The 72,089-nt window shown below is 45.0% G+C and overlaps 1 long non-coding RNA gene across 3 annotated transcripts; it reads left to right on the top strand.

Annotated features, from left to right (window-relative positions):
• The first annotated feature begins 17,138 nt into the window (after positions 1-17,138).
• Positions 17,139-60,361, top strand: LOC129144991 (uncharacterized). 3 transcript variants are annotated; one of them, XR_008549938.1, is made up of 3 exons: positions 17,139-17,248; positions 19,845-20,038; positions 20,329-20,420. It is a non-coding gene; the product is annotated as an uncharacterized LOC129144991 (long non-coding RNA). The 3 variants fall into 3 exon arrangements; XR_008549939.1 differs by lacking the exons at positions 17,139-17,248; positions 20,329-20,420 and adding exons at positions 17,507-17,628; positions 60,325-60,361; XR_008549937.1 differs by lacking the exon at positions 17,139-17,248 and adding an exon at positions 17,507-17,628.
• The last annotated feature ends 11,728 nt before the right edge of the window (positions 60,362-72,089 follow it).

The following is a 72,089-nucleotide window of genomic DNA, read 5'->3' as shown; positions in this document are numbered from 1 at the left end:
AATTGGCTGAAACCATCAAACCACTTCTACTATGGAAATTGAGTCACCTTTTTATCTAGAGAACAAAGTGGTCAGACAGGGACCATCCTAAGGTATCAACTCAAAAAGGGCACCCAGTGTTTCTGCCAGAAGCAACACGGCGCCAGCTAAATAATATTCGCATGATCTCTGTTAAAGAGAAGTTGAAGGACGAAAGAATAATCCTTTAGTGCCTTTGAGAAACTGTTGAAAGACTTTCTAATGTCAATCAAAAGCACTACAATGTACATCACTGTGCACCACCAGCAAATACCTTTCAGATGCACCATAGAGCTATATAAAGTGAAACCTTCTTGGGAATATGGAAATGTACCAGCACCTAGACTTCATCCCCTTAGTTCCTACCTTCTATTGGTTGCCCTTTTAAATAATCATGATGCCCCACATACATGGTATACTTTGTCAAATATTATCTAATTTGAGTATAATAATTCCATGAATGTGTTTAGAATTACTCTTAATTTCTACAGTACTCATTTTAATTCCTGACCTTTATCCACAGAGGAAAAATGTGATGGTTGAGTTCCAGAGTGAAGGGAGTGTGTACAGCTCTCCTGGGGTGATGGTGGTTTGGTGGGGGCTCTTTTTGTTTCTCTTCCCAGCTCTCAGTAGTTCTTTGGTATCACCCCCAGCATACTGTTAGGCATACTGGTCGCTGGCTGATAGCTCTATTGTTTTCAACATTCTCTGGAATGAAATTGCTCCACATTCTGATCTAATTTAATTAGGCAAGGGACAGTTTTTGAGGCCCATCTTTGAGGTGGGCCTCAGCTTCCTCTTTTCCTGTTTCCCTCTGGTGGACAAGCTGACCTATGGTTTAACTTGCTAACTTGCTATTCTTTTTTTTTTTTTAAAGATTTATTTATTTATGCATACAAGAACTGGGGTACAGGCCAGAGGTGTGGGGGGTGAGAGGACTCACCAGAGACAGAGTGGGGAACAGAACAGGCAGACTGACCTAAACACACTGCTGAGGGGAGCAGCGGGCGAGACAGGAGAGGTCTGCCTCGCCATGTGGGTTTCTCCCTGGCCGGCCCAGGGATCGAACTCATGCTGCAGAGGCTGTGGATTGCTTCAGAGTGCTGTGTTTAACCCCCTGAGCCACCAGGGAGGCCCTAACTTGCTATTCTTAATTATGAGAAGCTACCAGTTTTCTCTTATTTTCTTATGACCCGAATCTCTATTGTTCCAAGTGTCCTTAGCCTTGAACTTTCTCCACACTCTGTTGCAAATAAAATCGCTTGCTTTGGACACTGCTTCCACCCGCTGGGCAAAAATCTCTGAGCCACCGCTCCAGGCACTGGTCTTCTTAGCTGGCCTCTGCCCTCTGAACAAGCTGGACCAGGACCATAATGGTGCCAGCTGGTCTGATGAGCCAGGAGAGAGCATTCTTCCTATGAGCGGAGCATGTGGAGAAAAAAGGAGTCTCTGATCTTGATGTCTTGACTGAACTCACCATTTAACTTCTTCAAATGGAGTCAGAGGGTTCAGAAAGGCTGGCAATTTGCCCCTTTCAGTGAACATACCCTCATTAAAGAATCAAGGGGAGAGGATGCCCTCTTCTTGGCCACAGATGCCCAGAGTGGTTGTGTGGGGGTGGGAGCTGGACAGAACGGAAGGGAGGAGTATGTAGCTCAAGCACCATAGATGCTCTCAGTTCTTTTTTAAATTTATTTTTGAAACAATGTTTGCTTCCCCCCACCCCCTCAGGTGTAGTCCCCACAGAGTTTCCTTCCCCACTGTACCCGTGCACCATCACCTCAGTCCCCTGTGCTCCTCCCTCCCTCTGATCCCTCTCCCTCCTCCTCCCTTGCAGGATGTCTCTGATTTATAATTGTCTGTTTTTGCTTTGTGGTGTTTTGTACTGTTACTATTATTTTTTACACTGATGTCTTATTGGGTTCCCCTATATTCCTGCTATAAGCAAAACCATCCGATATTTTTCTTTTTCCTTCTGGCTTATTTCACTGAGCATCATTCCTTCTAGCTCCATCTATATTGCTGAGAATGCCATGAGTTTATCTTTTTTGATTGCTGAATAATATTCCCCTGTGTATATATGCCACATCTTCTTGATCCAGTCGTCTATTTTAGGGCATTTGGGTTGTTTCCAGGTTTTACCTATTGTAACTAGTGCTGCAATAAACATAGGGGTACAGGTGTTCTTTTGAATCAGTGTTTTTGTGTCCTTTGGGTAGATCCCTAGGAGTGGGATTGCTAGGTCATATGGTAGCTCCATTTTTAGTAGAAGATGCTCTCAGTTCTTAACAGATTTTCTAGAACAAATGTTTCTTCATTTGCCACGCACCCCTGGGATAATTTTCAGAGATTTTAAAGGTCTGTTAGTTTGTTTTTAAATCATTTTCAGCAGTTCTGCTTCTTTCACTAGGCAGTGGGCCCACAGAGCTCCCTCATGCTATCTTGGAAGCAGAATTCCCAGGACTACTCTTGTTATGTTTTATATTTGCGAAATCAGAGGCACAGAGAGGATAAGTGACTTTCCTAAGTTTACACAGAAGATCACAAAGCTAGGCTATGAAACCATGCAGGCTGACTCCTGAGTTCACACTGGGCTGGAGAGACGTTTCTGCAGGAGGTGGCACATCTGTCTCTGCAGGTGGAGGGAGGATCAGGAGAGAGTGAGCCTTCGGAACTGTGCTAAAAGCTTTGATGCCCACCCGGACTCATCTGCGTGCTGAGCCCTGTGCCACAGCGCGCTGACTTTCTTTGATCAGCCCCACGGCATCCTCAGGGGATCCTGAGCATGTGTGATTCTGGGAGGCGGTGGAAATGGATTCTGCCTGAGCCTATTGCTGTCCCTCTGCTGGATGACAGTCACCTCACAGAAATTCTCTTTAATTGACATCGTCGCTGCAGTCAGGGATTAAGGCTGAAAGGAAGGTTCAGGTCTTTGATTGCGGGTCCTGAGTTGAGTCTCCTTCTGAGATGCATCCTGCCACCTCCCAGGGCTGCCCCTTCTCTCGTTCTCAGAAATGTCCTGTCCTGTGTCTCCTTCCCTTGCTCCTTCTCTCCAGGCTCAGACCCTCTGAAGGAAGAACCTGGAGATTTGAACAACTGGACTTTGGTACCTGTGAGTGGACTATACATTGGAAGATATAGACCAGCACCTTCCTGGAGACCCCAAACCTTTTACCAGCAATATGATGGCAGTGAATGGAATTTCAAGCCATTGTGACAGCTGGAAAAATCTTTTGGGGGTGGCCAGAACCCTATAACACCTGCCTGTCTTTCAAATCATGTACTATATCTACCTTATGGAGCTGTAGATACCTCATCACCATCTCAGCAACACATGTCCGTCTCCAGTCCCAAACTTCTGCTATTATTCCTCTTTCTTCTTAAACCTCTCTCTTCGCCACTTGCACCCAACTAATCAAGTGTCCTCTAAAGTGTGTTTCAAGTCTCCTCCTCCCCTCCAACTCCACTGTTACCATCACTGCAGACCTTAACACAGGGAGAGTAGCCGCCATCGTCCAGGTGGGTCCAATGTAAGCACATGAGGCTTTAACAGCACAGAACTTTCTCCAGCTGGAAGTGAGAGTTGCATAGATGAAGTCAAGATTCAAAGTGTGAGAAGGACCCAACATGTTGTTAATCTGTTAAAGAGGGAGGGAGAAGGGGTGAGGCCTGCAGGAAGCCCAAGGGGCTGAGAGAAGCTCCTGACAGACAACCAGTCAGGAGAAAGGCTCTTGGGCCTCCAACCACAGCTGCCTGGGTGGGGTGGAAGTCAGTTCTCCCTTGAGGGCTTCAGCTAAGAGCCCACCAGCTGGCCTCCCCCACCCAGAGCAGAGAAAACAGTCATCCTACTCCCAACCCCTCCCCTTGATTCTGACCTACACATCTGTGAGTTGATAAACTTGTGGGTTTTTTTGAGCTAAGTTTGTGGTATTTGAAGGCAGCAATAGAAAATGAACATGGCCAGAATGTTCTCTCCTTTCCATTGCTATTTGCCCGAATCACCCACTCTCTTGCTTCAGGTTCAGTCATCCTCGACTAGCTTCTGACAACACGTGTCCATCCATCTCATGTTGTCCTATTATTTTTCTTTCTTGCATTTCAGTCAGTCTTGGCCTTACGTGCTTTCCGAGTGGAGGTTTGGTGCAGCAGAGCTGGTGCAGGGCCGCGTTCATGCATGTGGGCCCCAGAGGGGCGGTGTGCAGACCCCAGCTCACCCCACTTGTACTCATGTAGCCTTTCTACCTCTCTTTGCTCATTTGTAAAATGGGCATCATAACACTAGTTCAGAGGGCTGCTGGGAGGCTTTAACAAGGAAATATCTATAAGGCTTGTCAAACAGTACTGGGCACATAGCAGTGTCCTATCACTGTTAGACTAACTGCTGCGAGCCAGCCGCAGCAGCCTGGGTGTCAGGGGTTCCCGAAGGATGGGACAGCGTGGGCGCAATTGTGGAATGAGAGGGAGGGGGAATGAGGAGACGCAAACACTGGGTCAGGGTGCAGACATCATCCTGCCCAGGGTCTCAGCAGCTCTTTATTTATACATTTCAAGCAAACCGTGAGAGTGCATAAGCACATGCGTTAAGGCAGGAAGATAACACTCATCACATCTTTCTCCAGAGCAGCCCAGGGTCTATTTGCCCTCCTGCAGAGGTCATGACATTTATTATTCTTTGTTTCAAAGAAGGCACAGTTGCTAAACAAAAGCATCCTTAGACTAGTCATTTCCCTTAAACACCCAAACAGTCATTACTAGTAAAAAACTTATGTGACTGAAACTGTTAGGGGGGAAAGGATGTCCTGAGCTAATCCCATACAGGCTTTGTGGACTCCACCCCCACTCCAGACCAAAGCCATCAGGACATTGGGAAAGACAAATCCCGTCACCACCACAGGGAGGGTGGCTGGGACCTGAGGGTGGAGTTAAGCAGCCAGGTTGGGTATAAAAACCAGACACGTGGGCCTTGGGCTGGCTCGTTGTCGCTCACCTCCTGGTCTCACGGCTCCTGGCTCGCAGCCAGCTCTCAGAGCGCCATTCGGGATTCCTGCTCGGCGGATCGGGTAGGACGCATTTAAAACTTTGTCTCCCACTTTTCTCCCTGAGTTGTACCTTTCCTCACTTGCCCTTCCCTTGTAAATAAACCTTTTATTAACCTTTCGCGTGTGCCTGCAGTAGAGCATTGATAAGTCCTTTTAAGCGAGCGGGTGAGGACCCACAGTCAGGCACCCCGTTTTGTATCGGGGCTGCCTATAACAAAACTAGCATTTCCAAGGTGAAGGATTAACAAGGGCTGGGGAAACAAAGGACAGGAAGTTACCTGGGGGACGGGAGACAAATGGATTTTTTCCTAACTAACCTATAAAGTTTAGACTAACATATAACCATATGATTAAAGCAAAAACCAGAAGGCTTTTATATACAGATCATCATCTATAGTATATTGTTTTTATAAAATATTGATTCAATATTAAGGAACCAAGGGCCCGCAGGGCGTCAGTGCCAGACGAACCGCTCTGACTCTTCCCTAGCCCCAAGCTCTCAATTAGGGGAGGAATTCTCCTCATCTAACAAGAGTTTTTCTACCCCTTACTCCTCTATTTATCTCGTCAGCCTAGTTTCCGTATCTAACGTTAAGATTTTTCTGTAGGATTGCTGATTGTTGTTCTAAGGAACTACAAACATTCCATGGGAGGCGGGGCCGGAGGTGGGTATAGCTTTTGGTTCCCAGAATGGTTCATACGTGACCTATCGGTCGTTGTCACATTGACTATTTCCAAGTGCATTGTTTGTGCTGCCGTGGTTATTTGCTCCACCAGTCACAGAATTGCTGCACAGTCCACCAGCTGCCACACCCGCAGTCACCTCCAGGGGAGTTGGCCCTAAACAAACAGGAGGAATTTAGCAGGAGCTGGCTGTGGCGCCTCCTGGCTTCTCAGGGATTTTCTTACACTTGGAGCATGGCTCGCATCTGCCGCCCGGCTGCTCTCTTTAACTTTAAAGTAAGAGAATTCCCTTCTCCACTTAGCCCTTGCCTCAAAAGACCACCTGTCCATATCAAAGACTTGGCCGAGGGATGTTTACAGCCTTTTGTTCCCAGAAGTTTTTTCACTTTGTTAATGTAAGGCCGAATGTTGAATTACTGCCTTTTGGCAGAGAACTACTAATAAAAAATGTAATACTTGTATCACGCAGTGCCATTTGCCATCAAATTGGTTATTCAGTAATTGATTAAAAAGCATTTGTAGTTTTACTTATAAATGTGTATTTTGACAATGGTAGAAACTAGCCATAAACAAATGAGGAGAATCTAGCAGGAGTCAGCTTACGAGATCCCTGACTTTTCAGGAAACTGCCCCATGCCCGGACCCTTGTCAAACAACATGAGTAGCATGGTTCCCAGCAAACAACCTTCTAGATCTTGGGTTGTCAAACTACCCCCTGCAGGCCAAGCCAGACACCCCTTGATTTTGTAAATAAATGCTTCTTTGGGCCCAATCATACCTGTACTTGTCTTCGTGCACAGAGGGTCTTCATTTCCATTTGTCACTTTCAGGTTACTAAGGTAGACTTGAGAAATTGTGACAGTTGGCCTGGAAAACTTAAATTATTCTCTGACATTCCACAGAAAAAGTTTGCTCTAGAGGAAGCCCAGGAGGGTTGGGGGCATGTTTTGTGCATGTTTGTGTTCTCAGTTTTTAATATGCTACCTGGCACACAGTAGGCACACAGTGCAGCACGTTGTGTGTTAAGCCAGTATTCCCTAGGTGGGTATCAGCTTTATGGGGTCCACCTTGCTTCCCCTGATCATCATCAAGCCCTCACTGCTGCACTGTGCAAAATCCCACTGCTTTGGATCCTGGTCTCCTCCCAGGGGCTCTTGGGCTTTGTATAAAGTGCCAATTTTACTTTCTAAATTAAAACTTCTTTGTGACTGTGGTTAATAAGCTCAGTGTCCTTCGGCTGTTCATCTCCTGGACCTGTGCCTGAGGTGGACTGTCTGGGATGCTTCAGACGTCACGATGTCAAACTGGCAAGTCATAAATTGGTAGGAGCCACAGAACACACAGGGTTTTAATGAAACTCTGAGATGAGCTTGGAATGGCCCCTTAAGGAGTTTGAAATTGCCCCTTTAGAAGCCCAAAGATAGCGTCAGCCTTTGACCTGTGCCGCTGGAAGCTGGAAGGTGTCTGGTTTTCATCAATTATATGCACGCCTTTCCTGCAACTGTGTTTTATGGAGCTCATCTGCTGCCACCCAGCTTAGCTGCGTTGTCTATTCTCATTGCCTTTAATTATCCCACGGGGCTTTAGAGTTTTAAATGATCAAATATGTTACACTGGCAGGGAAGCCAGGGTACCTTTTCATGAGGTGAAAAGACAGAGCTTATTACTAATTGAGCTCTTGGCCATCAGGATCAGCTTTATCAGCAGTATCCCCAGGTATGACATGAGAGGGGTGGAAGCTGGCAGGGCTTCCTCTCAAGAGCTCCCCCACCGACACCGACACCCTACCATTGCTTAATAATTTTCTTGGATTTTGCACTGTCAGCTTCAGGACCATTCTTTGTATCGTCTGCAAATATTTCTTTGAGTGATAATGAAGTTTCAAGATTCTTTGCTTTCTTCTTGAGTGATTTGGGCAGGTGAAGGCAGAGCTCTCTGTGTTGGGGGTCCTTTGGATACAGCTATGGTTGGGAGAAGAGGTAGAAAGGAGGTTGGACAGCTTGGCTTAGCTAGCGTCCACTGGGTTGAGGAATCCTAGTGGGCTGGTCTCTCTCTTTTTTTAAAAGATCTATTTTACTTATTTATGCACACAAGAAATGGGGTATAGGCCAGAGGTGCGGGTGTGTGTGTGTGAGTGTGTGTGTGTGTGTGAGAGAGAGAGACAGAGAAAGGATTCACCAGAGACAGAGTGGGGAGCAGAACAGGCAGACTGACTGAAATCCACCGCTGAGGGGAGCATTGGGGAGTCAGGAGAGGTCTGCTGTGCCATGTGGGTCAGCTCCCTGGCTGGGGATCAAACTTGTGCTTCAGTGGCTGTGGATAGCTTCATAGTGCTGATGCTTAACTCCTGTGCCACCAGGGAGCCCCTACCCCTCAACTTTAAAGCAATTAGAGTTACAGCTTGAAATGTAGAAAACGTAGCTATTTGCCACTCACTTCTTACAGGCTGTTGGCCTCATCTACAAAAGGGGGACCGTATACCTATTTTCTGGTGTTTCCATAATGATTTCCTGAGCTGATAGGGGTTTGAACATTGTTGCTCTATTGTGAGCGTGGAATAGATGTCACTATTTTTTTGATGGATGTTTTTCATCCAAACTCTGTGAGCCTCATATTTACTTTCCTTGATTTTGTGTTTTGATTAATGATCCAAATCATTTGGGCCTAGATACACAGTGTTTGCTTCCTCACTTTGTCAGTCCTATCCAATTAGCATCCGAGCCAGAACATTCTTTCTTTTCAGCTTCACTTACACGCCTCCCTCCTCATTATTCCTTCCTTTACCGACCTGGCTCATGCCTGATCTCTTTCAGTAGAATTATACTGGTCACCCCTCTTGGAATTCACCGTCCCTCCTGCACCTGCGGTTTGCACAATACGGGGACATTAATCTCCGTCACTTATGTCATTCTCTGATGCAGCCATCTCTATTGTCTCCCAGATGTGTCAAGGACACCAGGCTTTTCTGCTTGCTCTTTACTTTGTGGCTCCAACTTGCATCTCTAATTACTTCTTTACCCGAGTCACTACTCCAGACAAAAGTTCTGCTCTCTGCTTCTCCACAGAGGCATTAGATTGTCTCTTTTTTTCTTAAGTTACTTCTTGTTTCTTTCCAACTTGACTGGAAAGCCTTCTCCCTACCACCTCTTCCAGCGCCTGTCGGGAGCTATTCCTTCTCCCATATTCAGCAACCTTGAATCGCTCCTGAACACCTAGCAGAGGAAGGGTGTTCACCCAGTATGGAGGCTGCTTCCTGCTGATGGTCTTCTCACACAGCTCTCCGTTTCCCCAAGTTTCACTAAACACTCAGCCAAGATTTGGGGACTTCTGGAAATAAGAACCATTTATCAACGTTTTCCCCCCTATATTACCCATTTTAGGTCTGCTATACTAAGATGGTCCAATTAAAGTTTTCTCTCTGTTGCGTTGGTTTTAACCATTTGATTGACTGTTCCTGTTAGGGGGAAAAGGCTGTCCTAAAGCTATTCCCATACATGCTTTGTGGACTCCACCCCCACCCCAGGCCAAAGCCAAAGACACTGGGAACTCCAAATCCCATCCCCACCAAAGGGAAGGTGGCTGGGACCTGAGGGTGGGGTTAAGCAGCCAGGTTGATATAAAGGCAGACACATGGGCTTTGGAGGGGTCCCCCATTTTGGCTCTCCACCGTCCGGCCAGCTCTGAGAGTGACTTTGGGTTTCCAGGTCGTCGGATTGGGTAGGACGCATTAAAGACTTTATTTCCCTATTTTCTCCCTGAGTTGTACGTTTCCTCAATTCCTCTTCCCTTGTAAATAAACCTTTTATTAACCCTTTTGTGTGTGTCTGTAGTAGAGTATTCATAAGTCCCTTTAAAGCGCGTGGGTGAGGACACACAGCCAGGCAACCCGTTCAATATCGGGGCTGCTCTTTAACATTCCCTCAGCATTTATTTATTAGTGATTCAGTAGCTTTTTTCCCTGCTATCCTTTAAGCAACAGCACTTGCTGAAAGTTTTAGAAAAATATAGAAGAAAATATAAAATTGGGGAAATTGTATGTTTTTGTTTTCCCCTATGCAAATTAGAAAAGTTAGCTGACATTAGAAAGATTTTCGTCTGAATCACAGAACACGTGGTATTCGAAAGACAAAATTTGAGAATCATTGGTGCACATGCAAGACAAAAAATATTAATGAGGGATTAGTAATTGTGGAGAATATACTTAAAAGTACAAGGGGGAATAAAATAGTATCAAAGCATCTGAACTTGTGGTAGTGGGGTTCTTTAATTCCTAAAGAGACATCAGGAAGATCACATCTGGAGGCGTCATATTTGTTGCCAAAAATCTACTTACTTCAGAGAGTTTTACCTCTAGATAGTTACAGCTGTTAAGGAGGAAAATGGTCATCTGTAAAGGAGAAGCAATTCCCATTAGCATCTTGGGCAGTGTGACTGTGGCTGGGAGGAGAGGGCCCTGGTTCCCGCTGGGTGTGACTGCTTTTTCATTAAGTTTTCTCGGTGATTGTTTGAGGAAGGCCTGGAGTAATTCCCATCTCTCTTAGGGGTCTGCTTTGTCTTTCTGATCAGGTGGTTTGTTGCCTTTCCACAGGGACAGGAAGGTGCGCATTGTGATTATTTTGGCAATTTTTTATTAAAATAACATTGCATTATAAGTGAAATGAATAAGGAATCAGGGGAAAAATAATAACATGAAAGTAACCAAAAACCAAAACAAAATTAACAGGCAACTATAAATCAGAGACATTCTGCAGGGGAGCGGGAGGGAGAGGGATTAAAACAGGGGAGGGAAGAGCCTGGGGGACTATGGTGATGGTGCACGGGTGAATTGGTGGTAGGAATTTGGTGGGGACTATCCCTGAGAGGAGAAAGCAAACATTGTATAAAAACAAACAATGATGTAAAAATATATAAATAAGAAATTATATTAAAAACAAAACAAAACAAGACAAAAAAACATTGCATCATATTGTTATCTAAGTTGTGGCTGTGCATCATGATGAAGCCAGGCTGTGCATACTGCATTAGGCTGTGGTGATTTTGATGACTAGGATAACAACAGATAATTTTCAAAGGAAGTTTTATCAGAGACTTTTGCATTTTCTTAGAGAAGTCCAGGTCTGGGTGAGTATATTTTAAATCCAAATCAGACTCCACCCTTTTTTGTGATAAGTGGCTGATGTGTTCAGTAACCAACCAGGATGCTGACAAGTGACTTTAGAAAAGTACATTGAGCTTCAGGAAAAAACAGATTTGGTCAAAATATCCACGGGTTATGTTTGTTTATGGGACCAGGCGTCTCAAGTCTCCTTGGTGCCAGGGGCTGCCAGAGCTTCCACACCATGGGGTCCCTTACTTTCTCCAGAGGAGAACACACTTGCCAGTGGGGGTTGGGGGGCACGTGTGTGGGGGGGTGATGGGAAGAAAAAAGGAATCCTTTGCAGCTTTTCATGTATCACAATGACTTTTATACCCACAGAGATCAGAATTATAAATATAAATGGCAAGATTTTTAGGAAAGTCTTTCTGAAACCTTGATGCCCATCAATTTCAGTATCTTGTTCACCGCAGTTAAGTACTATCCATTCTACTCTCTGAGTCCTTTCCAGTTTGGGGGGTATTACAAGAAGCACTGCCAGGAACATCCTTGCACATGCTTGTTGGGTGTTTCTGAGCCCCTTTCTGCTGAGTGTGTCCCCAGGAGTGAACTACTTAATGACTTCTGAGCACGTACCTTGTGCCAGAGGTTCTACCTGTCATTTTCTTGCTCAGTCTTCACAATAGCCCTTTGATTCAGGTATTATTTCAAGCTCCATTTTATAGCAGAGAAAGTTAAGGCTGAGAAGGACAGAGAAGATTCAGAAATGGCTGTGAACTCTTTCGTGTGCACTGCCTCTTATTCCTTGCTACTTAAAGAAAACATGGATCTGGGCCTCCCTGGAGGCACAAGGGGCTAAGTCTCAGCATTATCAAGCGATCTGCAGCCACTGCAGCATGAGTTTGATCCCTGGCATGGGGGCTGACCGACATGGCGCAGCAGACCTCTCCTGTTTCACCTGCTGCTCCCCTCAGCAGTGTATTTCAGTAGATCCACCTATTCTGCTCCCCACTCTGTCTCTGGTGAGTTGTCTCAATCTCTGCACCTCTGGCCTGCATCCCAGCTCTTGTATGCATAAATAAATAAAACAAATATTAAAAAAAAAGAACATGGATCTAAATCCTTGAAAGAGACCAGTGGGTCTCCCTCTCTGTATTATCCTCCTAACATCCTTCAATGTGTCTCTGTGAAGGTGAACTGAAATGCAGAGTAGGTTTTCACTTAGCAGTTCATTCAGCATAGGCCAATTTTTAGACGTTGAGAATTAGAAGTGTGACAGGAGGCCACTGGGACCTTCCTTCCCACCCAGCAGTCTGTTCTACTCTCCAGCCTCCAAGCAGCTTCTGCTCACCCCCTGCAAAACGATGAGCATCTAATCCCCAGGCAGCATGCGGGTGAGAGGAAGCCGCCTCTTGCCCTCTGCACCTTTTGGGGAATATGCCTTGTGGCATTTTGAGCTGGGAAGTGAAAAGATAATTACCTATCTAATAGAGTTTATAAGAATGAGTGCAAATATTTCAGTGGTATCTGTTTAATAACTACACCACGAGATTTCCAGAGTCAGGCAAAAGTCACACTCTCCTTTATTAAAGTGGAATTGTGTTTTCTATTAAAAGTTTGCAAGATTTAACAGGTTGTGGATTCCTGCAATAGCTCATACTGTATGATAGAGTCAAGATATTCCTTGCAGATGAAATATGTGTAATCAGGGCCTCCCCGGTGGCGCAGCGGTTGAGCACTGGATTGCGAAACTGCCTGCAGCCTCTGCAGCGCCGGTTCGATCACCGGCCACTGGGTGAGGGTCCCACATGGTGCGCAGACCTCTCCTGCCGCCCGCTGCTCCCCTCAGCAGTGTACTTCGTCATTCTGCCTGTTCTACTCTCCGCTCTGGCTCTGGTGAATTCTCTCACCCTCCCGCACCTCTGACTGTACCCAGTGCATGTATAAATAAATAAATAAATCTTTAAAAAAAAAAAAAAAGAAATATGTGTAATCAGTATTTAAAGATAAGTGGTTTGCTGGGGAATCTTTAGGTAGCTGTCAGGTGAAGGGATTCCCTGAGTGTGGAATTATCTGGTGTGCTATAGTCCACCTGGCTACTTTAATCCACTTTCCTGGCCACCAGACAATGGAAGGCCTGCTGTGTGTGAAGCCCTACTCTGGAACCCTGGGGTCTCGAAGATAAGACAAAATATAACCTCCCCTTCAGGAGCTGTGCTCTGTTTGGAGAGACAGGTGTATGGAACCTGCGAGCAGTACATGTAGAGTAGAATGCTGTGAAAGCGGAGCTTAGACTGGTCAGATTTTCCATCCTGCCAGCACATTTTTCTGAGAGAATATGCCACACCACCTCAGGGTCCCCCAGAAATGGGTTTTGAGGCAATGGTATGAGTACAGGGGCTTATCCAGGGAGCCTAGTAGGGAGTGGAAGGAGCCGCCTGGAAGGCAGCCAAGGGAGGGCATGTTATTAGCAGGGTAATGCTGTGGGCAACCAGGGCTCAGCCAGGGCTTGATTCTGTGGGGCAATTTGGGGACTCTGTGAGGAGCACCCCACATCATTACTCCATCAGAGCCCTAGAACTGGAATATCTTCCATCACTCATTGGCTGAGGTTGTCATCAACCCTCTAGTGCTCCTGACCTTCCCTCCCCAGCTGGAGGGCGCTGGCTGCAGGAGACCACTGGGCTGGTGTGCACGGGCGAGGTGGGCGAGGGCACACGGGCAGGTGGCCACAGCCCCTGTTGAAAGGTAGACCGGCTATCATAGGACACCGCCCCGTAGTCACAGGTGAGCGGATCAGGGCACACTTGACCCAGAAGGCGATATTGGTGGGCTGAGAAAATGGGGCTCCCTGGGAATGTGACAGTCATGGTCAGGGTGAGGGGTGCTGGACATTGGTGTGCAGGAGAGAATGGGAGTCAAAGTGGACATCACAGAAAGCCTGGAGGTGGGGGAGAGCAATGTGCGCAGACAGGAGAGCATTGCTGAGAGTGCCAGTCTGTGGAGGGGAGCAGGTGAATGGGGGGAAGAGGGGAGATCTGGGAGTGCAGGTGACTTGGGGAGCCAGGAGACTCGAGTCCCTACTGGGAGGCTTGGGTCCTCTTGTGGCCTGGCTGTCCTTTATTTCCTGTGCTTAGAAGCTGGCAAGACTGTCTCTAGGGACACATTTCCTTCACCTAAGCTAGCTGGAGAAGGCTTCTGCTCCTGCGGCCTGTCGGGCCCTACTTAGGACCAGAGTCTCAGGGCTTCTGGAATGAGCGATGGACCAGGCTTGATAATTGATCTGGTCTCTGTCCATGAAGGGGATTTTGCAGAGAGAGGATGAGTTGGGGAGGGGACGTTCCAGGCAGAGATGAGCACTGGTCTCACTCATAGCAGGAATTTAGAAAACCTAAATAAGGGGCCAGGAAAAAGACTAATTATAATAAAGTAAAAATCAAAATCAACAAGCAACTACAAGCCAGAGACTCACTACAGGGTGAAGGGAGTAGGATCAAAACAAGGGGGGGTGGGGATTGTAGGGGGACTATAACAAAGACGAAAATGCATGCATTGTGCAAAAATGATGTAAAAAATATATAAAATAAAATTTAAAAAAAGAGAGATTGGCACTGCCAGCAGTAGACTTTGGGGCCTGTTGGGGAGCAGTGAGGTGTCTGTTTTGGATGGACCTTAGGATCCTGGAGGAATGCCGTGGTGGGAGGGAACTGGAAAGGGGTTGTGAGGCCACATAAGGAGTTTACGCTGTCTTTCGTAGGTACCAGGAAAAGATTAAGGGCAGAGGAATTAAATAGGCTTGAATTTCAAGCCAGGCTCCCCACTGCGTGATAATGTGATGTTGGACACAATTCTTTATGTCTCACAACCTTATTTTCCTTATCTATATAAGGGACAATAATAGTACCTACTTCATAGAGTTCTTGTGAGGATCATATGTGATCATTCACATAAAATGCTCAAATCAGTCCCTGATACCTGGTTGAATAACCTGACATCGTAACTTGACATCACCCTGCATGCTCTATGCCTAGCTATTGAAAGAGCAGCCATTCCAGGGGCAGGTAGAGTAGCTGAGTTCCTGTTATTTTAATTCCACGAGGGAGGAAGAGAGCCTGAACTATTAGTGTAGCTGAGGAGAAGGGACTGGGTTTGTTTCAGGATTACGTCTGGTTAAGAGGAACAGAAAATCCAACCCAAACCAATTTATAAAAAGAGATAGAAGTTTGCTGTACACGTAAGTGAAGAGTGCAGAGGTAAGCAGTCTCCAGGCAAAGCTTGATCCATCAGCACAGTCACTGGAGACCTGCCTCCTTTTCCTATTTCTCATGTCCTCCAGTTGGGTTGGCTCTAGATGGCTGCCCGGGTGACTGTAAATGCCCAGCAGCCGTAACCAGTGGGAGACAAAGTGTTTGTAGCAGAAGCTTCCCTGGAAGAGGAGGCTGCCCCTTTCCTGGCGCTTTCATCAGACTTCGCTGCACATTTCGTTGACCTAAACTGTATCTTTTGCTCAGCAATTCAAGGATTGTTGCTGCCAGAAAGAATGGGCTGTGCTCGCTGTTTCTGCCAGCTGGTGGCCACTGCTGGGGCTGGAGGGAGCCACTTCTGCTCACTTCCACAGCATCACTGGGCAATTCTGGGTCCTCTTGGAAGGGGCTGATGGGGAGTGGAGGGTGGTGTCACAAATGTAGAAGGAATCAGGGCACATTTTCTGTGGATCATCAGTGCAGCATTGGTGTGAGGAGGGTGAGCGAGAAGTGAAAGGCAGAAGTGAGTGCCAAGCTAGGGCATTGGTGGATGGCTGGGTGTTTGACTGGCAAGAGAAACTGAGGGTAGGTCGGCAGGGAGAGGGTGGGAGGAAGTTACTCTATTTAACTATAAATGCATTGATTTCTGATCGCCAACTGATGACTCTTACTAGTGGCCAACAGCAGAGAGCTTCATTTCAATCAAGGGACTAGACACACTGGGCCCCTACTGAAGTGCCTCAAATCCACTTGCATGTGGAAATGATAAATGAATGAAGAAATGAAGCGTGTGCTTTCAAGTATTAGCTTCTGTGCCTGCAGCTTTAGAATCTGTGTCCACAGGCGCACCAGCACATTGTCTGGGTTGGTCTGGCACACGAGGCTTCTTGCTGTACCTGTCTTCTCTGAGTGGTCCAGGTTTTATAGGGATGAGCAAGAACAAAAGATCCTCTGGGGATATCTAGACCCTAGGTGAGCTTTCCCTACATGTAGTGGAGGGGTGGAATGGTCTTTGAAAACTCCCTGCGTGCTTAATGCAGTCTCATAAATCATTATTTGGCACCTGAGTGGTCTGGAAAAAGGCACTGCTTTCTAAAGACCAGTGAAGAATTTGTTTTCAGTAGGTGGAAGTCCAAGGATATTGAACTCGCATCGCCTGGGGCAAACAGCCTTGAACTAAGAATCTTTAAATCTTGATTCTAACCTGTTTTACCACTGAGCAGCTTTTTCTGGTCTGGGCAAGACCCTCAAGCTCTCTGCATCCCACTTTTCACAAGCAAAACCACAGCAACGAACTAGATTTCTAGTGTGCTTTTGGCTCTCAGGCATGATGATCCTGTAATTCTAATGGTTTACTTAGCACTTGCCTCGGAGAAGCTGAGTGCTGAATAAATGCAAGATGTGAACTGTTTGATACACACACAGGAGGGGACCAAAAGGGCAATATGAAAAGACAGAGCCTTTATGCTCCTCAGTGAGTTAATGGTGCGGCAAAATTACCGTGTCTGTTTCTAGCTGGATATAAATAAATTCACTGGCCAAGGAACAAATGGATCTGAAACATATTTTCCAAATTGTGTATACAAGAAGCATGCTATTTATTCCTGAGGACATGGAAAAGGACCTATTACTGAACATCGATGGAGGAATTGTTACTAGTGTGAGTTCATCAGGAGACCGTATTTTGACGTGAGGATATCACTTAGAAGGCTCCTGTTAAGTTGCTCAGATTTCAAACACATGTGCTACAAAGCCGTCTCTTGGGATGATGTCTTTTCTCTGCTTTTGGTTGTGCTGTGACCCCCGAATAGTTAGCTTTTCTCGGGGGTGGGGGGTTTCTGATATCATTACACATCTAATATGGATCTTCTGAAGATGGGTTTGATGTAGTTAGTCACTGCAGCCTTGGGTGTGACTGATCAAAAGTAACACTGAAGGCATTATAAAGTCTGAATCCTTTGTTGTTGGGGTTCTGTAGAATTTGGAATTTCACTGCTTGCCAAGGACCAGAGATCTAGAAAACAGAACCCTTCTCAGATGGAGAAAATGATTGTGATGAGAAGCATGTATTTTGCAAAGCTCCCATTGAGAGGCCCCTGTGGACACTGACTGGGATGGGATGCTTAAGCTGAAGATGATCCAGTTCATGATGCCTTTGAGCAACTGAGGTTAGAGAGATGGGTCGTTCCTGACAGCTGTCACGAAAGCCCAACATGAGGAAACCTTTGCGACATATGCCAGAATGATAACCTGGATGCTTGCATTCATTCATTCATTCATTCTTGCCCTCAACCAGTTTGGTGGATTCAATTCCAGACATGTTATGTTTGAGTTTCTTCCAGCATCTTTAAAAAGTGATGACACACAGCTATAAAATAGCTACTTCTCTGTGGGTAGGGCACAATGGGCTCTAAACTTATTGGAAATTTATACTGGATGGAGTCACATTATTTCCATTTCATAGAAAAAGGGGCAGAATTGTAGAAGATTAAATAGCTGGGCCCAAATCACACAATGATGGAGGTGACAAGCACAGACTAGGAAGTTGGTAAGCTTTTTGTAATATTTTATTATAGGACATTTCAAAATACATAAATGTAGGAAAGTAATGTCATGAACTGTAAAGTGTGGCATCCCTCAGCCACAGTAACGATCAGGTCACCTTGTTTTATCAGTCCCTGCCACTGGATTATTTTGGTAGCAAATACCATTTCATATGCAAGTATTTCAATGTCTTTTTTTTTAAAAAATAAGGGTTTTGATAAACAACTGCAATCCATTATCATATTTCCCCAAATTAAATACAGTTGCTTGATAGCAAATGTCCACTATGTAGATTCCCCATTGTCTCATTAAAATTTTGTTCAAATCAGAGTCTAGTAAGGTCCAATATCACAATAAATTGATTAGCCTCCTGTCTATTCTAATCCATGGTTCCACCCCTCTTTTTTTCTCTTATACATTGTTTGTTGAAGAGACACATATGCATTTCTTTCTTCTCCTCTTCCTTCTCTATTTTCTCCCCATAGGGAACCACTTTCAAGTATTTACTTATTTAGCTTCTAAGATCTTAGAGACAAACACATAAATAATATACATAGATGTGTGTATGCATGGTCTTGATATGTTGGAGAATGTAGATCCTTCTCATCTTTCTGATAACTTTGTGATACCTCCATGGGCTGGATTCCTGTGCTCGTGTATCCCAGTGATGCTCACTTATGCTGTCTATCTGTTGTGTATTCCTCCTGACCCTTGACCATAGTCGGAAAGGTAGACTCAACATCATTCTGTTCTGTTGTCATGGACACAATAGAAATAATGGCCACTTGTCTTTAGAGAGTGCTTTACTTCACACTAAACATTTTTATACCCTTGTGACTTAGAAGTTAAAAGTATTTCTCTTACTTGCTGGAAAGTAGACTTGGTATAGAAATAACAGTTCTGTTGCAGAATTATTACTCTGATCTATTTTTAAGCATTTATCTACACAACTTGTCCTGGCAGTGTTAACAATAATAGTTTCATTAGTGGGAAACTTCTATGAATAAGACACGCTCATTAAGGACCTGGAGGGCAATGGGTGAGAGATGCAGGCCAGTCTCCAGGGGCAGTGGTAAGGGCCAAGGATGGAGACCATTCCTTTGGAGGATACAAAGACACACAAAATCCAATCAGTTCAGGAACCCAAACTGGGAGCATGCAGGCTGACCCTGCCTCTCCTCTACCCTAAAATAGGATGCACCCTGACCCTACCCCCCATGAGCAGGGGCTCAGATGATGATGCCAGTATCCAGCTTGTTTCACCTGACAGTACCTGCCACTTGCAGGAAAGAGAGAAAGAGGTTCTTCTAAATCACTGAAAATCCTGAATGGTATTATCCTAATATGATAATGTATTCGATTGAATCCTATGAGATTGCCAATGTTTGTCTACTTTTGACTTACTAGAATGCAAACGTTCGTATATACACACAATGGAATATTATTCAGTCTTCAAAAGGAAGAAATCCTGTCTCACCCTATAACATGAATGAAGCTTGAGGACATTATGTCAAGTGTAATAAGCCAGTCCCAGAAAGACAAGCACTATGATTCCTAGGGTTGTCAAAGTCACAGAGACAGAAAGTAGAATCACGGCTGTAACTGGAGGGGGATGGAGAGCTGTTGTTTAGCAGGCATGGTCTTTCAATTTTACAAGAAGGATGGAGTCAAGGTGATGAAGTCTGTACAACATGAGGAATGTACATGCGCCACTGAGCACACTTAAAATTGGTTAAGATGGTCAATTTTATCTTGCATATTTTTAACACAATAAAAACAGTGGGAAAATGCCAAATTTTATACTTAGTGTATTTCTAAGCACATTCATATTTCAAAATATTGGCATTTCTAAGTACTAGGAACAATTTAAAGCAAAATAGCCATTTTTCCCCCCTAGGAATAAATAAATAGCTATTTTACCTAATAAATAGGACAATGAATTTAATGAATAGAAAATACTAACTTGTCATGTGTTTGTTTTCTAGAGCTAAATAATAATTTTGAAGCGCTAGAGATGCATGCAAATAATTGGTGCTTGAATGGTTTATTCTCCTTATAATCATGACCTCTTTAAAGGGGAATCAGCTAAGCCATCGTCTGTAAAGAGGGAATAATAGCCTCCACCCTGTAGCCTAAAAGCATGTGCTCAGAGTCCAACAACAGTAATGTTAATAATCAGCACTGGAAAAATACAATTTAAATCTCTATTGTCTGTTAAAGAAACCGTGCCGGGCAGGAGATCATTTAAATCAAACTCTCAACAGAGGATGGCAACACCAGAGCATTAAGAAAGAAAAAAAAACCTCTGTTGAATAGATGAAATTCTCAAAAGAGGATAGACGAGAGCTTTCCAGAGACATGATGAAAATTGCTTCAAATGACATCAACGTTGAGAGCTGACACCACACCAGATGGTAAGTGGTATATGTCGTAGAAATGGAAGGTATTTGTGTATCAGAACACATTTATGTCTTACAGAAATCTTGAAATTAGTGTGGAGAGTCTCCTCGCCAGTTGTGATTCTTTTTCTTTCTGGTCCTGGGCTTCCAAGAGATATGTTTCTCCTTCCACATATCCATCCAATCTCTGGCTCTGTCTGCAGAGGGGCATCATTTCCCTTTCAGCCTGTTGTCTTCCTTACTGTCAGATGCCTTTATCTCCCACAATGCTGATCACATTACTCCTCGATGATGTGTCTTCCCAGTGCCCACAGAATATTCCTGGCAGCCTTCGTCTCTGAATCCAGGTCACCCAGCCTCCTGCAGTAGAGACTTGGGGTGGAAGAGGCTGCTTCCCCGAGCCACGCTGCTGTGTTGTGTGAAGCTCTCAGGATGGTGCTGGACATGGGGGAGCAGGGGGTGAGATCATGCTGGGATGATGATTTGCCTCTGGCCTAACTTCTGGTCTCATTTGCATCTCTGACTCTTCTTGCAATTGTCGTCATCCTTATTAACACTCCCTAGGTGCTGCTCATTGATTAGTCCGCTTAACCTGCACAACAACCCAAGGAACTGAGTTTATTAAAAATGAACTTTTGACAATAAAGCCTGCAGCCTGTACCACACTGGAATCCATTGGGATTCTTTCTGAACTACTGATGTCTGGGCCCACCTCTAGAGACCCTGATATAATTTGTTTGGAGGGGGAGCCAAGCCTTTGTTTTTATTTTTTAAGCTTCTGGTAAGAGGTGCATGTGCAGCAAGGGTTGTGATTTACACAGTCCAAGGTGGCAGGACCCAGATGGGCCCAGAGCTGCAGTCCTTGCCCTGCTGGCCTGCTAGATGTACCTCCCACCTGCAACCCATCTCAGGCCCTGGTGTCTTTGGAGGCACCCCTCCCTCTGCCCCAAGGGGACCCTAGTCCCTCACTTCTTCACCTAATGAAGTTTTGTTCTGTCTCAAACCCCAGCTCAGGAGTTGCCTCCTTTCCAGGCTGCAATAGTCACCCCTAACTGGGGCCTGCCACTGTCTGCTCTCGGGCACAGCACATGTGCTGTCATTTGCTTTCTCGTCCGACCATCCTTGGACTGTGAACTCTTTGCAGATGCACCTGTCTCCTGCCTTCCTATGCCCGGTGCCAAGCATAGAGTAGATGTCAAGCGTCTAGTGCATAAAATGATGGAAAAATGAATGAATGAGTGGTTATAAGTCAGATTCTTCCTATAGAGGACAGGGATACCTGTTCGCAGTTCCTAATTTTGTCCTTTGGGTAATTAATCCCTCCCCCTTTCCTTGTAGCAGGTTTTCTCTTTGCTTCTGTTGGATTATAGGGAAGAGGAATTTTAATGACCCGGTGTGGGTTCCATCTGAAGCATTCTTCTGACCATGAGTATTTTGAAGATCAAGTCCTTATGTGTGCTACCGGGAAATGAGTCCAAGTCTTCACTTTTCCTTCGGGTATTTGGAGGGAGGGTGGGCAATAGAAATGCAGTTTCTTACTGTTATTCAAGAAGACTGAATGTCCTCCATTCCAAAGAATTCCAAAATGCCAGAGAGAAGGACAATTGAATAGTGAGAACAGTGGAAGTTTGGGAGGAGGAAAGACTGGATTTTTCCCTTGGGACCTGAAAGCACTGCTGGCTGGCATTCTGGCTGGCACTCTGTGGAGTTCCTTACTCTCCTGACCTCTGTGCCTTGCAGGGTCAGCCGTGTCCTGTGGGTCTCCAGCCCTCGGGGGTTGCTGACTTGAAGAGCTGTTGAACGAAAAGGGGGTGCTTGCAATGTTAAGACGCCAATTCTGCTTGGAAAACCCAGTTAAAATATTCCATAGCTTGCAATGTTAAGACGCCAATTCTGCTTGGAAAACCCAGTTAAAATATTCCATATTTCCAAAATCTAATCCCTTTAAGTAAAATCCCCACCATTTAATGGAAAGATTTATTATTATATCTTGTTATATATTTAAAGGAAGAGTTGAAATGAGGACTTTAACAATCATGATTATTTACTGCATCTGAAAGAGAAATTATATGTTCAAGTTTTCATGAAGAGAAACTGATTCTCTTTTTGTGTGTGAAACCATCAGGGATTATAGTTTTGATAGGGTAAAGAATATTTTCTTACTGTGTGGAATATTCAGTTTATAAAATTACCATAAACTATGAATAAACATTAACAGGGATGTTAGGATGGTTGTTCTCTCAAATCCTCAGGGTGTGTTTGTGAAAAGCTGATTATTCCTACTGTCTTAATAAGCTCTAATTCTTTTAATAAAACCAAGGATATTGAGAAAGAGTGGCTTGAGACAAGTTTCAAATAAAGGAATAATTTTTGGTGAAGGTCTTAAAGGATAACTTTGTGGGGCTCAAATTTGAAATGCCTCTTTATAATTCTCTGGTGACTGTAGATTTCTTTTTTCTGCATTGAGACACTTTGTGATTTTATAAAGCATATTGAGGAGGTTCGTTGAGGAGGGAAACTCACAACTCATGTTGAGGCATCTCTACAGGCAAAGTCACTGCAAATCTCTACTGAATGTGGAACAGGTAGAATTTGGGGTGCCAAGGCTTCCCCAGGCTTTTCGCATATATATATAAATTTTTATATATATTATATATATTTCGCAAAATAAATATATTATATATATTTCGCAAAATATATATAAAATTTATATATATTTTATATCATTCTTTTTTTTTTAAAGATTTGTTTACTTATGCATACAAGAACTAGGGTACAGAGGTCAGTACAGACCTCTAGTACTAGGCTAGTTTCCTGTTAATTTTGTTTTTTTATTTCTGCCTTTCAATTGCAAATTTTCAGGTCTCTGCTTTGAAGGGATGGGCGAAATTTCTGAGAAGGACTAGCTCAACTGCTTTGCTGGACTCTGGGAAATTGTGCTCGGCAGTGAACCTGTCTGGATTGAAAATTTTGCTTAAATTTGTGTGTTCTGGCAGAGGCATAGATTTATATGACTAAATTAGATATGATCAAAACCAATATCTTTTCTGCAGTAGTTTAAAAATATGAGCTCGTTTTAAAAAATTGTATGAGCTCTTATTTAAAAAAATCAGACAAAACAGAACAATACAAAGATGAAAGGTAACAAATCACTAAAAATTTTCACCATCCAGAAATAACTTGTATTAATAGTTGATGGACATCATGTATACAAACAGAGTAATGGGTGGCAAAATTGTCTTGCGAAAAATGGTATTGTAGTATATAATACCATTTTCTTAACAAAACTATTTCTGCTTGCTTGAATTTAACAGGAAAAAAAGAGTGAAATAAAATGAGAATCTTTGCTGGATTTCAGAAGAATGTCTGTCACAGTTGATGAGATTCTGATAGCTTTCTGCCATACTTTATGATAACTTGTCTAAGTGGTGGCTTTACAAATATTTGCTGAATGGGTGTATGAGTATGTGTCTATATTATTTGTTTTTGGGAATTGATTTTTCTCAAACTGAGATAATAATTCAGTCTTGTATGGCTTTGAACTCAAGGTCGATTTTGTGTTTGTTCATGGGTTATTAATTCTCTGCAAACATTTATTGAGACATTATTTCTCAGGAACCATGCTAAGGCCCGAAATACATGTCAACATGTCACCCCTGCTCCTGTGTCTTACTCTAGGCCTCAAGCCTCCTGCTAGACCTGCCTTTGTCCTTGTTCAGCCTCCTCTGTGGTTGTTCCGCCTCTCACTCTGACTCCAACCACACTGGCCTCTGATCGTGCCCTTAAATTCTTCTTCTTTTCTTGAGGCCTTTAGGTAGATTATTTTTTCCACCAAATGCTGTTTCCTATCTTTTTGCCTAGTATGATGGCTAACTTTTTATGTCAGCTTGGCCAGGCCCTGGGGTGCCTAGGTATTTGGTCAAACATGATTCTGGGCATGTCCGTGAGGGTGTTTCTGGATGAGATTAGCATTTGAATCAAGATTGAGAACAGGGGATGACCCTCCTCCATGAAGGTGGGCCTCATCCATCAGGTGAAGGTTTGGATACAACAAAAGACTGAGTAGGGAGAACTTACTCTCTCTACCTGATTGTTTTTGAGCTGAGGCATCTGTCTTCTTCTGCTTTTGGACTTGGACATGGACTGGAACTTACATAGTTGGCTCTCCCATATCTCCAGCTTGTCAGCTACAGACATTGGGACTCTATCTATGTATCTATGAATGAATAATTTATTCCTATTGGATGTGTTTTCGTGTTGCACCCAATTAATACACTTAGATTCTCTTAACTCCTTCAGCTCAAACAACCTGAGGGGAGTCATCTAGACACTTCCAGAACAAGTTAGATCCCATAGTAGCTATTTAATAAACATTTTATTCATAATATTGGAAATTAAGTAAAACATGGTTCTTATCCTCAAGGAGCTTATAGGTTGTTTGGAAGGATGGGGGGAGATGCTGGATAATGCAGTGTGCCTGTGTATGTGGAGTGGTGGTGATGGAAGGGATTGGCTGAGATAGTTGAGGGGAGAAGCACTCTGTTCAGAGTCACTGAGGGCAAAGACTCAAAAGCATGAAAATGAGTGACAGGTTCAGAGACCTGCAGGTCATTCTGTATGAGTGAGTCATAGGCAGTGGAAAGGATGAAGTTGGAGAGGCTTATGAAACACAATATGATAGATACTTCAAATGCTTCTGAAAACTTACGCAGCATAATAAAAATGTTTTCAAAATGGAATACAGTAATTACGTTTAGGAAGAAATTATGTATAGCATGATATACACAGGCACTCTGCATTATCCAGCACCTCCCACCCATCCTTCCAACCTACAAACATCTAGAAGTTTAACTCCCTCATAGCACTTTTCACACTTCAGTAAAGTATAAGCTCCTTGAGGATAAGAATCATGTCTTATTTAACTTTCAATATTCTATGAAAAAAAGGGTCATTTTCTTTATCTCACTTAATATGAAATAAATCTAATTTCTTGTAATCTTAGGCTTTAGTCTGATTTTTATGTGAAGCCAGGGAGGTAAAGCTTGCTATAGAAAATAAAATCAAAATTAAGCTTATGGAGACAACATTTAAAAACTAAATTTAGATAACTAGTTAAGAGAGATAACCTGTATACCTAGATAAAGCATTACTGTATAAAAAGCAGTATTTAAAAAAATGGATCAATAACATTCAAAACTTATAAATTATGTGGCTATCCTTTGTATGAAAGGATGTCACCTAGGAAAGTGATAACAGGTAGCATGTGCTTATGATTTATTACGTCTAACTTGTGGATTGTTAAGCCATATTTTGTTTTTCTTCTGTTGACTGAGAGAATAAGCTTCATGAATGTACTAAATTGTTCCCTAGTATTTTCTCCTAAGAAATATAGATTCTCTTATTGATCCTGCCAATAACTACATAGTAGTTATGGACATTGATGTCAAAGGAGAAATCATAGATGCTGCCAGAGACAAAATGTAGATTATATGTAAGGAGTGGTAATAAACTAATAGTAAGTTTCTCTCAGAAATAATAGATGTAAGAACTGAACAAAACGATGACTTCCTAATGCTGAAAATAAAACTTAACCTAGAATTTTATGCCCAAACAAACTAGTATTCAGGAGTAGATGATGGTATAAAGACACCAAGAGGCACACAAAGCCTGTGAGAGTTTTCTACTCACAGACTCTACTTACAATTATTGAAGCACAATAAGAAGGAAACCCTCCATCCCTGTTGGTTCTGTTTTCTGTGGAGAAGTAGAAAAGAATGTTGGCAAATCTAAATTTGAATTGCATTAAAAAAAGACCAGTAGGGATTTTGAAACAAGGTGAATCTAAGAACAAACAGTGGCAACAAATATATCATACAAGAAGGGGCTTGGGAGTTTAGAATTAAAATATTCTAACTTTGTATTAATTGTGAATAGGACTCTGGTACTTATTAACTTTAGGTCTGTTTGATTAAATATGTTCATTGAAAATTTGAGAATAGTCACTGGGAGAATGAAAATAGAAAGCATGACTTCTAGACCTGCGTAAGGAAAAAGAAGACATAAAGAAAATGAAAAACTATGTAAGATAAAAAAGTAAAGAAAAATCATGATAAATAAAAGCACAAAATAGCATTGTAGAAATATATTAGCATTCACAACAAATGTCTATTCACAGGCATACTAAAAAAATTACTAAGTTTTAAGCAGAAATGCAACTTAAAAGAGATACTTCAAAAATGAAGTAACTACTGCAATGAAAATGAATAAAATGCATCTTCATGTATCAGCATGGATTAATCTAGAATAAAATGTTGAGTGAAAAATCCCAGTTACAGCTTATGTATGGTACCATATAATTTATGTACATTTTAATGCATAAAACAATGCAATACCATGTTTGTGGACTCAACTGTATACTCAAAGTGAAAAATTATGGTAAGGGAACACATCTTTAAGAGAATAGTCTTTGGAGAGAAATAGTAAATAAGACTGGAGAGGGATACAAAGAACACATGAAATATAACTGTTATGGTTTTTTCTTGTAAAATAGTCTGAAAATTTGGAAAGATGACAAAATATCTGTATGATCTGTCCCAGGTAATTGGCTGTTTTAATATATTGCAATGCAGTATGTTTGAGTATATAGAGCTATTTCTGTACATCAAGTTCTAGCATGTTCTTTTGTGCTACTGGGTTTGGGAATGAGTAGAACAGATGATCTGTGTCTCCTTGTAGTTCTAATCTTCTTCAAGTGCATGTGTTCTGGGAAAAGCACCTTGTTGACCCTTATGTGGACCCAGTTTCCTTTGAGTTTCTGGAGAAGGTGTTAAGGATTGGGCCACAGAACTGCTGCAGACTTAAAGGGAGCAGCTTAATCTTGGGCTGTCATGTTGAATTGGCTTCTGTTTGAGCCATCTGTTCCAGGCACAGCACAACACATCCCATCCTGGGCTTGGCAGGGTCTCATTAACATCATTATCCTTCAAAGGGCTCTATATTGGAGTTAAAAAAATTTCAAATCAGATATGAGGGAGAGATTTACACAGTGGGTGTAAGGCTGTAGATGACATGTTTTCATCCCTGGAATTTTTCATGAGGGAGGGGGATACAAAAATATAATTAGATGATACTAGTGTGTGGTGGGCATCTTTGTTCCCCAAGCAGAATTATCTGCATTTCTTCCAAAGTGTTCTTTTCAGTTATTCTTCATATCCCTTCCAGAATTAGAGATGGCGCGAATAACTGGGTCAGCTCAGCTTTGCTTTGCCAATGCAGGTGTTTTCGAACAACATGTTTTCCATGGTGGTGCCCAGTTACTAATAACGAGCCTGTGTTCTGTGCAATTACTTTGATAGAAGCGAGAAGATGACAAGCGGTGACTATTTTGTGCTATGGGTGCCTTTCCTCACAGCTGTTACTACACACAGCATGGCACATCTTCGGGGGGGATGGATGACTTTCCACATCTGCACTGAGGACACTTGGCTGACTACCTTGCAAATCAAGAATGAGAAGATGTTTTGAGGGATAAGTAAAACTTTCAATTAACTTGCATTTGAAGTATTAGTTCTACCCATGTCTGGCACAGTCATAAGAAATAGTATAATTGTAGTCTTAGGTTCTTGAGAACAGCCTTGATTAGACAGGCTTGGTCTTATGGCTCTCTTTGTACTCAAAAGGGGTGATGATGACTGTAAGAATAATTCCTGAAACTAAGCCAGCTCCTTTCGGGTGCAGGCTGTGTGCCTCTGAGCTCCTAATTTTATTGTGGGATATATCACTTTGTATTATACTGACCTGTCATGTTATTTGCCTTTCCTACTCTATTGAACCCCTTGAGAACAGATATTGTATTTTTTAAAAAGATTTATTTATTTATGCATACAAGAGCTGGGGTTCAGGCCAGAGGTGTGGGGGTGAGAATATTCACCAGAGACAGAGTGGGGAACAGAACAGGCAGATTGACCAAAGTACACTTTTGAGGGGAGCAGCGGGAGAGTCAGGAGAAGTCTGCTGCACCATGTGGGTTCCTCCCTGGCTGGCCGGGGATCGAACTCGTGCTGCCGAGGCTGCGGACTGCTTCATAGGTTGTGTCTTAACCCCTTGTGCCACCAGAGAGGCCCAGAGATTATATCTTGTTTGCCCTTATTTCCCCAGGATCCTGGCATAGCACTTAATTGATGTTGGGTGAACATTTTGGAATGGATGAATAAGGCTTGATCTCAGATCCTCATAAAAAAGAGGTGGTTATGATGCCCTAATCTGTTAAGGGTACCTTGGTAGATGACATAATGGGTGCTGTCAAATAACTTCTGGAAATATACAAATTCTGCTAGTTGACTGTTTATTCCGTAAGCTATGAGTGGTTGTGAGTTTGAAGACATGATTTTAGAGGCCATGGAGGTGGTTGTGTGCCCCACAGGAGTGGGGAGATAAGGCAAGTTAAACAACTAGAGTTATCAGGTGTGATGTTATTTGGGAATGGTGACAAGAACATATAAGCAGGAAATGCTTATTGCTACTGCAGTGCCCTTGGTTCTAGATTCTTTCTGTGGACAACTAGGGGAAAATGTGTATTTAGCTCATGAGTTTATATTAATACCTCCAATTCAAATAGAATACCATGTAGTTCTTCCTCACTTTCATTCTATATTTGTATCCAGCCATCTTCTTTTTGATAACTGGCTCCTGCAAATCAATATATTTACTAATTTGTTTTGTCCTAAAATGCATACAAAGTAGTCTCAGGATTATGACACTAATATCACTATCACCAGCCAGCCTACCTAGTAAAGTTCAAGTCTTTTGGGGCAGTTCTTTTTGTTCTGAGATTATTCCTTTTTCAAGTATATGCAATCAAAGGAATGTGCTGAAAATTACTTGAATTAATTATTTTTTTCTATGTGACCTTGTTATCAATTTGGTATGCAGTTATCCCAATTTATTTGTATTTGCTTTTAGATTTTGTTTAATGAGTTATTAATTTTGAGGGTGAAATATAGCAGCACAGCTCAGAAGTTAAGACAACACAAAGGTTATAGTCAGAGAACTCTCCCTGACATCTTTATGCTCCCCACCTCTATTCCTACTCTCTCCATAGATGACTTTTTATTAGATTCTGGGAAGTCTGTTTGCTTATGAAAAAAAATGAAGTAAGTGTGTACATGTGTATGCATTTACTCCTCTTGGCTCATGGCAAAGAAGTATCATACTAAATAATTCCTTTGAACCTTGCTTTTTTCATTTAGTAGTATACTCTGAAAGTTATTTTATATCATTTTATGGAGATCTTTCCCATTCTTGTCTTAAATGGCAAATATTAGTCTGTTATGTGATGTACCATAAGTTTTCTTGATCAGTCTTCTGAGGACAAGCATTTTGACTGTATCCAATATTTTTCCATCTCAAACCACACAGAGATGAGTAATTTGTGCATATGCTGTTTCTAGTAGAGGTGGCTTCTCAGGGTAAATTCTAGAAATGTTTTCTGGGTAAAAATTTAATCATTTGAATTCTGAGTGAATTTGAAATCAAGAAATCAGGCAGATGGAGAAGAAAATGCCAGATTTATTCTCTTACAAGCTGTTGAAAAATATGACATGTGAGCTTTTGATGGTAAATCCCCAAGTTGGGCAGAGTCAATCACCTAGTCCAGGACATCTGGAAAACTGGGTTGACCCGTATAGGTGAAACCTTTACTGCTAAGCTTATAGTTTTGTTTGATAGAAACCAAAGCTTGTACATTCAGCAGGAAGAAAGGTGCTAAGGGAAAGCAAAGGGATGGAACCACGAAGGCCCAAGTCTTTATCAGCTCCCCTCCCCCCATTAGTGAAGTTTCTTCTCCAATGATCAGAGATCCTCTCCTGTGCTAATCCTGCTTTGCTCCAAAAGAATCATCCTATGAGACTAGGTTTTGCATTTAACAAAGACCTTCAACAGCATTTAACATAGACAAGGGAAAGGCAGAGGTCAGTTAGTAGAAACCTGACCCCCAGGGGCCTCACAAAAGCTGACTTTTTACATTTTAGGAATTACAGTACTCCATATGGTGGCTTGGGTAGGGAACAATTTGCACCGGATTTGTAGGAATTATAGTAATATGTCATTTAACAATATTTGACTTCAGGACACTGAGACCAAAATTTGATCCTGGAAGCAAAGAAAAAATGCTTTAGAGAAGATAAATTAAAAAAAGAAATGACTGATAGACTTTTTTCCAGTTGTTTAGAAGTTATTCTATTATGCCTCCAACTGGAGTGTTTTTAAGACCAGTCAGCAGAATTTTGTTTTTCCTCTTGTGTAGATTACTGAGCCAGTAGTGCCCATGAGGACCTGCTTCTCCCAGTTGAGATGGTCATGGGTGGGTCATGTCAGCTGCAGGGCACTTGCTGGAGGGAGAGTCCAGTTTGACTCCTTCTGGTCATATCCATAGCAACAAGCCCAGCATCTGCCTCTTCCTAGGTGCTAAATCTATCTTTATGGAGTGGCTGATTGATCTTTGAAGCCTGTATTGTCTCAACTTTTTTTTTTTTTTTAAATCTGTCCAGCCACAGGGAAAAAAATCCCCATCCCTCTGGGTTCTTGGGCTGGGAAAGTAATCAGAACAGCATCAGATGGATTAGCAAAGGAAAAACAATCAATTATACACATATAAAGAATTACGTGGTTGTGGCTCCTAAAGAATAATGGAGCTAACCGAGGATCTTTGTCCTGCATTTAGGGACCTGGGGCATCAAGGAGGAGTAGGCGGAGACTTCACATGACAGACAAGAAGGGGGTGACCCCACATCTACTCTTGAGAGTCAAGGTGGGACTTTCAGCCCCACCCTTGACCTCCAGGAAGAAGTGAGGGCCTGGGGGTCAAATCACCACCAATGGCAGATGATTGGATCAATTGTGCTTATGGAATGGAGCTTCTATAAAAATTCAGAAGAAAGAGGTTCAGAGAGCTTTGGGTTTGTGAACCAGAACATTTCTATGTACCAACAATCTGGGTCCCAACTCCATACGAATAGAAACTGCTTGTTTGGCACCTCATCCTGTAACAGGGGGGTCCCCAGGAAAGGGGGAGGTTCCAGGTTTCCTGCCCCACCCAAAAGAAGGGTGGAGCTGAGAGAGAAGAAGCTTCAGAGGAGACTGAGGAAGGAAGGAAACAGGATGGAACCAGAAGGAGACCTGGAGGAGGCACAAGGAGCCTAGAGACACGGTCTTGTCTGGTTGTTTCTGATCCTTTTCTGTGGGTCCCCACTGGAAGATGCTTTAGACTTGGGGCAGGCTTTGGGGCCTTGCTCTGGGCCAATCCCATTTGGATAGAGTTTTACCCACGAGGTGACGGTCACTTTGGGTGCTTGATTTAGAAACTAGACTCTTTGCCTTTCCTGTATTGTTTCCTAGTTGTATTAAAGTTCCTTCCCATTAAAGTCTCATGTGTTTTGTGTTGATGTGGTGGATGGCAGAACCTATTTAGAGCAGGCAGGTTTGCAGGATCTGGGCTGCCCCTCTCCCTGCCCTGTAACAATCCTAGGTGGCCTTCATCTGGCTGTTGATTCATATTCTTTAATAGTCTTTGTAGTAAACTAGCAATCAAGTGAGTAAATGGGTTTCCTGAGCAAATTAATAAAACCCAAGGAGGCCTTGGTGGGAACCTATGATTTACAGCCAGTCATCAGAAGGGGCCGGGGTCTGTGGTGCCGAGCCCTTCACCTGTGGCATCTAATGCTGTCTCTGGGTAGGCAGTGTGAGAATTGAGTTGAATTATAGAACCACGACCAGTGTCTCTGGGTAGACAGTGTAAGAATTGAGTTGAATTGTAGGACCACAACCAGTGTCGGAGAATTGCTTGGTTGTGTGAAAAAACTCAGACACTTTAGAATTGGCACAGTATCATTAGCACGTATGCATGTGTGTATGTGCACATGTGTATGCATGTGTGCACATGAGTTCATGATACAGGCCTTATTCATCAGAGGCAGAGAGACCCACTAGAAGCAACTTTAGAATCCCAGTGACAACCTGGCAGTAACTCTGGAAACACAAAATAGGACTTTTCTGACATTTAAAAAATTCTGTTCACATGTCTTGGGCGAAGGCATTCTCCTTGAAGAAGATTAACAATATAACATAGCTGAAAAATCTCTCGAAGCTGAGAAAAAGTATTTAACATTTAATAACAAATTTGACCCTCGAGCATTAAAGTATATATCAGTGATTATGAATAATCTGATTTTGCTTTTCTGTAGCATTAACTGCAGTGATGTTTAGATTGCACAGAAAAAATAATTAGGGATGGTGATCCTAATCCGTATTCTACTTTCTAATACTTCTGTGGGTAAACTTTCCTTAACAGTTTTGCTGATGGCATGATTTCAATTATGAATAATTCAGAGAAACATGCAGTGAGCGTTAGCTGAAGACAGAAAAAAATGTCTTTGAATTCCTGTTCCTTTCATGGGCCTTCAGAAGCAGCCCCCAATCTCTACAAAGCATCTCTTGGAGGGAGAAACGGGTTCTGATCTCAGGCTGATGGGAAATAATGGTGTGATGAGCAAAGCTCTTTTCTTGGGAGCTGGAGGCAGCTGCCTGAACCCCCTGCTGGGCGGCCCTGGACCTGAAATGTCATCAAATGAGGGGGGTCCCGAGGCGGCTCTTACAGGGTCGCCAGCAATCCCCTGCAGCCACGCTGGCCCGTGGTGTGCAGACTGGGGAGGAAAACGAAGTGAAAACTGACCAGGGGTGCTTCAGGCAGAACACACTGAGAATGTGAACCCCAGCTCTGCTGTTGTCTGGCTTCTCCCTGCCCAGAATGAAATCCTGTTGGCTCCTAGACTCTGGGCCGTCAGGCAGTCTTGCCCAGAGGAGAGCTGATTGCATGTAATCTGGGGACCCCGCCTCCTTCTCCATGAAGAGTATAAAGCTACTCCCCTTTAGCTGGCCCCAGTCCCAAGTTTGAACCCTCCCCCTCAAGTTATTTCTTGCAGCTTGTTGAATACACGCACAGCAGACAGTGACATAGGCACGTGCGCATAAGAGAATCAAATGAACGACCCTCTTTCTGTCCACGTGTCAAGGCTCCCGCTTCTCTGCTGAGCCCCATTCTCCCTGGAATAGTTTAGGAGCCTTTTAATCTGATGAATTGCACCTAGAGGACATGGCAGGCCTGATGGGAGCTTGAGGGGTTGGGGCAGGAAAGAAATGTTTGTTGGTCCCTGCACGTGGGTGTGTTTCTGATGGTCCTGTGACTGTGGGGTCCTGCCGGAACTGACTGGCCAGGACTGGGGGTGCAGAATGCCCCATAAGGTGGAGACGGGCTTGTGAAACAAAGACATACTGGATTAGGTTTCCAGGGCTGCTGTAAAAAATTGTCACACATTTACAGGCTTCAAATACCTGAATTAATTTTTCTGTCATTCTGAGTCTGACATGGATCTCACTGGGCTAAGTAAGGCCAAGGTCTTCCTGGGGGCCTCAGGGGAGAACATGTCTGGCTTTTTCAGGCTCCTAGAGGCTGTCTGCTTTTGTGGGCTATGAGCCCACGTGTAAGCAAGCTGTGAAGCATCACCACATCTGCCTGACCCTCTGACTCCACCTTCTTCACATAGACTTCTGACCCTCTTGCTCTCATCAGGACCATGTTTATGTGGGTGCCGTCCTGATAATCCAGCATAATCTAACCCTGGTCAAAATTTTCAATCAAATCCCCTGGGCGAAGCCTCCTCACTGTGGCAGTAGCACATACAGAGACTCTGGGAGTGAGAACAGGAGCCCGTGGTGGGACATTGCTCTGCCTACCAGGCAGGTGCCCACTCCGGGGCCAGTCGAGATTTGATTAGCTGAATTAGGTGGCACATGCCTGTCCCTCCACGATGACAGCACCAGAGGAGGGTCTTTTCATTCCCTCATGGGAGGAGGTGCAGGCAACTAAAGGAAAGTCCTCGTTGGAGGACTCAACCTCAGTTCACAGGTGTCTCAGAGGATTCCCAGGTGACAAGAGGAAGCCACCAGCTCACCTGAGGGTGGAGCTGAAGAAGTGACATTTTAGTTCCCAGGATTATTGGGGTTTTCTGCAGCTGGACATGGCTGCCATAACCCAGGATTAATCTATACAGCTTGCCCAGGGCTCTGGACACTGCCATTCCCCTGGGGGCCCACTAACCTGCCTTTCTGAGATCTAAGAATGCACAGCCATTGAGACAAGAAAGAACTTGTTCTCTGGAAACCAGCAAGCTTTACACAGATGAGGAGATCCAAGCACCTTGGTCCTTGGGCATGGCCTCCCAAGTCTGCAAAGCCCCAATAAACACCAAGCATGTGCCACCTTAAAGGAAAGGAAACAAGCACCCACCCCTCCCCCAAGGTACGCAAGCCTCACGCAGACTGAGCCTGTTGAGGGATTGGAGCTCAAATACTCACCAACCCGTGATTTATTGGGAAATAATTTAAGCAGCAGGTTCTTGGCTTTGAGGACAAATTTGAAGGAGACAAAGCGTGATCAGGGAAGAAAGGCGCAGAGTAACTCAAAGAGAAAAGGAAGCTGATGTAAGTCTGGAATGCCACAGAGACAAGGAGCTATAATAAATGTCAACTTAAAAGACAAGTAGTCGATGATAATAAATGCCTGCATCTATTAAATGCAGCGGGAGACCGCCGCGGGCTTGGTGAAGCCTGGATGGATTCTGTTTACTGATCGAATGACCGTGATTCTATCTTCTCTGCCAGCAAAAAGCCTCTGCATTTGGAAAGGTGGTGGTTGGACATGTAGCTGAACTTCCTGGCATGAAATAAGAATTTTGAAGCTGGAAAGGAGCAGCACTTAACCCTCCTGCTCCCTAGAAAACACACGTCGACACAAGTTGTGTCCTTGCAGTCTGATAAATTATGAAACACCCCTCTTGCCCCTCCTTACTGTTTCACACCATCTTCCTTCTAGAAGTTTTGAAAAATTAACTGGCGCTTGATCCTGAATCATCTGGTAGCAGTGACACCTTGCTGAATGATGTGTAAAACCTCAACATATATCAGCTGTGCTTCCCATCACCTGCCTGAGTCCAGATTTCCATCCTGAAAGTGGCGCTTCTCCAACAAATTCATCTTTCGAAGGATGCACTGGGTCGGTAGCCCATGACTCACCACAGCTGAGATCTCCAAGAGGAAGCAGGAACGTTCACTTCTCAGCTCTTTTTAGCTCAGGGAGGTGCTCACAGGGTTTTTGGTGCTGTGCATAACCTGCCACAGTGAGTTCTGGGCCTGTAAGGGTTTGGTGGAACTGGAGTTGCTCCATGTGGAAGTGATCGAAAAGGTAAAGGTGTACCTGACAGTGCCTTGCCTGTCCTTCTCCTGGGTTTAGGCCACTCTGACCTGGAAGAAGCAGTGCTGGGTCCACAGTCCTGCGGGTGCTGACTGCAAGACTCCCCGAAGCCGGGAGGTCACTGGCCATTAGTCTGACCAATTCTGTTTTTTCTCCTTTCTCTTCTTCCTCTCTGCTTTCCCCTACCCCATCCTATTCCAGTTGCCCTCCTAAACCCTGTGAGCTCCTCCCTGAGCTTAAAACCCAACCCTGTTGGGTTCGTTGGCCTGACTTGCCTAAGTGAAACTCCACATGGTTCCCAGAAGACCTGGGAAGCACTATGGTGGAGAACACGCTGTGTGATGGCTAATTCCATGTGTCAGCTTGCTGGGCTAAGGGATGCCCAGAGAACTGTGAGGCATAGAGCTGGGTGTGTCTGGGAGGATGCTTCCAGAAGAAATTAGCATTTGGCTTGGTAGACTGAATAAAGCAGATGGCCCTCTGCAGTGTGGGTGGCCTCATCCAATCCTCTGAAGTCCCATATAGAACCAGAAGATGGAGGAAGGGTGAATTCACTGTCTGCTTGAGCTGGGACCTCCATCTTCAATCTTCTCCTGCCTTTGCACATTCGGCCTCTGGGCAGGTCAAGACTCACAGCATCATTCCCCTGATCCTCAGGCCTTGAGACTCAGGTGGAATACCAGCACCAGCTTTAGTGGGTCTCCAGCTCTCAGATGGCAGGCTGTGGGCCTTCTGGACCTCTGTCACTGCAAGAGGCAGTTCCTACAATAAATCTTCATTTGCATATTTCTCTATACATCCTATTGGTTCCACTTCTCTAGAGAACCTTGCTAATACATCCTGCTAACATTTAATTCTCATGGCTTCAAGATATGGCAAATTGATTATTTGAATTAGTTACCTAAGACACTGCTAGTACAAGATTGAACACAATCTCTCCTCTGTCCTCCTGAAATCAGGGAGTGAAGCTCCCTGGTGGAAGGAATTTTCCCTGTCCCAGGAGGCAGAGAGATATCCTCGTCATCAGAGAAGACTATGTAAACCAACCTTGCTACTTTTTGTTTTCCCCTCACTTATTACTACAAAACCTACATTTCTTTATCTTGTCAATTCTTCATAAATCTATTATTTCCTTGTCAAAAAATGATAAAAACTGCCTGCTTGCCTTGTTTCTTGGGGTCACCTATCTTTGTGGCACTTGTAGCTACAAAATTCATTTTATTTTTATGCTCTTACTCTATCCCTCATTCAGGGGGTGTCTTAGCGAAGAACCTCGAAGGGTTGATGGAACTTTACCTCCTTACAGTTTTCAGTGATCCTTGCCCCAAGACCCAGTGCAGACCACCCTGGAGAGACAGGTTTGACCATGTAAAGACATAGAGGGACTTCGTCTCCTAAATCTAAGTGGCTTTAGGGCTGCAGGCTGAGGATGAGGCTGTCCCGCTTATCAACCTCCCCGAATGCAGGCTGAGGATGAGGCCTGGAGGATGCTGAAGAGGACCAGAGCTCCGGCCCTGGGCCCAGCCTGGAGGCTGGGAAGTCTGAACCTCTGGCCGATCCCTGTTCAGCCAGGAGTTTGTGGAGTTCGATCAGCAGCCTGGCCCAGGCCTCAGCCGGGAGGCAGGGTAGGTCGACCAGGAGGCCGGTGCCCATTCAGCCTTTGATTTGCTTTTCCTTCCCTTTCTTTGAATTTCCTCATCATGGCCATTCTAATCTCTGTATCTGATAGGAAGATAAGACCTGCACATTTCTGTGGCTGGATCATGGAAAGTTGTCCCCCACTGTGGTGTCATATCATTTCAGGTCTCAATTGCTCTTTGTCTTGTTTTCCGGTCTGCTCATTTATTTCAGACTTTGTCCCCAGCATCCTATACTCTCCAGAAGTACTAAGTTGGGAGTTTTGGGAAAGGCTGAGAGAGCATGCTGGGACAGGCACCTGCAGCACAGGGATGTCAACCAACTGGTCATCCTCATCCTCAGCCTGCAGCCCGGGGAGATCGGCCAGCAGGCCGGCAACATCCCAGGGCTGCAGGCTGAGGATGAGGCCAGCACACTGGTCGATATCCCTGGGCTGCAGGCTGAGGATGAGGCTGGACAACTGGTCCACTTCCCCAGGCTGGAGGCTGACTGGGGCCAGCCTGCTGGTTGAGCTGGCGAGCCTACTGGGTGACTTGGGCCCGGCCTGCTGGTCTACATCCCCAGCCTCAGATTAGGGTGGGCCTGCTGCAGGTCGACCTCCTCAGCCTCCAGGCTGGGCTGGGGCCCTCCTGCAGGTGGTCCTCATCCTCCAGGCTGGGCTGGGGCCGGCCTGCAGGTGGTCCTCATCCTCCAGGATTGGCCAAGGATGACCTGCAGGTTGAACTCTTAAGCCTCCAGGCTGAGCTAGGACCTGCTGCATATCGACTTCCTCAGCCTCCAGGCTGGGCTGGGGCCGCCCTGCAGGTCTTCCTCCTCACCCTCCAGGCTTTGCTGGGGCTGGCCTACAGGTGGACCTCCTCAGACTCCTGACAGGGCTTGTGCTGGCCTGCAGGTTGAACTCCTCACCCTCCAGGCTGGGCTGGGTTTGGCCTGCAGTTCGATCACCTTAACCTCCAGGCTGGGCTGGGGCCAGCCTGCAGGTCGACCTCCTCAGCCTCTAGGCTGAGCTGGGGCCGGCCTGCAGGTCGACCTCGACACCCTTAGCCTTGGCTGGGGTCGGCCTGCTGGTCGACTTCCTCAGTCTCCAGGCTGGGCTTGGTCCAAACTGCAGGTCACCCTCCTCACACTCCATGCTGCGCTGGGGCCTGTCTGCAGGTCAACCTCCTCACCCTCCAGGCTGGGCTGGGGCGGCCTGCAGGGCAACTCCCTCAACCTCCATGTCGGGCTGGGTCCAGACTGCAGGTCGACCTCCTCAACCTCCAGGCTGTACTGGAGCCGGCCTGCAGGTCAACCTTCTCAACTCCAGGCCAGGCTGTGTCTGAATTGCAGGTCGACCTACTCACATTCCAGGCTGGTCTGGGGCCGGCCTGCAGGTGCACCTCCTCAACCTTCTGGCAGGGCTGGTGCTGGCCTGCAGGTGGTTCTCCTCATCCTCCAGGCTTGGCTAGGGTCGGCCTGTAGGTCAAACTCTTAAGCCTCCAGTCTGGGCAGGGGCAGGCTGCAGGTTGACCTCTTCAGCCTCCAGGCTGGGCTGGGACCAGCTGCATGTCAACTTCCTCAGCCTCCAGGCTGGGTTGGGGCCGGCCTTTAGGTCCACATCGACACCCTCAGCCTTGGCTGGGGCTGGCCTGCAGGTCGACCCTCTCAACTCCAGGCTGGGCTGGGACTACCTGCAGGTCGACCTCACACTCCAGGCTGGGCTGGGGCCGCCCTGCAGGTTGACCTCCTCACACTCCAGGATTGGCTGGGGCAGGCCTGCAGAACGACCACCTCAGCCTCCAGGCTGGGCTGGGGTAGGCCAGCAGGTCAACCTCCTCAGCCTCCAGGTTGGGCTGGGGTTGGCCTGCTTGTCGACCTACTCTGCCTCCAGGCTGAGGCCAGGGCCAGGCTGCTGTACAAACTCCACAAGCTCCTGTCTGAACAAGGATCGGCCAGATGTTCTGCCTGCCGAACCTGTAGGCTGTGCCTGGGGCCAGAAATCTGGTTCACTTGAGCATCATCCAGGTGGAGACTGGGCCTGGCCAGTTATTGACTGCGGCAGTCTTGATGGTGGGTTGTGCTGGGATGGCCGGTCGACCCAGGCCACTCCCTCCTGAATCTGGGGTCTGCTGCTCGACCCCACCTCCTCCAGGCTGGTTGGCGGCTGGCCTGCTGATCGATGACCCCAGCAGCCAGGCCTAGGGTGGTGCTGGCCTGCTGGACCACCTCCTCTGGCTGCAGGCTGAGAATGAGTCCGTCTCACTTGTTGACCTCCCCAGGCTGCAGGCAGATGATGAGGCAGTCCCGCTGGTCGACCTCCCCAGGCTACAGGCTGATAATGAAGCCAGCCTGCTGCTCGACCTCCCTGGTCTGCAGGCTGAGGAGGAGGCCGGCCCACTGGTTGGCCTCCCCGGGCTGAAGGCCGAGCCCAGGACCGGCCTGATGCTTCACCTTAGCTGCCTCCAATCTGGATCCATGATCCATCTGCTTGACCTGACACATCTGCAGCCTGTCCTTGGGCGTGGAAGTCATCAGGCTCTAGGTCTGATATTGAACTGGCATTGCCCTGGTGTTTGCGGAATTTTTAAATCAGTTAGGGCCCATGACCCGCCGGCATTTCAAGTGGGGGCGCTCTCTCACCTGTGGCTGTCCTGCTGGTTACCTCTGCTGCCTCTAGGATGTATCGGGACCACTTTGCTGTGGAGCCCCCAGGCTCCTGGCCTAATGGGCATCGGCCTCCTTGTCCACGCACCTTGCCTCCAGGCTGAGGCCAGGGCCAGGCTGCTGGTCGAACTCCTCAGCCTCCTGGCTGAACAGGGATCGGCCAGAGGTTCAGCCTGCCCATCCTCCAGGCTGGGCTTGGGGCCAGAATGCTGGTCCACTTGAGCATCCTCCAGGCCGAGACTGGGCCCAGCCTGTGGTGGACTGTGGCAGTCTTGATGGAGTGCACCGGGATGGCTGGTCGACCCAGGCTACAGATGAATCAGGGCAGGGACTGCTGACCAATCTCCCCTCCTCCAGGCTGGTTGGCACCTGGCCTGCTGATTGACCTCCCCAGCAGGCAGGCCGAGGATGTTGCTGGCCTGCTGGTCGACCTCCCCGGGCTGCAGGCTGAGGATGAGGCTGTCCCACTGGCAGTTCAAGTGGGGGCGCTCTCTCACCTGTGTCTGTCCTGCTGGTTACATCTGTACCCTCCAGGTTTAATTGGGGCCGCTTTGCTGTGGAGCCCCCCCAGCCTCCAGGCCAAATGAGCACCTGCCTCCTGGTCGACCTACCCTGCCTCCAGGCTGAGGCCTGGGCCAGGCTGCTGGTTGAACTCCACAGGCTCCTGGCTGAACAGGGATTGGCCAGAGGTTTGACCTGCCCAGCCTCCAGGCTGGGCCTGGGGTCAGAGTCTTGGTTCACTTGAGCATCATCCAGGCTGAGACTGGGCCTGACCTGTGATTGATTCTGGAGTCTGTCCCCAGCATGCCCTCTCAGCCTTCTCCAAACCTCCCAACTTGGTACTGCTTGAGAGTACAGGACTCTGGGGCAAAGTCTGAAAGCAAAATGAGCAGACCGGAAAATATGACAAAAGCAATTGAGACCTGAAGGGGGGAGCAACTTTCCATGTACCAGCCACAGAGATGTGCAGGACTTGTCTTCTTATCAGATACAAAGATCAGAATAGCCTTGATGAGGAAATTCAAAGAAAGGGAAGGAAAAGCAAATCAAAGTGGTATAAGAGGACTCTGAAAAGCTTATCGAAGAGATGCAACAAAATTCAGAAAAACGAATGTCATATCTACCACATGACTCAGCAATTCCGCTCCTAGGTATCTCCCCAAAGAATGAAAATACACTAAGTCAAAGGGGTGTATGCCCTCCTGGTTTCATTGAGGCACTATTTACAGTAATCTAGTTATGGAAATAATCCAAGCACCCATGGACAGATGGGTGAGTTAAGAAGCTGTGGTTCTTATGTGTTCAGAATGGAATAATACTCAGCTATAAAGATAATAGGAATTCTTGCCATTTGGGGCAATATAGATTGAACTGGAGGGGATTATATGAAATGAACTAAGTCAGAAGGAGAAAGACAAACATCACATGGTTTCACATGGACTATAGGGAAATAAAACAAAGGGTCAGCCAAGACCAAGCCAGTAACAAGTCCTAGAAATCTGTATGTAGACTAAAGGCTGCCACAGGGTTAGGAGAGCATCATGGAGCGGTGGCTCAGTGGACTGTGGCTGCCTTGGTGGTGGTGTGGTGTGGTGACATACCTCTCAAGATGTGTGAGTCTGTACCTCTCCATTATACAGTCTTGTAAACCAATGTTACCTTGATAGAAAAAAAAATTAGGGCACTGACCTTATTCTTTGAATTAGGTCAATTCAATTAAGTGTGAATCAATTAAGTGTGAAACTTTAGGGATAAATTAATGACTAGAAACAAGGTCTTTTTCTTTCTTCTTGCTTCCTCCCCATTTCACCCACCCAGACAAGCAGCATTGTGCCCACGATCCCTGAGACACTATCTGAGTATGTCCTATACAGCCCACAGGCCCCTCCACAAAGAGACTCCTCCCTCAGCTCTGCAACTCTGAGCTGCTGCAATAAGGGGCTGAAACAGCATACATAGTATCTTAGGTCAGAAGGTCCATGTGAGGCTCACTGGGTAAAACTGAGGTGTCATCAGGGTTGAGTTCCTTCTTGGAGACTCTAGGGTAAAAATCATTCTTGCCTCTCCAACTTCTAGAAGTTGCCAAAATTTCTCTCCTTCAACTTCAAGGCCGGCAATAGTAGATCAAGTCCTGCCCACTTTGTATCTAACTCTTCTGCCTGCTCCTTTTCCACTTTAAAGGGCTCATGTAATTAGACTGATCTCAGCCAGAGAATCCAGGATAATCTCCTTGTCTCAAGGTCAACTGATAAGCAGCCTAAATTACCTCTGTGACCTTCGATCTCTTGCCTGTAAGGTGATATCTTCAAAGATACCAAGATTAGGATGTGAACATCTTGGGGGGTTGGGGGGCATTATTTTACGTACCAATGCAAGCCTGCCTCTGAACTTTGGGTTGCAGTGTCTGTTCCCCAAGTTGTCCAGTCTGGGTTGGCCTTATCTTCACTGTCAGATCCTTCTTTAACTGTCAGGAATTCTGAGTTGGTGCAGGAGTAGCTAACGCCCTGGGAAGCAGGCCTCACTTGAAGAGCATCCTGAGATTGGAGGTGTGGAGTGAGATGCAGAGAAACTGGGGATAGGGGTTCTGGGCCTTTATGAGAGGAAGAAGGACCAGCTGAAGTTCTGGGCCCCTGGTCTGGAGGTGGCCAGAGGCCGTGGTGTAGGGAATGGGAGAGCCCAGTGTAGACCACTTGGGTGCCTGCCTTGTCCAGAGCCCACTGAGTGGTGAACCCTTGCTGTGCTGCCCCCAAGTCTGCCACCAGCCTATCCATCCTTTCCCACATGGAGTGTATGCAAATTATTGCAAAGGCAGATGCAGGTGATGAAGTGTTGCCTGACAGATGCTTAACCCAGGAGAATAATTTACTTAACTCTGGATGACCAAGGGCTGGGTGCTCCCCTACTTACAGGAAAATCTATTCTTGGCTGAAATCGATGTTTGATTTTTTTTCCTTCCATACTCTCACATTCCTGAGGGGGAAAAACAGTCTTTTGGCAAATACAGAATCTCTCTGAATCCTGCTGACTGTGGTGTGGTTTTCTTCTCCTCACACATTGACGGGACCCCTGGAGCAGAGATTGATCCAGTTTGTTTACAGTGGGGTTAAGCAATTGATTTTAATTAAATCTTCTTTCTTGGAATCAGCAGAATGTGTTCATATTGGGCCCCCCTTCTCTCAAAACATTAATCAACTCGTTAAGTAATTTCTTCCAATTTATGGGCTCCAATTAGCCTCACTCTGGAGACCCAGAGAATTTAGTGAGACATACTGTTCATTTCCGATAACCTGGAGACATTAATTTTGAATCCCCACATCCAAACTTCAGGGAAATTATTCAGTAAGACTTTAGACCATTTCCCAGTGTTTTTCCAAGCCACAACTGGCTTACAGGTGGTGGGTAAAAGTGCCTTGGGTTAGAATATCTTTGTTAACAGGTCTCAGAGCTCCTGGCTCATCTTCATGGCTGGGATTCTCTCTGCTGGTTTCTTGGAGTCAGTGAACCTCAATTTTTTTAAAGATTTATTCATTCATACAAGTACCAGGGTACAGGCCAGATGTGTGGGAGGGTGAGAGGATTCACCAGAGACAGAGTGGGGAACAGAACAGGTGGACTAACTGAAATACACTGCTGAGGGGAGCAGCAGCTGGGTGAGACAGAAAAGGTCTGCTGCGCCATGTGGGTATCTCTTCACCCAGCCAGGATTGAACCTATGCAGCAGAGGCTGCGGACAGCTTCACAGCGCTGCGCTCAATCGCCTGCACCACCAGGGAGGCCCTGAACTTCAAATTTTAATGTGCAACTTCTAATCTCTAGGCAAACTTGGTAAAAGAGTGTCCTGGGCCCTGATGCTCATTGAGTGGGTCGAGAATTTGCATTTATTTTTATATTTTCTAGAAATTGTACTTAATGTGTACAACATGATTTGATGTACATTTACACAAAAAAAGAGATTATTCAATCAAGTTAATTAACACCTCAAATTGTCAACCACTCCTTTTTTGTGTGTTGAGAGAACCTGGAATTTGCTCTCTTAGCAAATTTCCAGTATCTGGTGGAGTATTTTTTTCTCCCCACTAACATGGCTAGTTTTTATTTACAAACAGAAAAAAATGGCTGCTTAACTCCACCCTTAAGTCCTCACCACTTCCCTTTGGGGATCCTGGGATTTGTAGTCCCTGGTATCTTGATGGAGTAGGGGTGGCATCCACAAAGCCTGTATGGAATTAGCTTCACTTTTTGCCACCATTTCCATGGTGTTGAAGATCAAATGTATGGATGCGCGGGTATAGTATCAGATGAAAATTTTTCTCAGGGTTCCCATTGGAAAGCAAACCAGTCTCTTCAGGTATTGTCCAATGTGGAAAGCAAAAGTCCTCCATTCCTGGGAAATAGTTTATCAGTCCAAGCCAAAAAAAAAAAAAAAAAAAATCTGGAGGCATTAGCCAAAACAAAACAACAAAGATATCAAATCACAGGAAAAATACTACAATTGATTGAACTTATGCAAAAACAGGTTCTCTCAACCTTGATCCCAAATTGTTTCAACAGCATAGCGAAAGTTTGCAAACCAAATCTACTTTTAAACCATATTACCCATTTTTGCATAAAATCACAGGGCAGAATAACTAAACAGCAATTTTAGCTGGCTTTGTTGGAATACTCCATAAAAGATCAGAGTGAACTCTTGACATCCAGTCCATGTTGGCTTCAAGAACATAGTTGGTCTCATCAGACTCCAGTGGAGTATTTTTAACTGGAGTCACCATGTTGGATATTAGATCTCTAGATTTGTTCATCTTTGTTTTCTTCACCCCCCCATCCCTTAGCTTCCCTTCCTCTTTCCCTACCCCATTCACTCTTAGCATCAGCTTCCTCAGGAATTTTGAATATGTTCTGTTATCGAATTGTCTGCGATGTGAATATCCAGTATTTGTTTTCTATGGCTCCGACTTATTTTGCTGCACACAGTTCTCTCAAATTCCCTCCATTTTGTTGAAAATGGCTGTATTTCATCTTTTTCATGGCCATATAGTACTCCATGGTGTGGATACACCACACATTAAGCTAATCCTCCATGATGGACATTTAGGTTGTTCCCATGACCTAGCACTTGTCAACAGTGCTGCCATGAAAACTGTGGACCATACGGTTGTTTTGTTGATGGTTTCATATTCTGTGGGTAGATACCCAAGCATGGGATTGCAAGCTTGTGTGCTATTTCCATTTTTAGTTTTTAGAGATAAATCCAGATTGCTTTCCATAATGGTCGTACCATTTCACAGTTTCGCCAACAGTATAATCGGGTTCCTTTTTCTCTGCATCCTCTCCAACACTTCTCATTGGGGGTCTTTTTAATATGTTCCATTCTCATGCTTGTGATATGGTATCTCATGATAGTTTTAATATGTATCTCTCTTATTAAAGTAACAATGAAGATTTCTTCATATGTCTTTTGACTTTCTGAATATGCTCTTTGGTCTGTTCATATTATTTGTGTCATTTTTTAATTGTTAAATGTGTTCTAAAATATATATTGGATATTAATCCTTTATCTGTTATAGATTGTGTAAATATTTCCTTCCATTCAATAGGGTGTTTATCTTATATTTCCCCTTTATAGATGCATTTAGCTTGGGATAATCACAGTTGTTTATTTTTGTTTTCAAGTCCCTTGTCATAGGGTCTGAGTCACCAAAAATATCTTTATTGTTAATGTCATGTCATGTCAAAATAATGTCATATTTTCTTCTATGTGTTTTATTGTTGCAGATCTTATGTCTTAATCTTTATTCCATTTGGAGTTTATTTTTGTGTATGGTATTAGAGAGAAGTCAAACTTCGTTCCAATTTTCCCAGCATCATTTATTTTATTTTTAAAGATTTATTTATATATGCATACAAGAGCTGGGGTACAGGCCAGAGATACAGATGGAGGGTGAGAGGATTCACCAGACAGAGTGGGGAACAGAACAGGCAGACTGACTGAAATACACTGCTGAGGGGAGCAGCAGGGGAGATAGGAGAGGTCTGCTGCACCATGTGGGTACCTCCCTCGCCAGCCGGTGATTGAACTAGTGCTCCTGAGGCTGTGGATTGCTTCATAGTGTGGTGCTTAACCCCTTGCACCACCAGGGAGGCCCCCCAGAACCATTTATTGAAGAGGCAGTCTTTTTTTTTTTTTTCTTAATTTTATGGTCATAGCTGCTTTATCATAGATTAGGTGTAGGAATTATGTGGTTTTATTTGGGGTTTTCAATTTTGTTCCATTGACCTGTTTGCTGTGACCCAATTCAGTCCACCTGTGTGAATTGCCTTTTTTCTCTATACTTTTTTGTTGAGTGTATTTTGAGGAAAGAAGTGAAATTCATTTGAGAATATAACTATCTTATAAAATTGCCTCAAAGGTAGGTAAAATTTGAATTTTAATATAAATTTTCATATGTGCCCCCCCAAATCATTCCATCATCAGTTGATTTCAGTGAATAAGAAAACACTTTGCATTTGAGATCTTCTGCTTGTTTTTCCATTTCTTATGAAATTTCAAAAGTTGGTACTGTTTGCCATGTCTATAAGGAGCAATGATTTTGATGGAATAAAGCTCTTTTTAGGGCTTAATATTAATGATGATTATCAATGAATATGTATGATATGCATATGCAAAATGGTAGTGTTATAGGACAGGGAGAGGGGCAGCCCAAACCCCGCAAACCTGCCTATTCTAAATGGGTTCTGCCATCCGCCGCATCAACACAAAACATAGGAGACTTTAATGAAAAGGAACTTTAATAAAACTAGGAAACAATACAGGTAAGGCAAAGAATCTAGTTTCTAAATGAAGCACCCAAAGTTACCCGTCCCCTCGTGGGTAAAAGTCCATCCAAATGGGATTGGCCCAGAACAAGGCCCCAAAGCCTGCTACAAGTCTAAAGCATCTTCCAGTGGGGACCCACAGAAAAGGGTCACAAACAACTGGACAAGCCCGGAAGGAAAAGAGCAAAATCAACATCAAGATAAAAGCTGCCATTGTCACCTCCCCACGGGTCTCACCCACATCTGTGTCACCTAGTCCACGACCAAAAGACAAGCGCAGTTTCTTCACGTGTCTCTAGGCTCCATGTGCCTCCTCCAGGTCTCCTGGCTCCATCCTGCTTCCTTCCTTCCTCAGTCTCTTCTGCAGCTTCTCCTCTTCCTGCTCAGCTCCACCCTCCCTTGGGTGGGGCAGGGAACCTGGAACCTCCCCCTTTCCTGGGGACCACCCTGTTACAATCCCCCCTTTTAATTTTTATTCCACCATATCTATGGTGGCACAGATGTCATGGTGTAATTTTAGGGTCACAATGTGTGTAAGAGAAGCAACAATTAGTCAGCAGCATTGTCCATGAATGTCCAGTATGACAGTTTCATTACTTAAAAATAATTCATTATTCAAGCCAAAAGAAAAAAAAATTGGAGCATTGGCTAAAACAAGATAGCAAATATATCAAAATCACAGGGAAAAAATGTTAAAATGGTTCAACTGATGTAAAACACAAATTTTCTCAACCTTGATCCCAAACTTTTAACAGCATAGCAAAAGTTTGCAAACTAAATCCTCTTTTAAACCATTTTTCCTATTTTTGCATAAAATCACAGGGCAAAAATAACTAACAGCAATTTTTAGCTGGCTTTGTTGAAATACCCCATATAGGATCAGAGTGAACCGGTGGCATGCAGTCGATGTAGGCTTCAGGTATAAAGTTGGTCTCATCAGACTCCACCTGGGCTTTCCTCTTCTCGAGGGTACCAGGGCATTTTCGTTGGCCGGGTTGTCCAGTCCTGCCAATGGAGGCAAGCTTCCTCACCTTCTTTGGAGGTCTCTGGAACCCCACAAAAAAGGCAAACAGGTTCTCCTCTTCTTGGTTCAGCTCTTTTTCAACTTTCTGGAAGAACTCCACACAAAGCCACACAATCAAACTCGCGTCCAATTTTTTTGTTAAAACAGACAAAATCCCTATGGAAGTTATGCAAAAACAGACTCTAAGATAAGTAGCAAAAATTACTACCACTATTTGTATGCTGTGTTGGTATCAAGGGGAGAGAAAATGTGACAAGTTAGTTTTGCTGGAAAAAAAAATTACAACCTTTCTGCAGATCCTGGTTACTCAAAACAAAACAAAACAAAACAAAAACTTCGTGGATTCAGGACAGAATGCATAAAAAATTTCCAGTATTATGTCAAAGAAACCTTAGTAAATGTCAGGTGTATTTCCAGGTCTATTTAGTCCTTTTTAGGAAAGTTTTTTTTTTTTTTTTTTTTTGAAAAGGAACTTTAATAAAACTAGGAAACAATACAGGTAAGGCAAAGAATCTAGTTTCTAAATGAAGCACCCAAAGTTACCCGTCCCCTCGTGGGTAAAAGTCCATCCAAATGGGATTGGCCCAGAACAAGGCCCCAAAGCCTGCCACAAGTCTAAAGCATCTTCCAGTGGGGACCCACAGAAAAGGGTCACAAACAACCGGACAAGCCCGGAAGGAAAAGAGCAAAATCAACATCAAGATAAAAGCTGCCATGGTCACCTCCCCACGGGTCTCACCCACATCTGTGTCACCTAGTCCACGACCAAAAGACAAGCGCAGTTTCTTCACGTGTCTCTAGGCTCCATGTGCCTCCTCCAGGTCTCCTGGCTCCATCCTGCTTCCTTCCTTCCTCAGTCTCTTCTGCAGCTTCTCCTCTTCCTGCTCAGCTCCACCCTCCCTTGGGTGGGGCAGGAAACCTGGAACCTCCCCCTTTCCTGGGGACCACCCTATTACAGTAGTATCCTGATTTTTTAATACACTTAAAATATGACTTATAAGGGGATTTGTGAGGATGCAGATATTTATAGAACATTCTGGTTACCTTAAAAGCTATTTTACCAAGGATTTTTCTCTTAGAACAATCTCCATTTATAACTTAAGATCTGATTTTATTTTCAAAAATTGGGTAACTATTTTTGAAAGAAAATCATTGTGAAAAATGAGGGAAGGGTGTGCTGGGCACTCTGAGAGAGAAGGTAAACAGAAAATCACTATTACGATTTGTTGAGTGTCAGTTTCAGGCTTTTTAGTTATGTTGGTCAGGGCTAAACACTATTGACTGAACTCATAAAAACGAGAAGAGTTTGAAGGAAGACATAAAACCTAATCAGTACATTAGGACGGGACTTAGAGAATTTACAGCTAACTGGGGACTTGCTTGGGGGGTTGTGTATGGAGAGCAGAGGGTGGTTACCATGTGGAAGACTACATCTGTTTGATAAACTACAAAAGATTAATGATGTTCTATAAATCACAGTTCTCTTGAATTTGAAACCCCATTTTAATTTTTTTCCATATGTTCTTTTAATCATATCATTTGTTATCATTAAGCATAATTTCAGATTTTTCAAAGCCACCTCTACAAGGCTTTGTATAAATGCTGATAGAATTGGGCCATGGAGGAGAATCAAACAGGATTCTGTCCTTCTGTTAGGGGGAAAAGGCTGTCCTAAAGCTAATCCCATACAGGCTTTGTGGACGCCACCCCCGCCCCAGGCCAAAGCCAAAGACACTGGGAACTCCAGATCCCATCCCCACCCAAGGGAAGGTGGCTGGGACCTGAGGGTGGGGTTAAGCAGCCAGGTTTGGTATAAAACCAGACATGTGGGTTTTGGGGGATTCTCTTTTTGGCTCTCTGCCAGCTCGAAGTGCTTGGCCAGCTCTGAGAGTGCCTTTGGGTTTCCAGGTCGGCGGATCGGGTAGGACGCATTAAAGACTTTATTTCCCTATTTTCTCCCTGAGTTGTACATTTTCCTTATTTCCTTTTCCCTTGTAAATAAACCTTGTATTAACCCTTTTGTGTGTGTCTGTAGTGGAGTATTCATAAGTCCCTTTTAAGCGCGCGGGTGAGGACCCACAGCCAGGCAACCCATTCAATATCGGGCTGCCCTAAAACACTTCAAGTCATGAGTTCCTCAGCTCTCTCCTGTTCACTTCCAAGTTTCTTTATTCCTCCTCTCCCTGCCACATCTGGAGCAGGGAGCTTCATCTGGGCTCCCCGTATTGAGGGGTCGTGTTATAATTCCTATTAGAATCTTAAATGCTCGCTGACTCCTTTTGTCTCAGCTCTCAATGAAGAAATTATGATTGCCCACGTGTTCTGGGGCTGAGTGTTTTTGACGCACAGCAGGCTGCAAGCAAAGCTGTTATCCATGCCTGATTCATTTCACAGCCCAGCAAGGCCACAGGTGCCTCACCTCAGTAATGCTAATTCCAACCATACCGCTGAGCAGCAGATTGGGTGTCAGCCTTGCTGATTTAGAGAGAACTGGAGCGTTCCTAACAGGAGCCCGGGGTAGCAGCCTTAGAGAGTCTGGAAACTGGGGAAGCAGACTGCTCCTCTCAGACTCGCTTTTTTCCTAAGGTTTTACCTTAAACACATTTCTCTTCTTTCTCCCTCCAGCAGTCAGCCCCTGCTGTGCTTTGAGGTTCCTTTCTGTAGGGTAAGGAAAAAGTATCAGGCTTTTCTGCCCTCCCGCCAATAGGATAGATGAGGGAGCCCTGTGGTCCTGAATGCATGCCTGATGGCGGGCACCTGGAGTGGGTACACCTGGGCTGAGAGACTGAGTTTATAAGGGCGGCGTCACGGGGATGCCAGCAGAAGCCAAGAATGAACAGAAGCCGAGAGAAGAAGAAGAGAAGCAGAGAGAAGGCCAGAGAGAGCCCAGATAGAGTGAGGATGTGCTGGGGGCTGGGAGGCCTGCCAGCCTCCCGGGCCCCCAGCCCCCCTGCCTGCCATGTGCCTGGTAAATCTAAATAAAAGACCTGCAAAAGCCACTGAGGACTCCGACTCCTCCTTTACCTGGTCTGCTGGATCATAGAAAACCTGCTCAGTGTCCCTTCCTGCCCCGACAATTGGCATAAGTTGGCAAGATGATCCACGCAGATGGGTATGGAGCCCTCCGAAGACCTGGAGGGACTAAGGAGTAACAGACTGTGTGTGCCTGTGACGACGCTGGAGGCGTCATGGCGGCACAGGAGATGGACAAGGCCCGGGAGCTGCGGGACGAGACCTTGCATGGAGAAGACGCCTGAGAGGACCAGCCAACGACCCCCGAGGCGGCAAGAATCATCGGGGAAGAGAGGACCACGATTCTGAGCTTGCCGGTGCTGATGCAGGGAGAGGCCTAATGGACTTGGACTGATGGACTTGGACTGACAATCCCGCCAGAAGGCAGAGGAACTTTGGCAAGTTGTTTTGGGGCCCTGGGGGAGGATGCTATTGTTTGCACACCCCAGGAGATGGGAATCTGGGGGTGGCCAGTGGGCCTCAGTGGCCAAAAGAGCCTGTGTATGCCCAGCAGCCAGGCGGAGGAGGAAAGTCAATTTTGAGATGAAAAAGCTGGTGCTAAGTTGAGAAGCCCTGAGCCGCTGTTAAGCAGCCTGAGTATGCTGAAGACCCGTGAGTCTCTTAAAATCACCTGTGGGTGATGCCCTGCTCATTCTTGAGTGAGGGCGAGGAGCTGAGGAACCCGTCCTTGGGGGACGGGTGGGGAACGTGGCTTGGGGTGGAGCCCAAGCTGAAGAGGGGACCCGACAGAGGCTGCATGTGGGGTTTGGATCCCTGACCCAGGTGCTTGTGCAGTGGGTTGGCCTGAGTGCAGGGGTCTGCGGGTCACAGTGGTGGCTGTGAAGACCGAGTGTTGGAGCAACCGCAGACAGAAACCCTGAGGGTTGGCAATTACCCCCAACAGTATAGAATCACCAATCCCAGAGCGAGCGCGTCTTGGGGGTGGATGCTGTGTGTGGCTTGTAGCCGAGACTACAGCCAGAGAAGGCCAGGAAACCTGACGGCTCCTGGCGTGTTACAGTAGATGCCGTGAGTGGTTCCCCTCCCTCATATGAGCAGTGGCTTCGGCAGCAGATTTGGTGGCTCATCTGCTGGTGCCAATAATTGTGTTTTGCCACTAGGTTGGGCCCTGCCTGGACTTATTTGTGTTCTGTTGTGTTTTATGTATTTTGTTGTTCTGCTGTGATGTATATTATTTGTTTCTGTGGGCCATGGCTGCAGTGTTCTGTTGCCAAGAGAAACGTATATGACTTGTATAGAGTGTCTGGCAGAAAACCCAGAGGGGGTGGACTGTAGGGTAAGGAAAAAGTTTCAGGCTTTTCTGCCCTCCCGCCATTAGGATAGATGGGGGAACCCTGTGGTCCTGAATGCATGCCTGATGGCGGGCACCTGGAGTGGGTACACCTGGGCTGAGAGACTGAGTTTATAAGGGCGGCGTCACGGGAACGCCAGCAGAAGCCAAGAATGAATGGAAGCCAAGAGAAGAAGAAGAGAAACAGAGAGAAGGCCAGAAAGCCCAGATAGAGTGAGGATTTGCTGGGGGCTGGGAGGCCTGCCAGCTTCCTGGCCCCCCAGCCCCCCTGCCTGCCATGTGCCTGGTAAATCTAAATAAAAGACCTGCAAAAACCACTGAGGACTCGGATTATAGAAGACCGGCTCAGTGTCCCTTCCTGCCCCGACACTTTCAAAGAGTGCTTTCTCTGAGAAGACTTGCGATTCACCCGTGTGCAGTTTGGGGCTTTGTCATGGGGTTACCCCTAACGTTCATGCACAGCTGTGTGCAAGAGTGGCCTCGTTGATTGATGTCGTTTGCATTTCTGTTTCCAGCTCCTAGCACAGTGCCAAGCATGGAATATTTATTTGATAAATATTATTGAGTACCTGTTCATGTGGATCCAACACACATAACAGATCCCAATCTGGCCAAGCCAGTGTCTAACGGCACAAACACTTGAGTTAAGTTGGAGATTTAAAGGGGGGAGGGTGATGGAGGTGAGCAATCTCGAAACTGTTGAAAGACCTTGAACCTTGGCTACTGCTGTTCCTACAATGCTTGGCTCTGCCTTTGATTCTGTAAGCTCCAACATCCTCCTAGAAACCTTCCTCCTTTTGTTTCTCCATCAGCCAGAATCAGATTCTTCCTTTGCAGCCACAGTAACTTACTGAATGTACTTCTGCTGAGTTAGACATTTGGAAGACCAACCTACACATTCATGTTTGGGAAAGCTGGCTGGAGTGACATCTGCCTGTGGTTAAGAAGTACCAAGTGACTGAGAAACTCTACCTCATGCGTATTGAAAGGTTCTCAACTGCAGGTCATCTTTGCCTAAATTGAGTCCAACTAATTATTTGCAATGAAACTATATTGGTCTCACTTATGTTCTGAATCAGTATGGATATAATTTCATTTACATGACTCTGTCCTTCTCAGAAGGAAACGCCCTTTGTTTTTTTTTTTTTTAAATTTTTTTTTTTTTATAGAGGCATGTTTTATTTATTTGTTTGTTTGTTTGTTTATTTATACATGCACTGGGTACAGTCAGAAGCGCGGGGGGTGAGAGAATTCACCAGAGCCAGAGCGGGGAGAGAACAGGCAGAAGGACCGAAGTACACTGCTGAGGGGAGCAGCGGGCGGCAGGAGAGGTCTGCGCGCCATGTGGGACCCTCCTCTGGGGGCCGGGGAGCAGCCGGGGATCGAACCAGCGCAGCAGAGGTGGCGGGCAGCTTCGCAACCCAGCGCTCAACCGCTGCGCCACCGGGGAGGCCCGGAAACGCCCTTTGAATCAATGGAGTTTAGCTGGCCATGTCCTGTCCACCACAGGTCATAGGTTCATCACAAAGCAAAACAGGCCTTAATGACATTTGTTTAGAGATAAGAGTTATGACCGCAGTACAGGCTGTGACAGTTAAGAACATAAACGAGGCTCCAGGACATGAGTGAGTAGGGCACTGTGCAGGCTGCCTTCAGGTAACCAGCTGTGTGATTTAGTCATGCATGTGCAGACAGACTTCCATATTTCATAAACTAGAACCTCCCGGGCTCTGAGGGTAGTATGGTGGAATTGCGTCCTCTTGACTCTCCATTGTATTGCCCTCAACCCTACCCCACATTTCTCAGCCCCCTGGCAGTTATGTTCTCGTACTGGCCAATTGGTCATGAGTAGTAATGACAGCTGTCACTTCTCTCTGTACTAAAGGGTTTAAAAGCCTGCAGACAAGTCTCCAACTCTAGCAACCCCTGCCCTAGAAACTTGGAAACCATGTGCTGGAATGGTTGTCACATAATGAACCAGTCTGGATTGCCAAGTCACTACAGAAAGGAAACTGGGAAGGCCACCAGTGTGGCCTTTCTACCACTTGGGGCCTCTGCACCTGTGTGTGTCTGGCCTCTCTCTGCACCTGTGTGTGAGTGGGATTTGGAAAAGGCACACCGGCATGACTGCCTTAAGACAATGGCCCACATCACGAGGCAGCCAGGGACACCTAGGTTGCTGTTGACTGTGTGGTCATGGTCTGAGATGATCTGGGAGTAACTCAGAAATTACATCAAGGACCTGCACAGGAAGTCCTCTCTATATACATGGCTGACACATCTCCTCCAGCTCCCCATAAAAATTGATTACCCTTTGTATCCCCTGGACTCTGCTCCTCCTGCCATTGCCATATAATCAATCACACTTGTTTGTTACTGTTAATAATAAGCAAGAAGGCTGCTCACCAAGCAGCAGAGTCTTGCCTTGTAAACCTCCTGCATGACTCACTCCTCAGCGTGTCTCCAGGGACATACTGCTGCATTCCCAACCCAACACACTGTTCAAGTTGCAAACCTTTGATGAGTTAAGTGTTAAGTCATTGTCAACTTGGAGATCATTTTTGTTTTGTTTTTTGTGACACCACGAAGGCTGCCATACAATGAGAAGACAACTAGGACGTGCCAGGAGGTCCTCATCCCAGTGCTTGGCTATAACCATAAGTTTTGGCTTTAGGTGGTGTGTGGTTTTTGGTGGGGCATCTCTGGGGGAATGAGCAGGAGAAACTTGCATGTGCTCTTTCCTTTCTCTAGACCAGAGAACTAGGTTGTAGGGAGGTCAGGCTGTGCAAAGCAATTCTGTTGCCCTTTCTGTTCAGAAAACCACTTTCTTGTCTCCATCCTTTTCCTTTCCTTCCATGAAGTGAAGTATACCAGGGGTGTTTGAGTCCAGTGAAGGATTCCTAAAAAACACACAACCAATCCCTTGGGAAGAAGAAGAGGAAAATATAAAAAAAAATGCAAAATGCAAAAATAGGAAGAAGCTGATTTAACCCCAGTCCAAACTTCTGAAAACTTCTGGCACTAGATGAACTCACAGGACCAGGAGAAATGACAGGGAGGAGGTAGGGTTGAATATCCGGACCTGTGCAGAGTCTGATTTTGGGTCAGTATAGACCAGAGAATGTTTACCTGAATTCTGTTTGGCTCAAGACCTAGAATAAGCTCTATTATTTCTTGACATTGATAAAATTAAAGAAGTGAAAGTCCTCATTGCTGTCTCCCAGGTAGGAGAGGCAGAAGCGAAGCCAGCACCAGCTTTCGCTAAATCCTCAATGTGTTTACGTTCATTTGGATGGCCACTTGGATTCAATTACACTGTCACTCATCACTAATCCCATCAGCCCAATTTCAGTAGCTAAATCACCAGCTCCAGGAGGTTGTGCTCTGTAAATCCATTTAGCCACAGAGAGAGACAGGAAACCTTCCTGGTCACAAGACTTGGTGAAACAGTGGCAAACACCATCCCATGGATGCTTGATCAATTTATTGTGGAGGCAAAGAACGCTTGTTAAAAAGAATCATGACCCAATGCCTTAGGGACTGGGCTTCTCTGAGGGATAGGACTGACAGATGCACCCTTAGGCCTTTCATGCCTCAGACCCAGGCAGGAGGCTTCTGGGAGAGGTAGGAAAAGGTCCAGTGATAAATGCGAAGGTTGACACCGTCCATGCTCATCGTTCATGTCACAGCTGGCTGCCAGGCCCATCCAGCCATCACTGACTGGATGCCTACGGAGGGCCAGCTGCGAGTGAGCAAGATGCCAGGAAGGGGGCTGCCCTAAGGAGTTTATGGTCTGGTGGAGCAGATTGCCACTTACCAAAATCATGTGGTGAGTACAGTGCTGTAGCTGTAACAGGGCTGTGGAGAGGCAGGCACAACGGGATCTTGGAGATTATCATGGAGGGGTGACTGTGTGCAGGTCAGGGGGCCCTGTCTGCGGAAGAGGGGGTTTAACTGGAATCCAAAGGAGGATAGGAATTATTAGGAGGGAGGATTTGGAGGTGAGGGTGAGGCTTGTATGTCTGCATTACAGAGGGCCAGTGAGCGTGCTGTGAGGTGGGGAGCAGAGGGGAATAGGATAAGGTCATGCAGAGTCCTGGAGGCCAACTATGAGGTTTTTGTCTATGTCCCATTGAAGGGTATTAAGCAGGAAATGGCATAGGATCTGCATTTTGATAAGCTCACTTTGTAACATGGGAGTTTCAGGGCAGGCTGGGAGCTGGAGGTAGTAGGAGCCGGGGTCAGACTGTGACCCTGGACATCAGGAATCCAAGTGGACCAGAGAATGCAGGAACAAGAAGGGCATCCCAACCTGGGTGCGGCACGTAGCACCAGGAAGGAGAGGCTGGAAGTGACCTGCTTTGGAGGCAGTGGCTAGTCCCACCGTGGACCTCTACCTGCCCAGACAGTGACAGCAGGTGGGACTAGGGATGGAACATCATCTGGTGGGAAAGGCAATTAAAGAAGGATCACTGGCTCCATCAATCTCCCTATTCCAATTCTTAACTCAGAGAGGCCCTGGCTTCCCTCCTCTGCTTTTCTTCTGATGTCCTCTAGGTTCTGATTGTTTTACCATAAAGAACACAGCAAAATTATTGGTTATTGTTACTGAAGGCTTCAGAATTTAGAAGAGAAATTGTGCTATACCTTTGGGGCACAGAATAAGGTTGTTGAATGAAATTGAGACAGCAGTTGAGCCCTGTCCAGTGGCTATACTGGAGCAGCTGTTGGCTCTCCCTGTCTCTTTGAGATCACCATCCTTCACTGTCAATTGTTCTGGAAACATTTATTTCTGATATTTTGTCTGTTTTTTAGTGGATTTAGGTGGGAGAATAAATCCTCCTAATACTCTACCTTAGCCAGAAGTGTAAGTTCTAGACAGCAAAGTTTGCATTTCATTCCATAGATAATCTGGAACGTCAAACCTGGGTGGAGGTGGTTGGTCTCTGGTGTCCAGAAGGTAACACTAGTAGAATTTGGAGGAGAGACTGGGGGAAAAGGGCAGCAATAGTGAGGCCCTTGAAAGCCCTGACAACAGGCAGTGTGGACCCAGAGAAGTTATGAATTTGGGGGAGTAATGTTCTAGCAGGGGATGGATCTTAAAATAAAATGCAAAGGCCCAAGTTTGCATAATATAATAGAAATAGTGGGCAAAGTAGTATGTTAAGAATTTGCTGTTTTTCGTGTGCCCCTGACAGTGCAGATTGAGGCTGGATTCAGGCAGAAATTGTGTTTTTCTTAGTACCTCCCAAACACTAGGGGCCCACTTCTCTCCAAATTGGGCATGGCAGGACTTGTCTTGAGCACCCCCAAAGGCTCTGAGGAGTCTGATGATTGGAGAATCTGTGGACTTGGGTAACATCGCTGGGCTTCCAAATGGCTGTCTTGTTTGGACAACCTTTGAGGATATTTCCCTTGAGAAATCAGAATGTTTTATTCATGTACATTTGGAAACTTCACGAATAGCAGAGCATATTTTAAGATTTTAGAAGCAAATCTCCACATGTGCTTATCACAAAGCCTTTGAGTTTTCAAGTCACTTTGGAATGAAACTATTTCTTCCAAACCACAAAATCTAAATCCAGCTGGGATCTTTACATTTGAACATTGTGTTTCCCCAAGCTGCGGGTAAGCTTAATGCTAAAAATAATATATTTAGGATAATAAAGTAAAATTGGGGGAAAAAAAGTACAAGGCACCATGAATAAAATCAGTCTTGAGAAAATGCGCCACTACCACAGTGGAGAAGTTGGGTGTGAATGGAATCCTTATTTTTAATTTTTTTAAAAAGATTTATTTTTGTTTATTCATTTATTTATTTTATTCATTTATGCATACAGAGCTGCGGGGTAGGCCAGAGGTGTGAGGGGTGAGAAGATTTATCAGAGACAGAGAGGTGAGCAGAACAGGTGGATCTACTGAAACACACTGCTGAGGGGAGCAGCAGCAGGCAAGACAGGAGAGGTCTGCTGCGTTGTGTGGGCCACCTCTCTGCCCAGGGATCGAACTTGTGCTGCAGTGGCTACTAATGGCTTGGTAGTGCTGTGTCTTTAACCCCTGCGCTACCAGGCAGCCCCGGTGAATGGAATCTTTAATGTGGGGCCTGCTAATTCAAGGAACAGAGGTGCGAGAATGTTGATGAGTAAGTGTTGGAGAAAGGTTTCTGGACGACAGGGAGCGCTCAGGCCCTATAGGTTCAGTGCTGGTGTGGGGTGCTCTCTGGGGTCAGGAATGAGGACACAGAATAGCAGGTGGGCACTAGGTACTGCCTGTGGAGCCCCTCCACCCCCACGCCAAGGAACCAGGCTGGGACCAAAGCCCAGCCTTCACCTTGATTCCTTTAGGTTTTGGAATGATTCATGGACCACCCCCAAGAACCTGGTAATATTAACCCTATAAGTGGATTTCTGGTGAAATACAAACACTTGTGCACACAATCCCTTCCCAAAGTGTGTCACCCGACAGCAAACCATGCTACATTTACAGAGTCTTTCAGCCAAGATGCCTGTTTATTCTCAAACATTTGAACACTGTATCGCTACTGGGTAACTAGTTTTATTATGAAGAGCAAACAAGGTGGCGGGAGAGAGAAGAAGATTAATACAGAATTATTATTATCCCACGATAAACCTGGGAATGTTGTTAAAGAGAAAATCCCAAATCTGTTTGCTGATGGGGTAAGTCTGACTCCTGCAGAACAGCTAACATTTTGTTGGCATTTTACAACATTGCTGCAAAATTGCTACTTTTTGATGCTGATGTGGTGAACTGGCCCTGTTTTTTTTCTTTTTTTTTTTTAAGATTTTATTTATTTATACAAGAACCAGGATATGGGCCAGACGTGAGGGATGGTGAGAGCATTCACCAGAGACAGAGCAGGGAACAGAACAGGCAGACTGACTGAAATACACTGCTGAAGGGAGCAGTGGGAGAGACAGGAGAGGTCGGCCGCGCCATGTGGGTATCTCCCTGGCCGGCTGGGATCAAACCTGCACTGCAGAGGCTGCAGACAGGGCTGAGCTCAACTGCCTGTGCCACCAGGAAGGCCCTGCCCCCCCTCTTTTATTGGCACAATATTAAGTCCCCTTCCCATTCTTGCCCTTGGAAACACCGTGTTTGAAGGCTGGCGTGGTAGAGCGTGACAGTGACAGTTTGGGCGGCTTGCGGTCCTGCTAGGGTAGCAGTCAGGAGCCTTTACCATACCTCCGCCATGGGAGTGGGTATGTGACACTGGTGGCCAGTTAGGAATCCTTTTCTTTATGGACTGAGTGGCAGGTGAAGAGAAAGCACATGGCCCAAGTGGGACCACGCAGGGTCTTCTGGGATGGGTGGCACAGAGAAGCTGGGATGCAGGAGGGCGTGTGCCCCCTCCCCCAAGGGCTGCTAAGCTGGCATGCCAGAGTCCAGGAGGACACCACCAGGGAGATGTGATCAGTGGAAGCAGAACCTGTTTTCATAATTTTGTTCAATACCCAATGAGGTCTCTTCATAACAGATGGAGGATTTTAGGGATTAATGATTTTTTTTAACAGCTTCATAATTGCAGACACATTTTTGATATGAGTAGACTAGATTCTATCATGTGGATTCAAAATACCCTTCAGTTCTTTTCCAGCCCTCCTGTCAAGATGACAAACAAGGCGGGTCAGGACAGGACCAGATGGCACAGGCTAGCAGCTCTATTTTCTCTAGCACTAGAAAGGGCCACAGTGGTTGGGCTGCTGCTGTGTTTTTCTGCCTCCAGGAACTGGAGTTCTTTGGAAAATCACCCCCTATCATCCTGCAGGCATGCATAGTGGCAGCAAGAAGCAATCCTCTTACATAATTGGCCACGTCTGATAGAAATTGGAGACCCTTCCAGTGGCTGACTATTCTTTATGAGTTGTGTTAGCTGGGAAGAAAATAGAAATCTAATTTCTGAATGGCTGGAATTTAAATTATCCTCTAAATGCAGGATTGACCAAATCTATTGTCAAGCAAAGTGGAGAGAGGGACTATTTGGTTTCAATTTTGAGTTGGGGTGGGGATGGGGTTTTGATGCTTGAGTTAAGCAGGACCCTGGTGAGGATCACCAGAAAGGCCGTGTGTGCCAGAGGAAAAGCAGATTCATTCTCTCCTTGGGCCCAGCAGAAGTCACAAACTTTGGTCTGCACCCCGGGAATCTTCCTTGTCTTGATTGGCTGCGCATTCTCCTAGGATGTCTCCTGGGTTTCACTCCATAAGAAGCTGTCATGAGAAAGCTGACTCTCTCTCATGCACACACATGCATGATTAGTAAAATATTTTAGCACACACTTAGCACACACCAGAAGCGTTTTCTTAGTGTTTGGCAACATGGAGCCAAGTCAGACAATCTAGAAGATGTCATAAAAACTGTTTTGTGCAGACGTCGGCTAACTTTTCTGTAAAGAGCCAGATACTAATTCTTTTGGGGTTTTGTAGAACATACTACATCACATCTACTAAACTTTGCTGTTGTGTCACAAAAGCTGCTACAGATAATATGTAAGTAAGTGATGTGGCTGTGTTTCAATAAAACTTTATTTACAAAACAGGTGGCAGCTGGATTTGCCCATGGTCCTCAGTTTTCTGACCCCTGGTCTAGCCTAAAAAAGGAAACAGAAGGTAAGAACCACCATCTACTTAGTCACAGAGCTGGTAATGAGTCAAGATTTCAAACTTTTAGACCCAATCCATTCTGTTTCCAATGTCTACAATCTTTTGCTCTTGAATCCAAGCAGGGGCGATATCTAGACCCCCTCCCTCTGGAGGGCTGCAGCCTGGCAGAGGGGATGGATTCTTTAAAAATGGCTACTCAGCTTTGTGATGCCACTGAGTGTGGTGACTGTTCCCATGAACATGTCATCAAGGGGTGCCAGAGGGAAGACAGGTTGGCATCACCCCCTCCTGGTGACTGAGAACTAATTCTCCTTAACACAGCTTGTACCTGTTCATCTAGGCTGACCTCAGAAACCAGACAATCAATTCTGAAGATAATTCTGCAAATTCCTGCAGAGAAATAACTCTACTTTCTCATGAAATTAGCAATATTCAAGACATTTCCCTGAACCCTACAGCTTTCTTCTTGTCTAATGCACCTCACCAGTCCCCCATTCAGTTGCTTACCTCACCATTCAATTGTTTACCTTTTTTGGATAGTCAGGCTCATTTTTAACCCTACAATTTCCCAATGTATTTAGCTTGACTGCCACATTAATTATTTTAATCTTGTTTCATGAATCACACTTCCCTTGCTTTGAATCACTAGCTTAACTTTGCACTAATTGTCTCTGATTTACTCATCCCAGAAATGGACTTTGAACTGTATACAGCTGTAGGAAACTTCTCCTCTTTCCACATATTGGAATTTTGTCCTATGAAGACTTGAAAATATTTTACTAATGTGTGAATTTGCAGATAAATTTGCCCCAGGACTCATTTGGCACATTTGATGACTCTTTCAGCAGAAGCTGAACTAGATTGAAATGTCATTAAACCTAATTCTGATGCTAATTTGTTTAGGATTGTTTAGGCAAACAGCCAAGCTAGCTCAAACAAAGAAAAAAAATATTAAAAGAAAACTGGGCACACATCACAGGAGGCCTGCTGGACCTCTGCAAGGACCCAGACCAGGAACTGGCACTTGGAGCCTGAGGTCCCTTTCTGCATCTCTCTGGGGTTCTGCCTCTTGTCTTTGGAGTTTCCAAAGAAACCTCATTCAGTCTAATCTAGAGCTTAAGGCTCCAACTCTGAGCCTTATCCTCTGGGCCCTTTGCCAGTGTTTGCCTCATGGGTCCTGGGAAACCTGGCATTCTGGAATGCCACCGGTGTCTTCAGATACTCCAGGATTTATCCACACTATAAGCGACCATACTGGTTCTTTTGCTCATGCCCAGAGAACCAGACTCTGAACCACAAGAATATCTTTGCATAGAGGAGTTTATTATGGTGGCCACCAAGGGAGTCAGCACCCTAACGAGCCAGCTCCCCGAATGGATGGGTACTGTGCTGTGATTATATTTGGGAGGAAGAAAATGTGGGGAGATGTGAGACAGAAAGGGAGTGAGGGGCTTTGCATCCCCGGATCTGGAGAGACAGCAGGCAATATAGCCATTGGCAGTTACAGTGGGTGTCTTTTCCAGCAGACGGGGAGGCCCCCCACTCACAGCCCTTGTTGGGGGACAAAGGCTTGCCTGGATGCTTTTGTGATCTCTTTAGGGGCACAGAGAATCTGTTGGAGAAGAAATGTGTCAGTTCTCAAAGTTCCTGGGAGTGCAGCTGGGGAGGAACAGAGAGTTCAGTTCAGTGTTTGATTCTGCCTAGTTTAACCCTTTTGATTCGAAACGATTTTAGGCTACAAAATCAAAAGGATCTGGTTTCAACACCAGTAAAGATGAGAATTTTAACCCATGGAGAGCCCCTGCATCCCCTCTCTTGGTTTTATATGTCAGAGTTCTATGTAGCAGAAATATTTGAGAGGGGTTCTTCTCTCTATTCCATATTTCTACAGAATCAATACTGGAAGAACTGATGGAAACAAAACAGCCAGAGCTACAAATTGTGGGGCCTTTTATTTTTTTGATAATTATACCTTATTTGGTGGCAAATGAGCCGGTTGTCTTATTCACTTAGGAAAGGGTTTCCTTTTAGGAAGTCCGTTTGTTTTTCTGGCTCTCTAAATCTGGGGCAAAACAGATGACTAAAGTTGGGACAGTCAAACTACAGCCCTCAGGCCTAAATCTAATAGCTGCTTATCCTGTCAATAAAGTTTTATTGGAATGCGGCCATGCCCATTCATTTCAGTCTTGTCTGTAGCAACTTTCCTGTGACAATGGTGAGTTGTGTGCTGTGGTTGTGACAGATTGTCTGGCTCACGATGTCTTAAGTATTCACTGCCTGGCCTTTTATAGAATGTTCAATTCCTGGACTACAAAGATAAAACAAGACAAAATTTTACCTCAGCATGTCACAGAGGGATGTCTCTGAGAGCGCTGGAGCCCAAAGACAAATGGTCCAAGAGTCTTCAGTGACACATTTACACAGATCTCTGCTTCATGGTAGATTATGGTTGTGGACTTGTTCAGAGTATGGGTGAGCCAGCGTCTGCCCAGGCTGTGTGCTAGATCAAATGTTTTCAGTTATAAACTGCAGCTCAAATGGCTTGATGAGAAATAAATAAGCTAAAGGGAAGTGTGAATTATGACCAGGACCTGGGTGTATGTTATTATGACAATGGAAGAACAAGATCTTTCAAGCCTGAGTGGAACTGGTGAGTGGGTCTAAGCTAAAACCTGACAAAAGGTGGAGAGGAAATACACACTTGCAAGGTAATGAGACTAGAATTCTAGAAGGAAGGCTGTGTGATTTACCCATCCCAAAGGTGAGGCATGAATTTTGATATTTTTATTTCCCCTCAAGTATGAAAGAACAAGCTTTGCTTGAGGCTGGCAGGAGAGTTGGCTTCTGTGTCTAAGTGTAGCTGCTGTCGAAGAAAGTGGAGAATTCAAGGGAAAATGTTGTCTCATAACCCCTAGCCTCCGAGAGCATCCTGGCTCCTGAGGGGAAGTCCCCCCTGAGCCAAGTTACATTACTATGTCTTCATTTTAATCAGACCCACTTCCCTTCTTATCAAGCATTTTTCCAAGTGCCCCTGTCCTCGTGTACTGTTTTGACTGTGTGCTAAATTATTTTTAATACTTGAATGTCCATAATAATGTCAACAGTAACAATATGAGCTGTAATCTGCTACCCGGCCTCTATCAAACACCTCTTATAGGCGCTGGAAACCATCCCCAGTCCTTGTGTAGTGAACATAGCTCTAATTCCTATTTTACAAATGAGGAAACAAAGGTTTCGGGAGATTACGTAACAAAATAGTTCATGTTTTCATTTATTCATTCAACAAACACAGGTTGGCTGTTTCGATGCCTGGTATAGAGCTGGGTATACTGCAGTGAGTGAGCAGTCTTGAGTGTGAAGCTTGTGTTTGGGTAGAGCAGACAGACAACTAATGAACTGGACACACAATCCTGAAGGGTGCTGTGCAGTCAGAGGTCACCTTAAGCTGCCAGGTGCCAGGTTGTCAAAAGCAATCTTGTGTCTGATGTCTGTGTTCTTCAACACCTTGCCTTTCTGTCCTTCCTGACCCATGGCCAACAGTTGGATGGGGTTTGAGTTTCCCTGGTCCTGCCTAATTCAAGATGAATTTCTCCATTATATGTTTTTGTCTCACTCTTCTTTAGGTAAAAAGACTCTACAATCTTTCCCAGAAGACTTTGCTGCTACTTTATCTGTTGTCATTTAGAAAATAATTAGCGAGTCTTTCCTCCCTCCCTGCCTCCAGCTCCCCATCCTCCCTTCATCTGTTTACATTATTTTATTGCTACCAGGAAATGTAATGTATTTAATTCAATTCGGTGACAATTTATTAAGGCTACCTGGGCTTAGCAGAGTGGCCTCCGTAAATATTTATTGAATAAATGAACATACTAGACTTAATAGAAAACAAATTTAAAGCAGATGGAATCCCTGTCCTCAGCTGACAGCTGAGCAGACCAGCTCATAGACAGCGAGGCAAGGAGAAAAAGACACTGATGAGGGGCTCACTTAGGGAGGTTCCCCAAAACTTCTGCTTTGCAAAATTTCAGGAGATTGGGTCTGTCTCATGATTAAGAGCTACTATGTGGGTATAGCATACAAGGCTCCTTTCAAGTTAGACAAGCGCAGGATTCTTGGGCGCCCTGGGGCAAGAGGTCTACATCCCTGAGGTATGCCTGGGAACTCCAGGGGCGTGACTGATGTGCTTTGCCCCCCAGGGACTGATCAGTGGAACGCCTTGTTAATAAGGCTGGAGTCCTGATGGGCCTCAGATGTAGACCTATTGCCCCCGGGCGATCAAGCATCCTGCTCTTGTCTAACTTGAAAGGTGCCTTGTAGGCTACACCCACCTACACTCATGTCCAGCACATCTTAGAGCACTCATTTGTAGTTTTTCCCAGAACTGCGTCTAATGAATTTTGACTCAAAAGGAGGAAATTTTTCAAAGCTCAGGCAAAGCTCTGCTGTCTGCTGGTTGTTGTCCAGGATGGATTTAATTTCACTGTCCCAGTGGGATACATTTGTTAGGGAGACACAGTCACATGGAGTGAGCAGAGGTGTGATTAAGGGGGTGTGTATGTGGGGGATGCATTTGGCCTCACGCCACCAGGCTCATGCACAGTCTGTGTCCTGATGTTATAGGACAGGGATAGGGGCAGCCCAAACCCCGCAAACCTGCCTATTCTAAATGGGTTCTGCCATCCGCCGCATCAACACAAAACATAGGAGACTTTAATGGGAAGGAACTTTAATAAAAACTAGGAAACAATACAGGAAAGGCAAAGAGTCTAGTTTCTAAATGAAGCACCAAAGTTACCCGTCCCCTCGTGGGTAAAAGTCCATCCATATGGGAATGGCCCAGAGCAAGGCCCCAAAGCCTGCTACAAGTCTAAAGCATCTTCCAATGGGGACCCACAGAAAAGGGTCAGAAACAACCAGACAAGCCCGGAAGGAAAAGAGCAAAATCAACATCAAGATAAAAGCTGCCATGGTCACCTCCCCACGGGTCTCACCCACATCTGTGTCACCCCGTCCACGACCAAAAGACAAGCGCAGTTTCTTCACGTGTCTCTAGGCTCCATGCGCCTCTTCCAGGTCTCCTGGCTCCATCCTGCTTCCTTCCTCAGTCTCTTCTGCCGCTTCTCTTCCTGCTCAGCTCCACCCTTCCTTGGGTGGGGCAGGGAACCTGGAACCTTCCCCTTTCCTGGGGACCACCCTGTTACACTGATGTCCCCGGTTCCCATCTGCAGCGTGGCATTCCTGGGACCTGGAGGGGTATCTGCAGGTGGGCAGGTAATCTACACCCTCCCCATGGAGACCTCACGCTGTGAATGGCACCCCTGCTGTTCTTTTAACTTGCTATTCTCTCTTACAACCTTGTATACATTTTCCAGGGATGCTGGAACACATGACCACTAACTGGGTGGTTTAAAATTACAGAAATTTATTCTCACCCCACTCTAGAGGCCAGAGGCTGAAAGAAAAGTGTCGGTGGGACCTCACTCCTCTGAAGGCCTGAGAGAGCCTTCCTTGCCTCTCCAGCTTCTGGTGTTGCTGGCAAACTTCACAGCTGCACCACTTACACCCCCTTCACAGAGTCTCTACATCTTCACATCTCTCCCCTAACGAGGACCCAGGGTGGTCTCATCTTCCATTGATTACATCTGTGAAGGCCTATTTCCAAAAAAAAAAAAGCATATCCACAGGTTAGCAGGTTAGCATTTGGACAGAAATTTGGATATAAATGGGGGGACACAATACGACCCCAAAGAAAGCAGACAGGATCCCTGTCCTCAGCTGACAGCTGAGCAGACCAGCTCATAGACAGCGAGGCAAGGATAAAAAGACACTGATGAGGGGCTCACTTAGGGAGGTTCCCCAAAACTTCTGCTTTGCAAAATTCCAGGAGATTGGGTCTGTCTCATGATTAAGAGCTCATATGTGGGTATAGCGTACAAGGATCCTTTCAAGTTAGACAAGCGCAGGATACTTGGGCACCCTGGGGCAAGAGGCACCCCAAAGAAAGCTCATGCCTCCAGAATGCATCTGCATCCCAGCACATCTCCCAGCTCCAGGGGACCATCCTAGCCCCCCAACGTGTTTGATTCAGTCCATTGTTCTCAGTGAGAGCAGCCGGGGGAAATAGACAATACATTTTAGCTTATGTCTGTCCTTCATGCTTAAAGACAAAAGTTTTCATCTTTATGTGTCAGTTTTTTGGAAAATTCATTATGTGAAACCCCTCATCCTCTGACAACTCCAGTTAGGTCTTATTATGATTGTAAGTGAATAATAGCTTTTCCAGTTGTTCAATCATACCAAAGAAAGTCTGCTTCGTGATTGCAGATTTTTGAGTTTTGACAAATTGATATAGTTTAGACTGATCTTAAATAGACTTAATGGATTGTTTTAAGGTCTGCCTGTTTTTTTCCTTTTCTCTCATTTTCTCTAGCAGAATAGAGAACAATGAACAAAAACTGATTAATGCCAAGACAAGAATTTTGCTCTGGGTGGAGGATTGGTAGGGTGAGACACTTAAGACTCATGGTTTCAGATAATTTTGAGCTTCTCCTTCAATAGTTGAGTAAAATAGGCCCACTTTCCCTATAATTCTTTGATGTTCACTATCAACTTGATAGAACCATTGCTTTACCGCAGGAAGGCACAGCAGAAATTCCCAGTTTCATTTTTTAAATGATTCATAGTACATAACAATGCTTAGTATTAATATAATCTTTAACACATTTTCTTACTATTGAGAAGACTGAGGCCAGATGACTTGTTTAAAGTCACAAATTGGGGTCTCCCTGGTGGCCTAGGGGTTAAGTCTCAGCACTATCACTGCTATGGTCTGAGTTTGATCCCCGGCCAGGAAGCTACCCACATGGCACAGCAGACCTCTCCTATCTCGCCCACTGCTCCCCTCAGCAGTGTATTTCAGTAAATCCATCTGTTCTGCTCCCCACTCTGTCCTTAGTGAATCCTCTCACACACACCCCTATACCTCTGGCCTACACCCCAGTTCTTCTATGGAAAAAATATATATCTTAAAGTCACAATAGTTAGTGGCAGAGGCTCACACAGGGAGCCAAGGTGGAGTGATTGCTGTGCCCCTTGCCTTGGCCTTGCTGGAGTGTTTGACAAGCTTCAGGGTTGTGTTAACTTTTTTTTTTTCTCTCTCATTTCCTTATTGTATCCACCAGGAAATTCATCTGAGAAGTGGAAATATTACAACCCAAATAATATTTAATTATGAATAAGAGTCATATAATTGCTAGTGAAGCTCATTGCATCTAACCTTTACAAATGCACTGGCCAGGATAAATGGAGCTCTGGAGGGGCCTGTGCAGTCACATTTCGTTGTTTCTGACCGTATCCTGGGAAATATTATAAAGGCGTGTTTTTTAGGTACTCTGTACAGGGGATGTACAGGGTATAATGTTTTTGTCAAAAAGCACTTGAGTGGTCTTTAAACCATTGATGTTCAATTACAAACTGTCTGCTTAGGAACATACATATTTACAAGGCTGACATTTACGTTTATTTTTTTGAAAGGAGAGAAAGCACTTTAGCTGCCATTTAGGCTTTTGGAGAGGAATTTGCTTTGCTTTTTTGGAGGTGATTGTGTTTGTGGTAGCCCTTGGTTTTGATGGTCTTATTGTCTCATTAGTACCTTCTAGGAAACTTCCATCTTGGGGCAAACATAAATGTTGTTAACATCTTGAGAAAATATGCTAACAGAAGCTTCTGGAAAGTCAACATCCTGTTAACTCTCATAGACACTGTAGTACTTTGTACTTTAGTTAGTCAAATTTCTCATTGACCCCCTTCTGTGGGCCAGGCCTTATGCTTGCTCTGGAGGTAGGTGTGGGCAGGACACACTTTCGGACAGACGGCACGGGTCTCGGTGTCTGACATTACCCCACCGTGCCCCATCCGGTTCCTTAACAAGGTTAGTGAGGAAGTGAAAGCCATCAGCATATGATACTGTGAGATGGATTTCCATCATCATCATCATCGTCAGGAACCTGACTGTTTATTCTACACCAAACACTTTCTTATTTCTCTTATCCACTCGGTAACTCCAAGAAGAAGGTGCTGTCAGTTACAGTCCCACTTTTCAGATCATGGTCAGAGACACAAAATGGTTATGCCGCTGGACCAATGTGGCAGCCCTAGGGAGTAGAGGGTCTGCTCTGGAGTCCGGGAGTTCTGGCTTCTGAAGCCCTTGTTATCAGCCACTGAACGCTTACTCTCATTCTACATTCTAGCCATTTATTCGCAACTCACCTCCCTAGCACTTGCTCTTGTGGGTATTTGGCCAAGTGTTTTTCAATCCACCATATTCTCTTCACACCTGTGTGTGATGGTTGGATGCCTACTTGATGAGGAGGCCAGGAGAAGGGTAACGAGGAGAGTCACATGAGCAACCTATCCTCCATTTTTGGTTTCCTGGACACAATTCCAACATGTCTGTGGACATGTTCCTGGACATAATGCCAACTCAACTCAACTCAACTCAACTCAACTCAACTCAACTCAACTCAACTCAACTCAACTCAATTCTGACGCCATCTACTCTGCCCAGATCTGATCTTGTAGATCAGATTCTACAAGTTACGCTCAGTCCCACAGTTGCAAAAGAGTTCTATTTTTTAAATGAGTGATTAAAGCGCAATGGGAGCATATTTTATCAAAATATTTTGTCTCTTGCCCTCAGTTTCTGAAAATGCTTCAGTCATAAAGGTAAAATGGGGGTCTTGTTCAGCCACCTTCACAAGTCCAGGTTGTTCCCCTACTTCTCTGGCTGGCCGGCTCTGTGTCAGAGATTCCCACAACCCCTTCCTCGGGTTGGATTGATTTGCTACAGCATCTCCCAGAACCCAGGGACCAGCTTATTACAAAGGACACAAAAGGATATTAGTCAACACTCAGATGAAGACACAGGGGAGGCCCACAGGGGCTTCTGTCCCCATGGATTGGGGGACCAGTGTGGAAAGCATCTCGCTCACCAACCTACAAACTCTCCACACCTCTTCCTTTTGGGTTTTCATGTAAGAAATCACTGGCTAACACTGAAAATTCCATCCTCTGTTCTTAGTTGGTTTCCCTGGCAACTCGCCCTTACTCCAAAGTCACCTTCATTAACATAAACCCAGCTGTGGTGTAAAGGGGCTTGCTAAGAATAACAAGATATTTTACCTTTATGGCTCTGAAGCATTTTTCAAGAACTGAGAACAAGAGCAAATATTGTGACAAAAGAGTCTCCCATTGTTCTTATCACTCAGGAAATTCCAAGTTTTTTGGGAGCTGTGAGCCAGGAACTATGGATGAAGACCAAGTATATGTGAGAAATCGGGGAGAATCTGTTTCCTTGCCTACTTCAGCTTCTAGAGGCTTTGCTTGCTTAAGCTAGTTTGGGTTTGAATTCTCTAGCAATCTCCATAAGGAAGACAGAATAATACCAGCCCCAAGATAGCCCTGTCCTAATCCCCAGAATCTATAAACATCTGCATTACATTGCACAGGGGAATTAAGGGAGCAGATGGAATCAAAGTTGCTAATCAACTGACTTTAAGTTAGGGAGATTACCCAGGATTCTATGCATGAATTCTATATAAACAGAAAGGCCCTTAAGTGTGGAAGAGGCGGGAACAGGAGTTCAAAATGACCAGAGATGAGGAGAATCAGATCAGGCTACCCTAAGAAGGCCAAAGTAGTTTATGGATTATTGTGAATTAATGAGACAGTCTGGGTTCGAGTGATACAATGATACCCTAAACCTCCCTTTCTCCCAAATATGATTTTTCTCAGACCTCTTTTCTTCTCTCTTTCCCCCTGAAAGCAGGAAACAAATCTCTATGTGAAGGAAATCTTCCTGAGCAGCCATGGGTGGACGCGCCAACCACCAGGGACAGGCACCAGGAACCGTGTAAACAATCTAAACAATCTCTCCTTAGCTCACTTGATCAGTTGTTTTGACCCACACTTTCAAGAATTTTTGTCCTGTCTGCCCTGCATGCATTTATTGCTCCTTTGACTAAATGTTATATAAGCTGGCTGTTGTGGCTGGTCACTGGGTTCCAGAGTTTATGGGCCTCCATGCGTGTGAAATTCAACTGGACTTTTCTCTTGTGTCAGTTTATTCTTGGGTCACGTAAAGGAGCCAAAGGAAGTGAGAAGGGGATCCCCAGAGAATGTCCCCTCATGGCCCATGTTGGCCTTGTGGGCTGCAGGCGGGAAGAAGATACGTGGTGCTGCTGTAAGTGGTTAAGTTTATTGCCGCAGCAATGGAGGATTCCTCTCTCGGCAAGCTTACAGCCTGAGAACATCTCTCCCTTCAGTAGCTCAAACTTTAGGAGTCCCTTCTCTAGACCCTTTCCTCAGTTTTTCCTCTGTGGGGTCTGCCAGTTCCTTAATTATTCTTTCCATTCTTTAGTCTCTGCCTCCACACACACATATTTCAACTTCCTCCCAATTATGCGAATCTCGAATCTTTAGCAGTGTTGCTGGCACAGGCGAGGAATCCAATGGGGCAGTGACAGTGGCAGGGGGGCTATAATGATCACACTAAAGGCATCTCTGACCTCGATAAAACCCTAGAACAATGCTTTTTTATAAGTTGCTCAGGAACAAATGTGCCTAAGGAAACTTTTGTAAAGTTGAATTAAATTGAAAGTATGTTGTTAACACCCCACCCCTCAATAAAAATTTCCTCATCATTTCTGCCATGTTTTAATTAAGGGAAATTTAAAAATATTAATTAGCAGTTGAATTCATCAACCACCCCTCCCTTTGCCATACATCTCCTGCGTCTTTCTTTTTGAAAACCCAAATGTTTGATCTCTCTCCTTCTCTGGGTTTTCATCTTTAAATGCAGAAGATATTGGTTTCAGTCTTCTGGCATTTCAATGACAAACTGAAAACTGTCTCTGTTTCTTAAAAGATGAAATGAGCCCATCGGTGCATACAAATTGTTTAATTATGAACTGCTCCTAATCTATATTCAGCTGACCAAGTTGTATATCTTAATACCTTCATATTGATTTTAATTTTATTTGCCTCATTATTTCAAATGAACAAGATACCCTGTAACTCAAGAGATTTAAACCATTTCTTCTCTAGAGTTTTGTTATTTATCTATGAGATCTTTGTTATTGGTGTGGTACTGTGTCACATTAGCAGCTTGTGAAACTCAGAATGTAATTAAGTGTTTTAAAATAGCAACCAGTGTTTTTAAAAGTGAACCAAACATTGTCTGTATTTAATTCAGAGGTTTTCGTGAGCATACAATACATGGGATTAGGTTCATTTACCTTGTTTTTTTTTTTATTTTTTAAAATTTTTTTTTTAAATAATAAATTTTATTTTTATTTTCCCCATACAATTGTAACCCCCCATTCTGACCCCAATCCCTCCCTTCCCGCCCCCACCCCGCAAAAAGTGTCTCTGGTTCATAGTTTTTTGTTGATTTTGATTTTCACTTTCTTATAGTTATTCATTTTCCTGATCCCTTATTTAAGTTTTCTAGATTCCTGCTATGAGTGAGACCATCCGGTATTTTTCTTTTTCTTTCTGGCTTATTTTGCTGAGCATGATCCTTTCCAGCGCCATCCATGTTGCTGCAAATGGCAAGTGTTTATCTTTTTTGAATGCTGAGTAATATTCCATGGTATATATGCACCACATCTTCTTGATCCAGTCATCTATTTTTGGGCATTTG

Source organism: Talpa occidentalis, unplaced genomic scaffold, assembly GCF_014898055.3.
Source record: "Talpa occidentalis isolate TD23 unplaced genomic scaffold, MPIMG_talOcc4v2.1 talOcc4.8, whole genome shotgun sequence".
Taxonomy (NCBI): Eukaryota; Metazoa; Chordata; class Mammalia; order Eulipotyphla; family Talpidae; genus Talpa; species Talpa occidentalis.
Note: the sequence above shows the minus strand (reverse complement) of the source record. Positions and strands in the feature narration are given on the sequence as shown.